The 72,089-nt window shown below is 40.0% G+C and overlaps 2 protein-coding genes and 1 non-coding gene across 3 annotated transcripts; 2 read left to right on the top strand and 1 right to left on the bottom strand.

Annotated features, from left to right (window-relative positions):
• The first annotated feature begins 9,043 nt into the window (after positions 1-9,043).
• Positions 9,044-9,116, top strand: trnat-ugu (transfer RNA threonine (anticodon UGU)). Its single transcript has one exon. It is a non-coding gene; the product is annotated as a tRNA-Thr (tRNA).
• Positions 9,117-34,733: 25,617 nt separating this feature from the next.
• On the top strand, positions 34,734-44,835 carry pou1f1 (POU class 1 homeobox 1). Its single transcript, XM_052014326.1, is given in 8 exon segments — positions 34,734-34,789; positions 36,717-36,810; positions 39,020-39,260; positions 41,181-41,189; positions 41,587-41,756; positions 43,930-43,970; positions 44,623-44,768; positions 44,771-44,835. Coding segments are annotated over 8 exon segments (810 nt in total). The 5' UTR covers positions 34,734-34,745.
• Positions 44,836-53,089: 8,254 nt separating this feature from the next.
• On the bottom strand, positions 53,090-71,273 carry chmp2bb (charged multivesicular body protein 2Bb). The gene is made up of 6 exons (XM_052013915.1): positions 70,908-71,273; positions 63,437-63,528; positions 62,913-63,107; positions 58,979-59,081; positions 56,638-56,744; positions 53,090-54,919 (listed from the first exon to the last, which is right to left on the bottom strand). Exons 1-6 carry the CDS (start codon positions 70,939-70,941, stop codon positions 54,809-54,811), a joined length of 642 nt encoding a protein of 213 aa, XP_051869875.1. The 5' UTR covers positions 70,942-71,273; the 3' UTR covers positions 53,090-54,808.
• Positions 71,274-72,089: the final 816 nt, after the last annotated feature.

Here is a 72,089-nt window from a genome sequence, read left to right as displayed (position 1 = left end):
TAAGCTCAACAGGAATCTCTGGTTGTGAAAGTGCTTTGACAATTGATTCTAAATTTATTTTAAACACGGTTCTATGACAGCTAATTATCAAAATGACACTAATTCTTATTTAAGTGTAATGTCCCTATGCATCCAAGACAATAGTAACCAGCGGTATGAGAAAACCACAGAACTGCTTTCTGCAACATTTAAACCATTAATTTATTCATTGTATCTCATTATAGTTGGCACCCTCTGATCCTGTATTATTATTTTCCACTTCAGTTTAAGGAAACTAATTGTCATGAGCATAGGGACATAATAATATATGGCACTCGGTGATAGGGGAATATTGATTGACCCTCCCTACTTGCCCAGAGAGCAGTAAAGTACATTTGCCTTGTATAAAATTTGGATCACAAGTAGGCTAATTGGAAGGGACAATCAGATTCCCTCCCAGAAAGACATGAGAACAAAAATCCAACAGTTTTTGTGTCCATTTTTGGCTGAAGATGGTACCTTCTTATTAATAAGGGCTTTGTAAAGCACAGCAATGTTTCATTTTCATAGTCCAGTTGAGTTCCACTGGGTCTGCTGCTTGCACTTTCCCCTTGCACTAATCCGATGGCTGTACCTGCCACAGCATTGGGCGATAGGCAGCAATGAAGATCTCCATCCACAAGGTGAAACAGGCCAAAAGTAGCTAGTAGGCCACAGGTGCTGGACCTCAAAACACTCTGTCTGCCTTTGTCAGCCGACTGTCAAGGGCAGTTTTACTGTTTTGAACTGTCTCTGATGGATTTAAATAATCAGAGAAATACTGTATTTTAAATGTAATTAATAATAAATAACAAATTTAGTTAAAATATTATGTTATTGTTAAATAAATAAAAATATAAATAAATGTTAAAAACAGAAGAAGAAACTAATAAGCTTAACTAAACTTCTTTTTAATGAAGGTCAATGATGCCATTCAAATGAACAGGGTTATTGCTTTATGCCACAATGAAGTACCAACTAGGCTAACATTCTTTATATATTTATGGAATATGAGCATCACTGACAAAACCAGTAATTATTGTTCATGCTGAAACGTCTTTGAGAATATAATGCTGAGCAGTCTTCTCAGTTCAATGATTTACCCCTCCTCCCAAACAAAAATACATATACACATATGCACACACATCTGGTACACACAAATACAGACACACACAAACACACTGACATACACAGACACACACACAAACATATGCACACACAAAAACAAAAACCCATACAACCACGGACTGACACAGACACAACTTCAGAAAGAGGTTATCCAACAGGAAACAGTAGGCATAATTAGATCTTTTTCTGATTGGCAAGATGTAATGAGTGGTATGCAACAGTGGTCTTAACTTTTTACAATTTATATAAGTGACTTAGATGAAGCCATAATGTATAGTTGCTATATTTGCTGATAATGTTAAATTAGGTAGGACTTTAAGATATGAAGAGGATAGCAGGAGGCTACAAAAGGATATGGATAGGTTAGTGAGTGTGCAAAGATCTGGCAAATGGGAAATAATCTAGGAAAATCTAAAATTATCCATTTCAGGAGGAAAAAAAAATTAAAAATCATATCATCTAAATAACGAGAGATTGCAAAGCTCTGCGATGAAGGATGACCAAGTTCATGATTCACAAAAGGCTAGTGTGCAAATAATGCAAGTAATTAAATAAGTAATGATAAAAAAACAGTATGTTATCATTTATTGTGAGGGAATTGAATGCAAATTTATGTATGGCTTTGGCAAGACCACATCTGGAGTAGGGTGTTGTTCTTGTTATTTAAGGAAGAATGTTAATGGGTTGGAAGGATATCAGATAAGGTCTTCCAGATGAATACCTGGAATGGGCAGGTTGCTTTTGGGGAAAAGTTGTACAGGCTAGGCTGCTTATTGGTGAAGTTTAGAAGAAGCAACTTGATTGAAGTACAGATTATCCTGAGGGGTCTTGACAAGATAGTTGTGAGTAGGATGTTTGTTCTAATGAGAGAATCTAGAACTAGGGTTGAAAATCAAAAACAATGTACATTCTGGAAAACAGAAAATGGTGGAAATACTCAGCAAGTCAGCCCACATCTGTGGGAAGAGAGACAGTTAAAGTTTCAGATTGAAGATCCTTATGAGTAAGAAATGAGAATATGAAGTTGAAAGTAAACTCAGATCTGCTGCAACCTAAGTAAATGGTGGAGCAGGAATTAAGTGCCAGATTGCTTCCCCCTACTCCTGATTGGTATGTCCGTACATACACATGGACATGGACAGAAACACATGCAAACTCAGATGCAAAAATACATTTTCTTACTCATCCAGATGAGCCCAGTCTACTACTCAAGCAATTCTGATTGAATAGTGCCACCTAGTGTAGCAGTATTCAATCCTAAAGGCACCACTGTTCTCAGTGCCAGAATTCTGTATGACCCCATTTAACCAATGTTATTCTTAAATATATTTTCACCACCTCTAGGTTTTTACCTCACTGCTCTCACTGAAAGAGATGATTAGCTGAGTAGAATTCTCACAAAATATCCAGGTATCTACACATTCCAAAATCTGACCATTTGATAGCAATCAGTGGACCAGCACTGGTTCAGCGGGTTTATTAATGTTCTTCCTGGAAGAAAAAGAGGGCATAGTTTTAAGGTGAGAGGAAGGAGTTTTAAAGGGGATCTTAAGGGTACGTTTTTTACATAGAGCACAGTTGATATTTGGAACGGCTGCCAAAGGAGGTGGTGGAATCAAATACAATCACTGCATTTAAGAAGCATTAGACAGACACTTGAATAGGCAAGGCATAGAAGGATATGATCCTAATGCAGGCAAATGGGATTAATGTAGATGGGTGAAAAGGTTGGCATGGATATAGTGGGCCGTACAGCCTGTCTCTGTGCTGTACAACTCTTACTCTTAGACTCTATGAAATCTGATCCTTACTCACTGGTTGCCTGACGCAACTCCATCCCACCAACACAGCTTTACATCTGCCAATTAGTATTAATAATGATTTATTGTATTCTAGAGCCCACAGTGCTGGTCTGTGTGTTCCGGAGTCGGCTATCCAGGTCCCCCTCGTGATTATTAGAAAGCTGGAGGGCTTTAGGAGAGCATGGAACATATTGGGCCCTACGTACTTTAGATTTGCGGAGATCGGCTTGGAAGACAGGATATCTAGATTCATAGAACTCAGCTATCATAAAGAACACAGCAGTAGGATGTTCACTGTGCCCATTGACGTGCCTTTCTAATAACATCATGTAAAACTGAAAACATATTTTGCAATGCCTTGTTTAAAATGAAAGAATGGTAGATATCACAAAAACCTTAGCCAGCTCAAGCTTTTGAGTAGGCTTGAGTCTGGCCTAATCAACATTATCCAACCAACTAGTCAATTTTGCAACAAGATCCTCACTGAAGCTGTCAATCCAAGATCAATTCTAGTGCCAAGGTATTTTTCTAATGAGCCTGGACTGATAACATCTAAATCCATCTTATTAATTTTCCACCAGCTGACCCTATTATAAATGAAAGTTTTCTTTTTGGTGGATATATAAAATCCAGCAGACTTACTAACATTTATCTGCAGACCTGTCTTTGCACAGAAACAATCTTGAGGTTGTGGCTCATGCCTTTAAAAGAACTGCTGATGACAGTAGCATCATCAGCAAGTGCAAGAGCAGCACTTAATGGTCCTCTGAAACAGCATTCTGTGCAGGGACAATTAAGGATAGGCAATAAATGGTGACCTAACCAGCAGCACTCTCATCCATAAATTACAAAAGATAATATTTTAGCCTTCCCAGAAGAATATGTTATCCTACATCCAAGTGCACTGAAAAAGTGCAATGAATAAGCCAAATGAAGTAACCTCTCCAAAATTAATTTCAAAAAGTGTTTCTTCCTATCACAGAGAAGCCTCTCCCTACAACACAGAACTATACTACCTACACTTCACAGTTTACCATTCCATTATACTAATCTATCTGTTCAGTCCATTGCTTCAAGTTCCTGACCCAAATGCTACCAATCACAGCATTGCAATTTTTCTATCAGCTGTATCTTAAACTAAGATCGCATTATGGAACATTTTATAAATCTGGTGCAAAGTTTTTTCTTCAGTTGTTTTTAATCTAGAGTTTTGTTTGGACCGATTTCCCAGTCTTGTCTCCGGTCTCCTGATATCCTGGTGAAAACTGTGTTCCTTCTCTGCCAGCTTCTTGATGGTTCATCAGCATTAGCTTCCTTTTATGTTTGGATTCCGACTTAAGAGGCGGACAAATTATTTACAATTTGTCTCTTAATTAAGCCCATTAAAAGTGATCTCCAGAGCAGACATTTAGCAAGAAGGCACAGCAAGAACTAAATTTCCTACTAACATTTTAAATAAAGATGACAAAAAACATGTTGAAAATTTATTTTCCACGCGGTCTTTGAATACAATTACACCACTGGGTGTTCACTGTCTCAATCAAAAAAAATGTGGATGTTGATAATTATCTTATTAGCCTTGATGGGGCTTGGGATAACATATGTTAAATGCTTCCTTCTAAAAGAATTTTGCTGAATTTTCAAAGACTTCTATATTGTGATAAACTGCTTGCATTGAAGTGCATTGTCTATATTGGGTTTATTCCAGAGACTGATTTGTCAATATTATTTGTATATTGGCTGTGGAGATTAAGTAGCACAGGAAAAACATGACCCAGAACCACTGGTCACTCCACACTGTAATATATATAAAAAAGTGTTTTTCTTCTTACATTTGATCCAATGACAAGGTTTGGGAGGGCAGGCTTCAAATTAAGCAATTGATCTGTTTGTAAAATTTCACCTCAGTCGACAGCCTACCTTCAGAATAGACATTGCACAATAATGCACTGCCCTTTTTTCCCTCCAAAGCAAAAGAAATCCATCGTGCTTGCTTTGGAATTGCAAGGGAAATTGGGAGCATGAAACCAGGAGGCAAAAACTTAATTGGTAGAGTTGTTCCCAGCAGCTTTCCCAGAGGACCAAAAGTAGTCAAGAAATAAGCAGCTTTTGTTTGGTCAGATAGCGGTTAGCATAACGCTATTACAGCACTAGCAACCCCATTTCAATTCTATCTGCTGTCTGTAAGGAGTTTGTACATTCTCCCCGTGTCTGCTTGGGTTTTCTCCGGGTGCTCCGGTTTCCTCCCATATTCCAAAGACGTACAGGTTAGGAAGTTGTGGGCATGTTATGTTGGCGCCAGAAGCGTGGCGACACTTGTGGGCTGCCCCCAGAGCACTCTACGCAAAAAGATGCATTTCACTGTGTGTTTCGATGTACATCTGACTAATAAAGATATCATCTTATCTTATTTAAAAGTACTTTTGCCATTTTAGCAAAGCTAAATCAAATTATAGTAATGGATAATTAAATTCATGACTTTGTCAGTACCGCAGGAGGCAGATGTCGCCTTAGTTGAAGAGGAGTGCAGGAGACTGAGGCCCCTGATGTTAGGGTTGTCATACATACAGAGTATGATGGCGGTTGAGTGAGATCTTCCACTCCCCAGGATAAAACCTCTTACATTGACTGGGAACTCGCCTGCCAGGACCCACCATCCCACCCTCAGAGCACTGGGAAATAGCAATCTGCCAACACCCAATAGCATCAGACGGACATCTGAGTATCCTGCTGAGGTTTTCTGGGGGAGGTTGGAGAATTCTGGTCCTGAGTACTGGCACAGTGTTGGGGGATGGAGTGAAGGGGATGAGAGGGAGCATTGCAACTGACAAGCTGGAAGCAGTCCAGGGGAGGGGAGGTGGCTCCGGTGAGTGGGCGACAGAGAGAGAGCATGGGCTTGTGGAGAACAGAAAAGTTCAGGTGGAAGGGAAGGGGGAAAGGGCTGAGAGGCAAGTGGAAAAGGAGGCAACTGAGAGAGAGAGAGAACCAAGAGAGGGGAGAGACTACTGAAAGCATTTGGAGGAAGGAGGACAGAGATGTAGACTGAGGGCACAGAGGATGGAGGAAATCAGGGTGGAGCATGCACAGGAGAGGGGCCGAGGAAAAGGACAGGGGCAAGATCATGTGTTTGTCTCCATGTGTCTGTGTGGGCTTAGAGTGTGTGTGTGTGTGTGTGTGTGTGTGTGTGCACGCGCGCGCCTCCGTGTGTGTGTGTGTGTGTGTGTGTGTGTGTGTGTGTGTGTGCCTCCGTGTGCGTGTGTGTGTGCGCGCACGCGCTCACGTGAGCATGTGTGCATGCATGCACCTGTGTGTATGCATGTGCCTGTGTGTGTGTGTGTGTGTGTGTGTGTGTGTGTGTGTGTGTGTGTGTGAACATTTGTGTATGCATGCTTGTGCTTGTACACATGTGCCTCTGTGTATGCCTCTGTGTGTATGCATGTGCCTGTGTGTGTGTGTGTGTGAACATTTGTGTATGCATGCTTGTGCTTGTACACATGTGCCTCTGTGTATGCCTCTGTGTGTATGCATGTGCCTGTGTGTGTGTGTGTGCGCGCGCGCTCACGTGAGCATGTGTGCATGCATGCACCTGTGTGTATGCATGTGCCTGTGTGTGTGTGACTCTGTGTGTCTGTCTGTCTGTGTCTGTCTGTGTGTATCTGTCTGTGTGTCTGTGCAAGTGTTTGTGTGCCTGTGTGTGTGTGTGTGTGTGTGTGTGTGTGTGTGTGTGTGTGTGAACATTTGTGTATGCATGCTTGTGCTTATACGCATGTGCCTCTGTGTAAGCCTCTGTGTGTATGCATGTGCGTGTGTGTGTGTGTGTGTGTGTGTGTCTGTGCACACGTGTGTCTGTGTCTTTGTTTCTACTTACATGTATGTACCTAGTCTATTCAGCACAGCCTGGTCTCCAGTCATCTTGGACTTCCTTATGGTTCGACCAAGCCGTCACTCTGTTAAGTCCATGTGATAGCTGGCGCACAATAACACCCCGTGTCAAAAGAATTCATCCAAAGGCACCTACTGCTCCTTAGAACTGGAGAGGAAGCAATTCATCATGAAGAAGAAGACCTCTTGAAAGCACTGCCTGCAACACATTCTGTCACACTGCTTGAATGAGAGTAAACGGATCAGATGACAATTAGCCAGAATGAAGTCATCCTGCCATATCTGAGCAATGATTCACATAGACAGGTGGATCCCCTACAACAAAGAGTATCTCTGTCCAAAGGAACAGCTTGGCCAAATGTACAGCTAGTTCTAGTGCACAGAATGTCAACATACAGGCAGACAACGAGCTGGAAATCAAACCTAGATTTCTACATATTTATTCCGGCTGTTATGAGATAAGTAAATTTGAGAAATTTTACTTATATATTACCTCTGGGAAAGTATATAAAAAGGCAGAAACAGAAATAGTTATTGCTGAACATAAATAGTTTTGACAAATAAACCACTAGATGGCATTAACTGCTTAATTTACAAGTACAATGTAAATTACAGTGTGCCAGGGTATGATTCGTTGCTTTATAGAAAAGGCCAAGTTGTATCCTTGTTTCCTCTAATATGTCAGCCCCATTACTAAAGCTAAACTGACAGAAAGGAATTTAGTTATCCTCTTATAAGTCAATGTATTTACAAGTCTTCTAATACAGAAGGTTATTCATAAACCTGATTAGCTCAGACATTGATTTCAGCAAAGACCAAACCACCACAAACAAAGATACAGAAGATAGCAGAAGGAAGAAGCAAAGACTTCCAACCATCTAATGACAGTCAGCTGCAAACACCAATAAAAAAAGAAGTTGCATAAAAGATATCATGGGCATTAATTGGCCACCATCTTCCTTTGTCATTCACCACAAAGTAGAATGATGAATAAAAACACTAACAATGAGCAATCTTTTTTAAATAATAATCAAAGGTCAGCTTTTCAATGAGGATGTGACTAGTCAGGGTTTTATACCAGGGTTCCCTTATGCAAAAGCAAAATACTGAGGAAAACAGAAAATGTTGGGAATACTCAACAGGTCCAGCTGCACCTTTGAGGACTGACATGGAAGAAATGTCTCAGATCAATGACCTTTCATCAGAATAGCTAAGGGGTAAAAATATACAGGGGAAGTGGGAGAGCAATAAAGAACAAAAGAGAAAATCTGTGATAGAGTGGAAATGGTCTGATATGAAATTAGGAAAAGTGGTGAGAACTTTATCAGCAAGAAACTCTCTTGGGTGCCATGTTGGTTTTAAGCACTGTACAACTGATTTGAAGATAAAAATCAATATTAAATATGTTCATGTATATCAAGCAATGGGAAAATATATTGTAATCCTCTGACCGTATGACCTCCTTAAACAAATGACACATGGCTCACTCCAGTGACAGCACTCAATGCAACACTTCATAATGCATTTTAAAAACAAGGTCGGCCTTGAATAAGACTTGAATAAGAGTGCACCATTTAAGATATCCATCAAATCTTCCACCATGGTCCAAATTTCTCTGCTGGGACAGGTGAGCCTAAATATGCTAACCCATGGCCTGGGTGCCCGTTTCCAGTGGTTCATTGCTCTATCATCTATTGATGATGCTTGGTGCCTTTATCCTCATCCTTATCCCATTTCCAGTCTCCGACTTGCAATTCAAAGCCAGTTCTTTCCAAATCTGCCCCTTTACTTGAAGTAGCACTCCTTATTGAGAACCATCACTTGAAGAGCTCCCACCATGGTGAGAACTTCACACTTTTCAAAGCCAGCGACCCGGGTTCAATTCCAGCCGCTATCTGTAAGGAGTTTGTACGCTCTTCCCGTGTCTGTGTGGGTTTCCTCTGGGTGCTCCGGTTTCCTCCTACGTTCCAAAGACGTACAGGTTAGAAAGTTGTGGGCATGCTATGTTGGCGCCGGAAGCATGGCGACACTTGTCGGCTGCCCCCAGAACACTTTATGCAAAAGATGCATTTCACTGTGTTTCGATGTACATGTGACTAATAAAGATATCTTATCTTATCTTATAATTAACTGAGTAAAGCCCTGCTCAGAAAGGAGAAAAAAAAATAGGCATCAAACTGTATCTGACAAAGGAAGCAAGACTGCAACATACTGGCTCCATAGCTCAGGGGTTAGAGCACTGGTCTTGTAAACCAGGGGCCGTGAGTTCGAATCTCACTGGAGCCTGAACCTTTTGGGCAGGAACGGTAGTGTAGCAGTTAGCATTACGCTATTACAGCGCAAGCAATCCAGGTGCAATTCCAGCCACTGTCTGTAAGGAGTTTATATGTTCTCCCCGTGTGTCTGCGGGGTTTCCTCCAGGTGCTCCGGTCTCCTCCCACGTTCCAAAGACGTATGGGTTAGAAAGTTGTGGGCATGCTATGTTGGCGCTGGAAGCGTGGCAACGCTTGCGGGCTGCCCCCAGAACACTCTACGCAAAAATGCATTTCACTGTGTATTTTGACGTACATGTGACTAATAAAGAAATCTTATCATATTGATAGAGGAGGAGGGACAGGAGTTTAGTGCACCATTGAAGTTAAGTAGGTTGGGACCTGGCCTTGTGATAGAAAAGAACAGGATACCTGAAAGAAAGAACAATTGGAAGAACATTCCAAACACTATTTATCCTTAGAAAATGCTGAGAATTGGGCTGGGTTGTTCCATATCTGGTCTGCTGCCCAAACTAATCACTTGGACTCTCTGCTCTCCTGCACTAACCTAATGCAAATACAGAGGGGCTGCTGAGCTAGGCCTCTGTACAAGACAGGCCACACAGAAGCCAGAGCAGGTTCACAAGCAGCATCAGGGCTTCAGGCATCAGATCATGTTGTCCCACCCCTCCTTACGATGCCCTGACAGTCTTTAGACAACTTACTACTTTTGAATTATTTTTAAATGATATATTTAATTAAAACACCTTAAAATACTAGAAAGTAATTAAAAACATTAGGATAAAGTAAAATAATGAAAAATAAGTAAACCGCTTTGCTGTACTTACCTGAATGGAGTCCTACCTAGCAAAAAAACTGAGGGGCTGGATGCAAGGTACATCTGGTTACTCTGCTTGCTATGTAAATGCAGCACCAGTGAAATTCCATGCTGAGCCCTGGAGCAGAGCAGACCAGATGAGTCGGCATCTCACCTCTAGCTTGTGTCTGATCTTCATGTTTCAATGAACAAACGCAGAAGATAGAGGCAAGGTAGACCGTGAAGAGGAGATAGATATCAGTTCTCTACAGAACTATCAATCAGAAATGAATAGGATTTGGCCCAATCCCTTTACATAATTGTCAATGAGACTGTTGGTGACTTTCTATTTTTTTCAATTCCCTCCTAATATGCTGACGCACAGCAATATTTTACCCAGTTCAGGGATGCTGTCCTTTTCACATTTTAGCTAATGAATTCATACTAACACAACGTTTAAAAGACATTTGGACTGGTACATGGATAGAAAAGGTTTTGAAGGATATGGGCCAAACGCAGGAAAATGGTACTAGCTCAGGTAGGCAACTTGGTCAGCATGGACAAGTTAGACCAAAGGGCCTGTTTCTATGCTATATAACTCTGTGACACTATAAATATTCATATTGTTCAATAATACATTAGTTAAAGGCTTTATTAATTTTAGCAATCAATTGGATCTGAGGAGAATATGGTATTACTTTTTTATCATCATCCAAAACGTTAGCCCACTTGATCTCATGCAACCACAGAGAACTTTCAACATGATGTCTTAGCTTAAATTAAAAGGCCCACATCTCAAACAAATAATATCAAATGGTCCTTTAATCTGTTTGTGTGACTCAGTGATCTTTTCTCAATACGTGAATTAACTGTTGCCTATCACCAAGAACTAAATATGTTGCTATGGTGAATAATCCAGAGTGCAAAACAGAAAACATGTTGACCTAGGTCAGAATCTGAACAAGATTTATTTTGAGAAAAAAATCAACCCCAGCTTTTTATTATTTGACCACCTTCTGCCAATTAGAGACATGAGGACATTGAGTTCTCCAAACAAGTTGAACATATGGCATCAGTGAGGTTCAGTTTATTCGTGCTGGTGTCAGATCAGCATTACACGCTGACTGGCATTACAATCTGCCACCCCACATACAGTGAAACTCTGATATTCAGCACCCTTGGGACTTAGATGGTGCTGGACTAGCACACATTCTGAAGTATTGGATGCCACTCCTATTAATACCCAAACACACATTTATTTTGCTTTTTTAAAACTTTATAGAGTAACACAATATATTTCCCAGTGAACCTGGTAAGTTTAAAGGAAGTTGGAAATATACAAATACTTGTGACCCTGGCTCTGGCTGCAGTCCTACCCACATTCCTGACCTCTGGCGTTCTGGACCTCAACCCTGGCTCTGGCCGCACACTCTGCTCACATTCTGGACCTCCAGCTTGCATTCCAGACTAATAAAGAGCCAGATTCTGAGCTATCCAAACAGATGCCAGATTATTAGACTTTTACAGTAAGTTGGCATGAAACAAACTAAATCTATGTGCATGCATTTCAGATAAAATTCCAACCAAACTGACACCTGTAGAACCAAACTATCAGGAGGTACAAAGTCAGAAATAGCACCCTATATACTATATGTATCAGTACTTCAGTTACGAATGTAGTAATTTAATCAAATCTAAATAAGAATGCAGACCTCCACAATAGAAAAAAATCCTTCCATTAATTTATGGAACTGGATTTACTCAAATATAGTGTCATAGAGTTATATACAACACAGAAACAGGCCCTTCAGCCCAACAAGTCCACGCCGACCAAGATGTCTTTCTGAGCTAGTCCCATTTGCCTGCATTTGGCTCTAATGTCTTTTAAACATTGTAATTGTACCCAGCAAAATGCAACACTTTGCACTTGTCTGAGTTAAATTCCATCAGCCATTCCTTGGTCCACTTCCCCATTTAATCTGTTGCAATCTTAGATAACCTTCTTCACTGTCCACTACACCACCAGTTATGGTGTCATCAGCAAACTTACAAATCATGTTAAGAAAATTGTCATCCAAATCGTTATTTAATGTCATGTACACATCATGTCATGATCCAAAATAATTGAGAATTAATGCGATAATTAAATGATTTAACACGAATCTGATTTGCTGTGTGTCTACAAGATAAATATAAACTTTTATAATACAGCATATACATTTTCCAGGGTAATAATGATGTTTTTGAAAATTGTGTCTTACACAAGTAGTTGCGAATGAATATTGCGGATGTCTCCTCTACAGAGAATGCTCTGAGCAATTCAATGTAATTCCATGCAGAAAAGAAGTTTTTACATTTATATATGAATATTGTAAACATGATATAATGCTATCGCAGATGTAGAATGTGCTAATATTACTGTTAAATATTTCACATCCCTTTCATAAATACATTTACTCTCAAATGCAGATAGTTTACAGAGCAAACCTTCACTTGTTTCTGACCACAGAAATGGTTTGAGAAATCGTTTAATTGAAATTGGACTAAATAGAAGCATTTTAAAAATACTTGACTTTGAAAATGAAAAACCCATCGGCAGAGAAAAGATGCAAAGATGGATGAAGATTTATTTTTGCAAGAATACCGACATGAAATCTACAGTTGACTGAAAAGTAAGCAATAAATCCAGAACCATGCTTTTGCTGTTCTATCAGAGCTGGTAGGGAGCAACTAACGAACTGGAATAAAACATCAATGATTGGCAAATTTCAGGCTATTAAACGGCAGGTTATTTGTGAGCATGTTATTGTTTTAGAAGCTCTATTAATGCATGCCAATATAATTTCTGTGTTTAAGCATTTGTCTGATTATTGAACTCAATTAACCTGAAGTATTATACAGAGTTTAGGTTCCCTTGCTGTGTAAATTAGTTTTGTATCAAATTTTGTATTTTCAATCTGCAAGACTGCAATTCTATTTTTAGAATTGTTTCACTGTAAGTGTCTGATTTTCACACTCTGCCTGATTTTTGGCAATTTGCCTATAATTACAACAATAACAACTTGTTTGTTCACAGTAACTTTTACAAGAAAACGTGAGAGTGTGTTTCTTTCAGGTCTTTTTGTCAGTCTATCATTATGGAACATACTTCTATCAAAATCTCTAGACGTTAAAATGAAGATAGATAGGTATTCAAAGTGATCAAGAGGTCCAATGTACAAGCATTTTGTGATCTAGCTTTGATTAGACATGAATCTGTACAGTATCAAAGGGAGGTCTTGAGAGATGGTCTAGCCCTCAAGAATTGCAATCCACTTCAGTTCTAAGTCAGATCAGCCACTGAATCAAGATTGCACATACTGTTCCAAGCCTAAATTTCTTTCTACGGCCTTAAATCTACTCGTGCCATTCTTAGTCATGAGAAATACCTTTGCCAGAAAGCAAAATGCTGTGCATGGTCTGTACCTACAGAACCCCTTGCTTTACAGTTCTGCATATAGAGTTCAATTTGCCCTCTTCAATTATAACCATTGCAATCTGCACGTTAGAATCTGCAAGTACCAACTTCAGATAGTTTGTGCAATAGAAAGTCAACTTGTCCTTAATGGTGCTAATCAAAAATTCCTCTCTTAAAATTGCTCGCATAGAATCAGCAAAACAAACTGAAATTCTAGCTTTATTATGAGTCTACACCTGAAGGGCACTGTGGGGAAAAATTCACAAAGTCAGGCACAGAATCAGTGGAGACAAATAAAATTAGTGATTCAGCAATGGACCTACTTCTAAATCAAAAAAAAATTACAGATTTGCAAGATGAAAGTAACAAATTGAGGGGAAATAGTTGGGGGGTGGGTGGATAAAAATTCTATACACAAGAATGTCAATTGATTGTGTGAAGACCAAGAGATGTTTCGCTCTCAGAAGTAAACAGGTTTGTGGCACGGGAACTGTTATGGTATTGGTATTGGTATTGGTTTATTATTGTCACCTGCACCGAGGTACAGTGAAAAGCTTGTCTTACACACCGATCATACAGGTCAATTCATTACACAGTGCAGTTACATTGAGTTAGTACAGAGTGCATTGAGGTAGTACAGGTAAAAACAATAACAGTACAGAGTAAAGTGTCACAGCTACAGAGAAAGTGCAGTACAATAAGGTGCAAGGTCACAACAAGGTAGATGATGAGGTCATAGTCCATCTCATTGTATAAGGGAGCTGTTCAATAGTCTTATCACAGTGGGGTAGAAGCTGTCCTTAAGTCTGGTGGTACGTGCCTTCAGGCTCCTGTATCTTCTACCCGAAGGAAGAGGAGAGAAGAGAGAATGACCTGGGTGGGTGGGGTCTTTGATTATGCTGGCTGCTTCACCAAGACAACGAGAGCTAAAGACAGAGTCCAAAGAGGGGAGGCTGGTATCTGTGATGCGCTGGGCTGTGTCCACAACTCTGCAGTTTCTTGCGGTCCTAGGCAGAGCAGTTGCCATACCAAGCCGTGATACATCCAGATAGGATGCTTTCTATGGTGCATTTGTAAAAGTTGGTGAGAGTCAAAGGGGACAAACCAAATTTCTTTAGCCTCCTGAGGAAGTAGAGGCGCTGGTGAGCTTTCTTGGCCATGGCTTCTACGTGATTTGACCAGGACAGGCTGTTGGTGATGTTTACTCCCAGGAACTTGAAGCTCTCAACCCTCTCGACCTCAGCACCATTGAGGTAGACAGGTGCATGTACACCGCCCCCTTTTCTGAAGTCAATGACCAGCTCTTTTGTTTTGTTGACATTGAGGGAAAGATTGTTGTCTTGACACCATTCCACTAAGCTCTCTATCTCCTTCCTGTACTCCGACTCATCGCTGTTTGAGATACGGCCTACAACGGTGGTATCATCTGCAAACTTGTAGAGGGAGTTAGAGCAGAATCTGGCCACACAGTCATGAGTGTATAGGGAGTAGATTGGAGGGCTGAGGATGCAGCCTTGTGGGGCACCAGTGTTGAGAATAATCATGCCGGAGGTATTGTTGCCTATCCTCACTGATTGCGGTCTGTTTGTTAGAAAGTCAAGGATCCAGTTCCAGAGGGAGGTGTTGAGTCCTAGGCCTCAGAGTTTGGTGACAAGCTTACTTGGGATTATTGTATTGAAGACAGAGCTGTAGTCAATAAACAATAGTCTAACGTAAGTGTCTTTACTGTCCAGATGCTCCAGAGCTGAGTGTAGGGCCAGGGAGATGGCATCCGCTGTAGACCTGTTTCGCTGATAGGCGAATTGCAATGGCTCCAGGTTGTCTGGTAGGCTAGAGTTGATGCGTGCCATGACCAACCTCTCAAAGCACTTCATGATGGTGGATGTCAGAGCCACTGGTCGGTAGTCACTGAGGCATGTTACCTTGCTTTTCTTCGGTACCGGGATGATAGTGGTCTTCTTAAAACAGGTGGGAACCTAAGAATGAAGCAGGGAGAGGTTAAGTATGTCCGCAAATACTTCTGCCAGCTGATCAGCACAAGATCTGAGCACACGGCCAGAGACACCATCTGGGCCAGGTGCTTTCGTCGTGTTCACCCTCCGGAAGACTGATCTTACGCCCTCCACTGTGATCACAGGTTCAGCTGCATTGGTGGCTGTCAGGGTGATGGTGACAATCCACTTCCCTTCTGTTCAAAATGCGCATAGAATGCATTAAGTTCATCCGGAAGGGATGCGCTGTTGTTAGTTTTGCAGCCCGACTTCGTCTTGTAGCCTGTTATGGCATGTAAGCCCTGCCATAACTGACGGCTGGTCAGGGACTCTACTTTGAGTCGGTATTGCCTCTTGGCATCCCTGATAGCTTTCCGAAGGTCATACCTCAATTTCTTGTACAGATCAGGATCACCAGATTTGTGTGCAGCAGTCCCTCCTTCAGTAGGGAGTGGATCTCCCGGTTCATCCATAGTTTCCTGTTTGGGAACACCCGTATTGTCGTATTACAGTACAAGTATTACCGTACCACAGTACAACACCCGTATTACAGTACAAGAAATGGGAAAGTTGTACTTAACCCTAAGAATGCTAATTTAAATCTTACTGTGACAATTTGAAAATTTAGCTTCAGTTTAACCATCCAGAAAATATGAAAAGAAAAAATTACAGACTTTTTCTGTAATTAGTAAGCTGTTAGAATTGTTTTAAAATCCCAATTGATTCACTAATATATGCAGAACGGAAAACCTGTTTCTTACTCAGTCTGACCTAACTGTTACTCCATTGGTGGACTCTTAACATCCTCTAGAATGGTCTTACAAGGCCCTCAGTTATATCTTCTCTGCTCTAAGGATAGACAATAAGTACTGATGTTGCCACTGATAAACACATACTCCATATTATTTTTCTTCAACTCTCCAGTAGTGCAAACTACCCAGTGGTGTTGTAGAGACCTCCCCTCCCCTCCTCCATCCACAGAAGTTCTGATATACCCATTCCACTTTATCTTACCCTCAGATAAAAAGCAATGGTTCAAGTTATTGAACTTTAATGAGGGCCTATAAAAATGTGGTGCTAATTAAATATAAGGATTATGAGTTGCTGTAAATTATTCCAGACACAGAGCTTGCTCCACCATTCAGTAAGATCATAGTTTGATCATCTACCTCGACTGCATATCCCTACACTATGCCCATATTCTTAGATCCCCTCAGTATCCAAATTCATCCCTGTCTGTCCTCAGCCTTCCCCATTGCTACAGAGAGACCAAACAGAAATTGGAAGAACAACATCTTATATTCCACTTGGGTAGCTTACAACCCAAGTGGAACACCGAATTTTGCAATTTCAGGTAACCTACACCCCTGGTGTTCTCCTCCCACACATACACTCACCTGTTTTCTTCTCCCTTTGTTCATCTTTCCCTTCTCCTGTCCCCACCTGGTTCCATCTGCCCATCATTCCATCCCCACCTGGTTACACCCCCCCCCACCCCCCTACACACACAGACTGCTATATATGCTATGTATTGGCAATCTTTCCTTTTCCCTCCTAGTCTTGATGCAGGGTCTTGACCCGAAACATTGATTGACAACTTTTGCCTCCACAGATGCTACTTGACCCACTGAGTTCTTCCTGCATTCAGTTCTTTTGTGTCATCCCTGTCATCTCTTTCCAAATGTACTCATGACTGAGCAACATAGTCTCTGGTGTACAGAATTGCAAGACTCACAAACTTTTAATGGAAGAAACTTTCCTTCCTCTTAAGTGACCATTCTGAAATTGCCAAACTTGTTCTAAGCTCCTCAGGCAAGGGATCATCCCAGTGACAACCCTGTGAAGAGTTTTATATGCTCAAATTAGAGCATCTTTAATCCTTCTGAATCCCAGGGAATAAAGGTCCTTAAACGGCTTTTAAACAGATGATCTGTTTATTCCAGGAAAAAGCCTAGTGACATCCAGTGCACTCCCCATAAAGCAATTGTATTTTTCCTAAAGAGACCATAACTGTACGGAGTGCCCGTCTTATCAAGACCTTATTTTAGCAGTAGCTAACATACCATTTGCTTTTATAATTGCTTGCTGTTTCTATATACTAACATTTTTTGTGATTTGTGTATCAGAATACCCAGATCCTTCCGAACACCAAACATTTAAAATATTCTGCTTTACTAATTTTCCTACCAAGGTGAATAACCAAACTATATTGTATCTGCCACATTCTTGCCCAGACATTTAACCTTTCTATGTCCTTTTGCAGTCTTTTTGAAAGCTCACAGCATATCTCCACTTCTAACTTTATATCACCAATAAACCTGAATGCATTTCACCCTAACCCTGACCAAATCATTAATACAGATTGTAAATAGCTGACAATCCTCATGTTGAGGCCATGGTAGCCTAGCGGTTAGTGTCCCAAAGCACAGAGGACTGGGCTATTGATCGAGAGATATGAGTTTAAAACCTGACACCACAACTGGGAATTTACATAAATAAAAATGCTAACAGCAACCATGAAACCACTGGATTATCATAAAAAATCCATCAGACATATTAATGTCCTTCAGCAAAGGGAATTTTCAGGCCTTTCCTGGTCTGACCTACATGTGACTCCAGTCACACCAATTTAGTTGATAATTGATTACACTTTGAAATAGTTTAGCAAGCAACTTAGTTCAGGAACCAGTTAGGGACTAATGCTAAATGCTAGCCTTGCCAACAAAATCCACATTCTCTAGATGAAAAACTATAGCAGGATCAAGGACCTGTGGTTGCGGGGAAATTAAGTGGCAGTTAAGAAGTCTAGGGCTATGCTTACAGAGCGAGGAGGGGTGATGTGTAAAGCAATTACTTAATCTGCACTTAGACTCCCTGATGCAGAGCAGACTAGGTTAGAAGCGCATGTAATTTGCCACCTGACCCAGGAATGTTTAGGCCTTGGATGGTGCCACAGGAGGAGGTAAATGTGCCAGCATTGCATTAACTGTGGGACTGTGAACTGTGTGACAATGATGAACGTACTTGGAAGAGGGGGCAGATTTCATTGGTGATTAAAGAAGGGACTGTGGTGCCAGCAAGGGAATAGATCTCGCAGAATGCCATGGGGATGGTGATTTTGATGGTGCCATCCTACTGAAGGTTGGTAAAAATGATTCAAAACTGAGGAACACTGAGACAATATCTACACCGAAATGTTCAGTAGGAAAGGGTGCCAATAAAGTTCAATCTGCCACGTGACCTGTGGTTGTATGTAGGTTGGATATTGAATATGTTGATGAAATTACTGACATCGCTGCAGGTCGTGTTTATGCAATGAAATTCAAACCCACAGAGCCCGCTGAACAGACGGTGTTTGTCATGAGCTCCACTCTAATAATGAGCGATTGTAACCGGATGGAAGGGGTTGAAATATGAACATAAAGATTGGATACACCTTTTATTTAAACTGGTAACCGCAGTGCCGCCTTCCAAGTGAGAAGCTGGTTTAAACTGATAAAACAGTTTGAGTACAATGTGAAAGATTCCCTTAAAAGAATGAATGCCCATAAATAACTTGGGGCAATAACTGTAATGGACAATACAGACCTCCCCTCAACAATTGAATTACATAATTTATCGTCGGAAATAGTTTATCTTTAAGAAAATACGCTTTTCTGAAATATTTTGGATTGAACCATAAACAGTCATGATAACAAAGTTACTGTAATTTTTCAACCTTCTCTACTAACTAATAATCACTGATAATCAATACTCCGGTTTGGACATTATTCCTCCTCTCGGGAAAGGGGGGTAAAGGTTAAATATTAAAATAAAAGGTAAACTACAAGGGTTAAGTTATATTTAAAACATTTTTCCACTGGCGGAGCTGTGCCTGGTCGCACCTCCACATGCTGACCGACCGACGCTTCACACGGAGGACCAGGACTTTGCAATTGTTCCTTCCCTCCGCAGAATGTGAAGGAAATTCTGAGTTGTCACGACATGATTCTGGTACTAAGCGGTCAGTGTGAGCCCTCCAGGAAGAAGCCACCTCTTATTCCCTTTTCTCCCTTGCACATACTGTGTTTATTGTCTTACACACATCGAGCTTGGGATAATTTCCAGCAGTTTTAAAAAGCGCAGTGGGCCCATCGTAAACCCGTTCTGGGAAAGACACTGTCAGTCCCAGGACAGAATGATTGGGTTCAGTTCGAAACTTTATGAAGAGCAGCAAGGATTCATTAACTGATTGAAGCAAGTGGATACTCCTTAGTGAGTACTCAAAATATTTACAATTTATATGACCAGCTCAGCAAAGCTCTCTTACTGTAGTAAAAAGTAGAAGCAGGAGTGGACCACCCGTTTCTGTTCTGCCGCTCAATAAGTTTGTGGTGTTATTTTTATCTCAGGCACTTTCCTGAACTAGCCTGTGTCCTTTAATTCCCTTAATATCTAAAAAAAACTATCAATTTCTGCCTTAAATAAACACAGTGGATGATACCGTACAGAGCTCTTGACTAGAGAATTCCAAAGATTTGCTAACTTTCTTCTGATCTTTACCGATAACAAAGTTAGGTGAGAAAGTATGTTGTTAAGAGGATATAAGAAGCCGTTAGAGGGATATAGACAGGTTAAGTACAAGAGTAGAGACATCTTGCTGAAATTATATGGGGTGCTGGTGAGACTGCATCAGAAGCAAAGATCTGGCAAGTGGAGTATAATGTGGGAAAATGTGAAATTGCACATTTTGATAGGAAAATAAAACAAAGAAGCATTTATATAAACGCTGAGAGGTTGGAGCCCAGACATGCAGAGAATGTTATTGTCCTAATGCATGGTTTGCAGAAGGCTAATGTGCAGTGTTACAGCAAGTGATTCGGAAACCCCGTTGTTTATTGCCTGGGGAAACGAAGACAAAGATTGGAAGGATAAGCTTCAGTTACACAGGGCATTCCTGATATCACATCTGGAGTACTGTGAAGACAAAAGAGACTGCAGGCGCAAAACAAGAACAAACAGAACGCTGGAAGAACTTAGCAGGTCAAGCAGTATCCATGGAGGCAAAAGTTGTAAATCAACGCTTAGTGTCCAGACCCTGCAACGGGGCTGAGAGGGTGAGGAACGATGGCCAGGACATAGCAGTACGGGGGTGGTGTGATAGATGGAACCAGATGGGGAGGGGATGATGGGCAGACAGAACCAGGTGAGGGGGGAGAGGATGGGAAAGGTGAACAAAGGGAGAAGAAAGTGAGGTGAACAGGTGAGTGTGTGTGGGAGGAGAACACCGGCGTGTGGGTTGGAAAATTCATTTGTTAGACGATTAGATTGTAAGCTACCCAAGTGGAATATGAGATGTCGTTCTTCCATTTTGCGTTTGGCCTCTCCTTAGCAATGGAGAAGGCCGAGGACAAACAGGTCAGTGTGGGAGTGGGAGGGAGGGTTAAGGTGACTTGCAAATGGAAGCTCGAGATGGCTGTTGTGGACAGAGCACAGATGCTCTGCAAAACAGTTGTTCAATCTATGATTGGTTTCACCAGTGTAGAGGAGGCCACATTGTGAGCACGGAATGTAGTAGATCAGTTTGGAAGAGGAGCAAGCGAAACTCCGCCTTAGTTGGAAGGGCTATTTAGGTCCCTGGGGAGTGGTGAGGGAGGAGGTGAAGAGACAGGTGTTACACCTTCTACTGTTTCAGAGGAAAGTGCTCGGGGATGGAGAATGGTAGGTGGGGAGGAATGAACAGACCAGGACATCATGAAGAAAGTGGTCCCTACAGATTGTAGATTATTTGGAAATTCGAGCAGAGAAGTGGCAGATGGAGTTTAATTCAGACAAGTGGGAGGTGATACATTTTGGTAGGTCAAATACACGAGAAAAGTATACAATAAATGACACCGCCCTTAGGATCATTGATCTGAGGTTCATATCTTGGGGTGCAAGTCCATAGCTCTCTGAAAGTGGACATGCTTGTAAAGAAAGACATTGAATATAAACATTGGCAAGTCATGCTGCAGTTATGTAAAACTTTGGTTAGGCAACGTTTGGCAGATTGTGGGCAGTTCTGGTCAACCCACTTTGGGAAGGATGTGGAGGCTTTGGAGAGAATGCAGAAGAGGTTCACCAAAATGTTGCCTGAATTGGAGTATATTAGCTATAAGAAGAGTTTGGACAAACATGGAATGTTTTCTCTGGAGCGCCAGAGGCTGAGGGGCGACCTGATGGAAGTATATAAAATTATGAGAGACATAGACAGGGTAGATAGTCATGCTCTTTTTCCCAAGGTGGAAGGTGAGAAGGGGAAAGTTTAAAGGAGATGTGCGAGGCAAATATTTTACACGGGGAGTAATAGGTGCCTAAAACACACTGCTGGGGAAATGGTAGAAACAGATACCATAGCAACGTTTAAGATGCTCTTAGACAGACACATGAACAGGAAGAGAATAAAGGAATATATACCACATGCAGGCAAGTGGGATTAGTTTAATTTGGCATCATGGTCAGTGCAGACATAGTGGGCCAAAGGGCTTGTTCCTGTGCTGTACTGTTCTCTGTTCTACATTCAATATCCCATGCCGTTGTCCTGTTTACATCCCTCTGAAGCCTTCTCCTCCCAATCTACACTGCCACCTAGTGTCACTTCATCAGCAAAACTAGATTTATTGCTCTTAATCCTGTCATCAAATCATTGATACAAATTGTGAACAGCGGGGTCCCCAGCACTGATCCCTGCAGCATTCCCGTAGCCTCCCATGCCAAAATTGACCCACTTCTGTTATTTTGTCTCTGAACCAATCCTCAATCCACGCTAAATGGCTGGTGTGCTGCATTTAGACTTTCAGAAGGCCTTTGATACAAAATATTTGTTTAATTTCTTTACCATTTCCTTATTCACCAATATAATTTCACCTGTCTGTCTGTAAAGAAGCCACATCCATGTTTACAACTTTTTTCTTTTTGTAGATCTATAGAAGCTCTTACATTTTTTCTTACATTTGTATCTAATCTATTTTTGTACTTTCCCTTTCATTATCAATACCTTGCTCCTCTTTGCTGAATTCTGAAATGTTTCCAGTCCCCAGGCTTGCTACATTTTAGGCAACATTATACAACTTTTCCTTTAATCTAATACTCTCTTTAACTTCCCTTGACAGACGTGACTGACCCAATTTTCCTGTTGTCTTTGTTTTGCTTTAAATGGTTATATATTGCTTGTAACCTACTTTATGTATCTTTTTTTCAATATCAGCCATTGCTTATTTACTGTTATACCATCTAATATAGTTTCCATATCCACCGTGGCCAACTCACAACTGACACTTTCATAGTTTACTTCATTCGTATTCATGGCCTTTGCTTCAGATTGAACTAAATTACTTTTCATCTTTAAGTAATAGTCTATCATATTATGATCACTACTGCTACCAGATCAGCAATTAATCCATCTTCATGACACAATACTAGATCTAAAATCGCCAGTTCACTCATTGCTACCTCAACATATTCTAAAAATCACCTCTTATACACTTCATAAATTCATCCTCCATACTATTGCTATTAATTTGGTTAGCCCAATCCATATTAGATTAAAGTCTCCCATGATTACCTTTGTTACATACACCTCCTAATTCCTATTGTTCCCTACGTTACCACACTGTTAGGGGAACAGTATATGACTCCCATCATTGTTATCTGCTTCCTGCTGTTTCTTAGCTCCACCTAAACTGTTTCTGCTTGTTGATATTCTGAACTAAGATCCTTTTTACTGCCTTTATCTTATCCTTCAATATCAGGCCCACGCCCAATTCCTTTTCTGTTTTAGAGACACAAGAGACTGCAGATGCTGAAATCTGGAGCAACCAGCAACCTGCTGGAGAAGATCGGCAGGTCAAGCAGTATCCGTTGGGGGAAAGAAATTGTCGACGTTTCAGGCTGAAGCCCTGCATCAGGACTGAAATACAAGAAATACTGCTTCACCTGGACAGAACGCTTGGGTCTCTGGACAATGAGAGGAAGGAGGTAAAAGGGGAAGTATTGCATCTACTGCAGTTGCATGGCAAGCTGCCATGAGAAGGGGGCTGGATTTTGATGGTGAAAGAATGGACCAGAGCAGTGCAAATTGAACCATTCCTTCAAAATGCTAAAAGAAGAGGAGCAAGGAAGTTGTGTCTAGAGGTTGCAATATACTGGAGGTGTCAGAAATTACACAGGATGATACATTGAACATGGAGCTCGATGGGCTGAAGGTGAGAACAATGAAAACCCATTCTTGCTATGGTGGAAGGAAAGGGGGCAGACTTTGCTGAGAGCCCTCCCAACTATGGTGAAAGATAAACCACAGTTAAAAGATGAAAAACATGATAGAATCTTTCACAAATGTGGCATCATCAGAACAGATGCAATGGGAATGGTGGAGACTGGAGGATGGAATGATAGCCGTGGGAGTCCATGAGTTTGCACAGAATATTAGTCACTAACTTACCCCTAAAATGGGGTACGGAAGTCAAGAAAGGAAGAGAAGGGTCAGTTGAAAATGAGAGCAAGGTGGAAATTAGTAGAAAAGGTAGTGAAGTTCTCATCACTGAATCCTCCACACACCCAATCCCAGTGCCGATTGGGGTCAAGCAAGATTGTGTCATCAATCAAGCCCTCCTCAATCTTCTTCACTGCGATACTTTACCACACCTCCAACAAGTTTGCTGCTGGAGTGGATTTAATCTGCAGGACAAGAAGGAAACAATTTAAATCTTGACATCTCCACTCCAGAACCAAAAACATCAGGGGAATTTATGACTGAGAAGAAGGAAGTGACAGAGGATTTGAATAATTACTTTGCATTTGTCTTTACAAAAGACTCTTTCAGTACAATAATTCCAGGCAAGCTTGTCACCAGACTCCGAGACCTAGGACTCAACACCTCCCTCTGGAACTGGATCCTTGACTTTCTAACAAACAGACCGCAATCAGTGAGGATAGGTAGCAATACCTCCGGCACGATTATTCTCAACACTGTTGCCTCACAAGGCTGCGTCCTCAGCCCTCTACTCTACTCCCTATACACTCATGACTGTGTGGCCAGATTCTGCTCTAACTCCATCTACAAGCTTGCAGGTGATACCACCGTTGTAGGCCGTATCTCAAACAGCGATGAGTCAGAGTACAGGAAGGAGATAGAGAGCTTAGTGGAATGGTGTCATGACAACAACCTTTCCCTCAATGTCAACAAAACAAAAGAGCTGGTCATTGACTTCAGGAAAGGGGGCAGTGTATATGCACCTGTCTACATCAATGGTGCTGAGGTCGAGAGGGTTGAGAGCTTCAAGTTCCTGGGAGTGAACATCACCAACAGCCTGTCCTGGTCAAATCACGTAGAAGCCACGGCCAAAAAAGCTCACCAGCGCCTCTACTTCCTTAGGAGGCTAAAGGAATTTGGTTTGTCCCCTTTGACTCTCACCAACTTTTACTGATGCACCACAGAAAGCATCCTATCTGGATGTATCACGGCTTGGTATGGCAACTGCTCTGCCCAGGACCGCAAGAAGCTGCAGAGAGTTGTGGACACAGCCCAGCGCATCACGGACACCAGCCTCCCCTCCTTGGACTCTGTCTTTACCTCTCATTGTCTTGGTGTAGCAGCCAGCATAATCAAAGACCCCACCCACCCGGGACATCCTCTCTTCTCTCCTCTTCCATTGGGTAGAAGATACAGGAGCCTGAGGGCATGTACCACCAGACTTAAGGACAGCTTCTACCTCACTGTGATGATACTATTGAACGGTTCCCTTATACAACAAGATGGACTATGACCTCACGATCCACCTTGTTGTGACCTTGCCCCTTATTGCACTGCACTTTCTCTGTAGCTGTGACACTTTACTCTGTACTGTTATTGTTTTTACTTGTACTACATCAATGCACTTTGTACTAACTCAATGTAACTACACTGTGTAATGAATTGACCTGTATGATCGGTTTGTAAAACAAGCTTTTCACTGTACCTCAGTACAGGTGACAATAATAAACCACTACCAATACCAAGAGAACACAAAACCTGCCAGATAGATCAAAGGATCTAGTGAGAATGTGGAACTCAAGAAACCAAGAATTAATCAGAAAATGCAATGAGAAAAGTAGGTGAATTTGAAAGCCAGTCGATATCAGAGACACAGTGATTTATGTCTCAGAGTTTTGAAGGAGGTAGCTTTAGAGAGAGTGGATGTTCAATTATCATCCTCCTAATTCTTATAAATTCTGGAATTGTTTGTGTGGATTGGAGGATATCAAATGTGACCCCACTAATTAAGAAAGGAGGAAGTGAGGACACAGGGAACTACTGACTTGTTAACCTGACATTAGTGGTAAGAAAAATGCTGGAATCTCTGATGAAGAATGTAATAACAGAACACCTTGGAAAGAATAATAGGACTGAGTAGAACAAACATGGATTTATGAAAGGAAAATCTTGTTTGTCTGATCTACCAGAGTCTCTTGAGAATGTGACTGGTAGAATAGATAAGGGGAAACCAGTGGGTGTGGTATATTTGGATTTCCAGAAAGCTTTCTATAAGATCCCACACAGGAGATTGATTAATAAGGTTATGACAACAATGTTACAGGGGTAATGTACTAACATGGATTGAAAATTGGTTATCAGACAGAAAGCAAAGAATAGGAATCAATGGATCATACTGCATTTGGCAGATTATACCTAGTTGGGTACCACTAGGATATTTGGCTGAGGGACCAACATATATTTACACATTTGCTGTCAAAATTAAACCTGGGGGTATTGTGAGTACTGATGAGGATGTAAAGAGGCTTCAAGGGGATATGGACAAGCTGAGTGATAGATATGAACAGAGTAAATAGAATGTGCCATGGAAAACCATTAGCAAATAACAAACTACATACTAGAGGATCTCAGTGGGTCAAGCAGCATCTGTGGAGGTAAAGAGATGGTTGGCATTTCAGGTCAAGACAATGCAACAGGATGCGAAATTACCAACTTTTGTGCACAAAGCAGAAAATTGAAGTATTTGTTAAATGTGGAGAGATTGGATAGTGTAGATGTTCCAAGGGACCTATGTGTCCTTGTACACAAGTCACTGAAGGCTAACGTACAGGTGCAGCAGGTGATAATGAGGGCAAATTGTATATTAGCATTTATTACAAGACAATTTGAATACTGGCATAGGAAAATCTTATTGTAATTGTATAGACCTTTGGTGAGGCTTTCATGAGACCGCACCTGGGATATTATGTACAGTTTTGGTATCCATATCTGAGAAAGAAACTCACAGTACTGCAGTGGAAGTACAGTATTCCCAATCTGAACAGAATGCCTTAGAAGAAGGCTTCTTAGCAAGCCTAGTGGTTCTCAAAATCTAATTTTATGTGTGTGTATTTTAATTTCCTTGTGTAAATATTTTTTTGTATCAGAAATAGACCATAAGACACAGGAGAAGAATTAGGCCATTCGGCCCTTCGAATCTGCTCTGCCATTCGATCATGGCTGATTTATTTTTCCTTTCAACCCCATTCTCCTGCCTTCTCCCCGTAACCTTGGACACCCTTATTAATCAAGAACCTATCAACCTCCGCTTTAAATATATCCAATGACTTGGCCTCCACAGCCGTCTTTGGCAATAAATTCCACAGATTCACCACCTTCAGGCTAAAGAAATTCCTCCTCATCTCTGTTCTAAAGGGATGTCCTTCTATTCTGAGGCTGTGCCCTCTGGTCCTAGACCCTCCCACAACTGGAAACAACTTCTCCATGTCCACTCTATCCAGGCCTTTCAATATTCAGTGGGTTTCAATGAGATCCCCCCCCCCCCCATCCTTATAAACTCCAGCGAGTACAGGCCCAGAGCCATCAAATGCCTCCTCATACATTAACCCTTCATTCCTGGGATCATTCCCATAAACCTCCTCTGGACCCTCTCCAATGCCAGCACATCCTTCCTTAGATATGGGGCCCAAACCTGCTCACAATACTCCAAATGTGGTCTGACCAATGCCTTATAAAGCCTCAGCATTACATCCTTGCTTTCATATTCTGGTCCTCTCCAAATGAATGCTAACATTGCATTTGCCTTCTTTACTACTGACTCAACCTGCAAGTTAACCTTTAGGGAATCCTGCACTAGAACTATTAAGTCCTTTTGCACCTCTGATTTCTGAATTCACTCTCCGTTTAGAAAATAGTCTACGCCTTTATTCCTTCTGCCAAAGAGCAATGACCGTACACTTCCCTACGCTGTATTCCTTCTGCCACTTCTTTGCCCATTCCCCCAACCTGTCCAAGTCCTTCTGCAGATTTCCTGCTTCCTCAACACTACTTGCCCCTCCACCCAAGATAATTTTTTTAAATCAAATAATTTCCTCATGAAATGTTTGCTTCCATTTTAATCAGGTGTGTATTTTCTGGTTTATTTAGACACTCTATATAATGTTTAATAAAACAGCTAAAAAGATCTCCTTGATTCCTGTCCATGATTGACTTCTCTGTCAACTCAGCTGTTGGATGCCAGACATTAGAACAGAAATGGCATGACAGCAGCAGGCATCATTAAAGATGAATATTTGCCTTAGAAATTGTGGCAACTTCTTTGCTAGATCTCTGGGAAGTGCCATTACTTTGGCACTGCCAATAGTAAACTGAATCTCAGCAGTGGAGTAGAATGTGCATGTTATGTTGCATATTTAATGCAAGCTGGTATTTTTTCTCCATTATGTCCCCAGATCATGATTCTTTACCCGTCCCATATCATTTTATTATAAACTAAGAGCCTAGATGAATTAAGTATGAACATAAGAAAATGCAGACTCGCGGATTGTTTAACCAATGGCCACTGCCCATACAAACCCTCACTCACCAGCAGCCAGGAGAGGAAAAACAAGAGGAGATACAAAATAGATGTCATCATTGGAACTAACTGCTATAAAAACATGTCACCATCCTTCGTTAATCCCATTTTCCGGACCTGACCATAATATATTTGCATATGTATTTCATAATTGCTTGGTTGACTATGCAATTTATCAACTCTTAGGGGAAGCAGCACAAAGTAATATAAGACTTACAATACAGTTTGGCATTAAATGAATCAATGCTTCGAGATTTCTCAGTCTCTAACAATAAAATTAATTTCAATGTAATTATTGAGACATCTTGAATGGTGAAATATACACTCAGTAAATGTATTGAAATTGAAGTTTATTTATTGGGGAAAATATGACGAGTATTAAATTTGACCTTATAAAGAGCATGGTTGACAAAGTGTGTTCAAATGGAAATCTGCAAACCCGTTGTTTCTAAGAAGGTAGATGGATTAGGTTGGACTGACAAATCACTGATCTTCAAACAAAGTATTTGTACGTCAACTACGTAATATAAGTGAAAGACTTTTTAAAATATCTTGCGGTTTTGAACACTCCACATTCTTCAATACCCGTGAAAAGATCGGAATTTCAACCAAGTGTACAGACCTAATATGGATTTTTCTGATTAACGCAGTCGATTAAGTGCGAAGGGAGGTGAAAATCGATTAGAATCATTATTAAGAACCAGTCTCAAAATGTTTTAAATTACCTGATAGCGCCTAGCCAATACTTCATACTGTTGTACTTGAGATGTGAGTCTCTTTCATTACATATGTGCCACACTCTGCCTTCTCTATACTCAACAAACTATTTATCGCACAGGACACAGGACGGAGAAACGGATTGAGAAGGATCGTACATTTCTATAATTCCATGATTTAGGATAACAATCAACTTTTAAAAGAATTCAAGAAACGTAAAGCTTGAAATTGTGATTAATTTCTCTATTGCGTGTAAGAGCTGAGAAAATATGTATTTCCCCTTTAGGGAAACTTGAACCAGTCCCTTTAAAAGGGGTTGAGATTGTTTTTGATACTTGTGGGAATCAATCTCTTCCCGGTCATTTAAATCCTCGATTGAGAAGTTTGCCTTCTCCTCTCCCACTCTGCGGGCAGGTGCTGAGACACGATCTGCCGCAGTGTGTGCGGGTTTAATGGGAGACACGTCATCTTCTAATTTAGTTTAAACTGCTTTGTGAAGCGCTAATGTTATTTTAGATTGTTTATATTTTTAAATAATTCAATAGCTGGTAAGCGAGGAATAATAAACTTACTGCACCCACCGAGCGCAACGCCATTTGTCTTGACCATGGGAAATTGTCTCCTATCAAAAGCTCTTAATCTTCCCCAGGCGTGCACTTTTACAGACGTCAACATCAAAGTTAAACTGAGCCCTGGAACACGGTGCAAACTTAATTAAAACTGGATTAATGTGGTACGAAACTATACGAATACATTGGGAGTTGTGACAGTTCTAGTATTTTGGCAGAAAGGTGGATACAGTCTGTAAATCTTCTCAATCACTGACAAAGCATTAATACTCGTGGTAGAACGACTGAGCTCTGGAGCTGGACAGTGGCTTTGCGCCAAAACCTTAGTGTCGTTGCTTTTCTCCCACTGCAACATGTTTACGAGTCAGGGCCGAACTTGCTACAGGTTACAGTCTCTCCCACTGCTTTTCCCGTGGCATATCTCCGCCAAGTATTTTGAATGAAAATTAAAGCTCATCAACAGGAACAAAACAGAAAATGCTGGGAATACGAGATCAGGCAGGCCACGTCCGTGGAGAGAAAAAAAAGGTGAGATGAAGTTGCAGGTCGAGTTTTCATCAAAACTCTGACCAAAAGTCGAACACCTGAGACATTAACACCGTTTCTCTCTCCACAAATGCTAGCTGACCTAATAAGTATTACCGGCATCTTCAGTCTTGATATCCGATCTCCAGCATCTGTGGTATTTTACTTTTGATTATCGCTTACCACAGAGATTCATAAGAGTAAGTAGAAGTATTTTATGTAAAAGTGTTAGGAAAAGTGGCGTCATATATTGGATTTAAACTAAACTATAAAATGTTGTAACATCAAAATATGTCCAAAGCAACATTGAAACATAATAAGAAATGCACATTAAATTGCTAAAAATGAATAACAACCTAGTTTCCCCAAATTTCTTCCACCAAAGCCCAGAGGGTATTCTCTGCATCTGTAGTCATGTTGACTTATATGCTTTCAGATTCTTTTAATTATCTTGCACGATTTGGCATCCTTCATCTTTGTTCATAATGCTAAAAGAATGTTCGAATATCAGAATGTTGTGCACCTCTCCCAGTACAAAATTCCTTCACCATCACCAGATTACACAACACAGGATCTTCCTACTTAGTAGCATTATGGGAATAACTCATCAGATGGACTGCAATGATACACCATCTTCTCAAATGAAAGTAAGAATGGACAACAAATGTGAGCATCTGTAAGTGAAGAGTCCAAAAAGAAACTGATATTATTTACTGCCCGTGATTAAAGGTGAAGTTCTAGCCAAATCCATCTACTTGATTGACTTCTTCACTACCTTTGTGTTTTCCATCTTGAATGAGCTATAATTTTATCCAGGTAGTCGCTGGGGAGATTGAACACAGCTGAATGAACTGCCTTGGCTCACTTGGTAGTAATCTTGATATAGAGTTAGATATTATGGTTCCTAGCCTCACATCAGAGACTTTGAAACCACAAAAACTAAACTGACACTTCAGAGCCAAAAACTTCACCTGTCAGTTTAGGTCAAGTGGGTGCAAAAAAAAATCCCAAGGCACTATTTGAAGCAGGAATCATTTTTTTTTTCCTGAAATTATCCTGCTTATAGAATCCCACCATGCCCAGAATGACCAATTACTGTGTAATGTAACAATTGTAACACTTTCAAAAAGCTACTTATGTGGCTGTTCCCCACCTTAGGATCCCCAAGGCAGTATAATGTGCTCTGTAAAGGAAAGGTAATTCATTTCCCTTTTGATCATATATAAATATTGCAATAAATACCTCATTCATCCTGCAATAGAGAAACACATCGCGAAATTACATGATGAGCACTTCAACTTTGTTCCCCAGTAGAGTTTTAGGTTTAGTCTTGTGTTTTTATACTACTTTTTCCATTCCAACCTTAAATCTCCTGGGATTCAATTTTCATAACTCAAATGTTTTCACACTTATAGCTGAGTTAACTACCATAAACTGAGTTAGCTTCTCCTAATCTTGTCACTTATTCCCGCATTTGAGTTATAATTTTAGTTTCATTCAAAACTGCTAAGTTGTGGAGACTGTTGATAAAATATAGTTTAGAATTTATACCCAATGTTAGAAATTGTTTTCTTTCAGAGAGTCGTGAATCTTTGGTAGAACCAGAATCTTTGAATATTTTATGGTAAGAGGTAGAATGATACTTAAAAAGCAAGACACGGATGCAGAGCTGAGACCATAATGAGATCAGCTGTGATCTTATTAAGTGGTGGAGCAGGCTTGAGAAGTCAAGTGGCCAACTCCTTCTCCTAATTGTACATTCATATGTGAAGCTAGACCTCAAACCACAAACAAAGTGTTCATGGAAGGACTATAATGATGGAAGTGAAGCAGCAAAGAGAAGAGGAGGCCCATGATTGGACTGGAGGCCCAGGACTAGTGGTGTTCCCCAGGGGTCAGTGCTAGTTCCATTGCTATTTGTCATCTATATCAATGATTTGGATGAGAATGTACAAGACATGGGTAATAAGTTTACAATTGACACCAGGTGGTGTTGTTGACAGTGAAGGTGGTTATCAGGATTTACAGTGAGATCTGATCAGCTGGGTAAGTGGGCTGAGGAATGGCAAATGAAGTTTAATTCAGATAAGTGTGGAGGCATTGCATTTTGGGAAGACAAATGAGGATAGGACTTTCGCAGTGATTGGTAGGGCTCTGGGGAGGCTAAAGAACAGAGGGACCTCGGAGTACAAGTACATGGTTCCCTGAAAGTGGTGTTGCAGGTAGGCAGGGTGATGAAGAAGGCTTTTGGCGTGCTGGCCTTTACCAGTATAGAAGTTGGGATGTTATGTTGCAGTTGTACAAGACATAGGTGAGGCCACATTTGGAATATTGTGTTCAGTTTAGGTCACACTGCTATAGGAAAATGCCATTAAGCTGGAAAGAGTGCAGAAAATATTTACAAGGATGTTGCCAGGACTCAATGGACTGGAGTTACAGAGAGAGGTTGAGCAGGCTAGGACTTATTCATTGGAGCATAGGAGACTGAGGGGTGATCTTATAGAGGTGTATAAAATCATGAGAGGCATAGATAGGGTGAATGAGCACAGTTTTTTTTCCCCAGGGTTGGAAATAACTAGAGGGCATTGGCTTAAGGTGAGAGGGGGAGAGATTTAACAGGAACCAGAGGGGCAACTTTTTCATCCAGAGGGTGGTCAGTATATGGAATGAGCTACCAGAGCAAGTAGTTGAGGCAGGTACATTAACATTTAAAAGGTACTTAAATGGATAGTAAAGGTTTAGAGTGATATGGGCCAAACACAGGCAAATGGAACTAGCTTAGATAGGAATCTTGGTCAGCATGGACCAGTTGGGCTGAAGGGCCTGTTTCCATGCTGTATGACCCGCTGACTCTATGACGCTATGACTGGGAAGGGAATTCCAGAAACCTAGGGATACGTGCAGAATATGAAAAACGGAGATCCCAATCAAATAATAAGTACACAGCACCCAGAGTATCAGCTTTACAAAACAAAAAGAAAAAAAAACTACAGATGCTGGAAATGTGACGTAAATACACAATCAGAAATACATATCAGGTCAGGCAGCATCCACAGAGAAAGAAATAGAGGCAACGTTTCAGTTCAATGACCTATCCTCACGTTGATGACTGTTCTGGTGAAAGGTCATCAACCTGAAACACTAATCCTAGACGTGAGGAGCCGAGTGATCTCAGCGGGTATATCTCTTTCTAATTAAGAAACGTTGGAGCGACAAGTGAATTTGCAGGTAAGAGTTTGTAAACTAGCGGTGAAAGTTTTTCAACATATTTCTGTTCCTTTAAAAACCGAATTGATTAAATTCTGATTACGAAACAAGAAGATTTAACACGGGCGCCGACAAACTTTTTCCATTTGTGCAGAATCATAATCCAGCATTTTCCCCCTTTAAAACCATTGAATTAGATTGAACACCACAATTATGTGCCCGATGCACCACTGATAGAAAAACTTCGCACTGTACTCCGGAAAGATAAGCAGGTTTAGCTGGAAGAACAGTTCCAGGGCTGAATCTCCTTGATTGTTTCACATTAAATTGAGACTTGCTACTCTTAAATATGTAGTGATAAATTAACGCTGTTCAGGCTAATTCTGTTACAATTTTTAGTCCTTCGGCACCAATGCATAGCCAATTTATCTTCTCAGAGTGACAAAAGCGGCAGTCGAATCAGGAATTCGGATTCCAACCTGTCTGGATTTGTTCAAATGAGCCGGAAGCTTTCAATTATTTTACAATTATTTTAATGTTAGGAAATAAGTAAGATCACTCTGCTCTCTCCAACATCAAAACGATGGGTACGGTATTGGGAAATAATACGGTGCTGTGGACCGCGGTGCAAGCTACTTGCAGTGCAGCGGATGTCACACCTTCCAGTGCACATTGAACTGCACAACCCCCAGTCCCTACCTGTGGTCTTTCAGCGACAACCACGAAAGTATCTGCAAGATGAATTTTAATCGTACATTAATACCATTAGTTTTCACAAGTGAAATTGTTGATCTGTCCCACAAGTTTATTTCAAAGCGATCAACTAGACGGGTAGCAGTTATGAGGAATAGAAAATCATTTCCAAATATAACATTTGCAGAATAAAATTGTTCGTCGAGTAGAAGCAGCAAAATAAGCGGGTTTTTAAACATGCGCAATTTTTGACCTATGACCCACTTTTGACCCACTCCCCGCGTCCAGTGACGCTGTTTCCAGGGGGAAACAGAATTACAAACATCATCTGAAGATTTTCGCAATATCATCAAGAAATATGTTTTTTTTATCATTGAAAAGAGGGGGACCATTCAATTTGATTGACTAAACCGTACGCCAGTCGCCGGATTTCCAGTGGTGTTTATTTCCCTCGTTAATTGCAGGCACAGTGTCGAGTTTCTTCTCCTTCCTGATTAGATGCTGGTAGCAGATTAGGAGGGTGGGGCAGTAATATCCAGAGAAAGCCCATTAAAATGAATGAAGAGGTGGAATTGCCTTATAAATACCAGCACGCGACTGGCGTGCGCAATCCTGGCGCCGCGCAAACCCTCGGCAACCCTGTATATGTAGATGTGCTGGTGGTGCCCATCATAGGAACCATCTGGTCTCAGCAAATGAGAAAGAAGGTAAAACATGACAGATCGGCTAAGAGAAGGCATTTTAAAATTATTTATTTGAATAATGAATGTTGGAGGGTGACAATTTAAAATGTGAATTCTTTTGCAGCTTTTACCTTCGGAGACTCTTCGCTGCCTCTGACAATGCACCATTCAAGTGCTGCCGAGTGCCTCGCAGGATCCAACCAGGGGATCAATGTGGTTTTCAACAGGTAACTGACAAAAAAGTAATCTTTGTTCTCCTTCAAAGTTTACGTGTCTTATTCAATTACACTATAGGTTACAAAGAGAATAAATATTAAGAGTATATGGGATAAATGAGCAGAGCCGGGGACGCTGATCAAAGCACTGTGCTCAAGTAGACACACTGGCGTAGAGGTGAAGAAGTGCCATCAAATTTTAGGCACTGTAAGAATGTGAAACCACTACCAAATAATGTGCTGCTTACATCTGCGCTGTACATTCTAACATGAAAGTAAATATCCCAAACAGCTTCGCCCAGCAATAATGTGACGAGATGCTTTAAACTAATGGCTTAGTAACAGGGACGACAAAAGTCTTGGTTAAAACTGGGATTTTAAGGTGGGTCTCCTCAGAAAGTGGAATACGAAAGGCAAACCATCAACAATAGTTGATGGAACAAGGGAGCAGAGCCAGGAGAGCGGGAAATTCAATGCAAATTACAGAGCTGAAAATGAAACTGAACAATTTGCCCACGAATGGGTTTAGATACAAGAATTGTGTTCACCTATTGACAGATGAACTAAAGTTGATTTATAAATAATACAAGACTCGAAGCTCATTGCAAGTGGCACAATTCTGTAAAACGTCACTTACAGAAAGCGATCTTATTGGTGTTTAACTAGGACATCAGATCGCGGTTTAAAACAGAATATGCAAAGTGAGGCCTCCTTTGTCGACTGTAACCTCTGTTACATGCCAACCGAGCTCATTTAGGACATTCTCGTCTCTGGGTCAGAAATGTATGGGTTCGTTTCATTCCAAAAATTTGGGTGGACACTCTAGTGCAGTATACATACTGCGGCAGTGTCATCACCTTCCTCCCACGACTTAAGGCAACACTTCAAAAGTTTATCCCTGGCGTCCAGGACAATTTTATCCCCCTTCCGCATGCGCCAACAGGTAAGTTGGTCATTTTGTGAGATCCTACTGTGGGCCAATTGGCTACGTTACATCGGACATCGCAGCAGTGATCACATTTAAAAGTGCTTCTGCTGCTGTGAAGTACTTTGAAGGAGCTGTATAATTCCACATCCATTTTGATGAAGCTCCACTGCACACACATTATGGAAGATTCCACCGTGTAGCATCTGGTAAAATCGTACAGCAATCCTCATTATTGGGTTTGTTATTCTGCGACAAGCCTTGAGCAAATGAAACGTTCATCGAATAAGTCTTACAAAGGTTCAAATTTTAGTTGTTAACAGGCGTGGAGAGAGCACTGCTTGGAAAAAAAATATAAACCATACTGGTAGTGGGAAAAAAAACACCCAGTTCACGAATTCGAATTTTCAACATCTCTCCGCCAGTTGTATATCTATTTATAATATATATTTTAAGTCAGTGTACATAAAATCGTGTTAATTGTCTTTTATGCAGATTTTTTTATTCTTAAAGATGCAAAAGTGGGGAAAACATTTTATAGCTACACAGTACAAAGTCGCTGTATATTCCTATCACTAGATATTTGGGGAAAATATTAGCACAAATGCCAAAACTCTTTCAGTTAGTCACTTGTCATAATTATTGATTTAGAGTTCCGTTCAAAGAACATTTTTCATTCCAAGTAAATGCGCTGTGTGTTGATTACATGATGCAGTTCCATTAATTTTAAAACGAACAAAATTCTGAAATAACTTGAAATTTTGCATAGTTCATTGTAAAATAACAAATTGTTCTTTTTAATGAAGTGAAGTGGGAGAAGATAGAGAGGACTATTTGAGTCTCAAATTGCAGTATCTAATTTCCACTATTTTATTTGTAAATATTACTAAATTAAGTTTTGCATACGTTGTGCACTTTCTAACTAGTCCCGTCGGTTTTATCTTCGATACAACCACTGTTAACAGCTAAATGTTCCCTTGTGCACCTCCCCGCTGGATCTCTGGCCAATACATCCGCCGGACGTCATTACTCCATGCCACCTTGTCATTATGGGAACCAACAATCCCCTTATGGGGTAAGACAGGTGAGGCGAATATACGTTTCTCGCTGTTGTTATTACAATTCCTAATAAGTTTCTGTTTCTGGAGTGAATTATATAAGCGCCGTTTAGATGTAATAGTCTTCAGTGTGGCTTTGCATTCGATCGTGAATGGCTACCTCAGTCACAACACAAATATACTGTACTTTCACGAGTTAGTTAAGCAAGTGCGCCTCTTCTGATTTAAAATCCGTCAATCTGTTGAATCTGTGCATCCACCACTCCCAAATATCTCCACACTTATAAGGTTTTTTGACCCGCTTCACAGCCGGAGGCTGGAAGTGCTGTGGAACGCCATGTGGTTGTGGGAGAAACACAGGAGGCAAAGATGCATTGATTTACAGGTTTGTTTTAAAAAATCTTGACAAGAAGAGCACAATGAATGGATACGGGGGTGGGGCGGACGGGAGAAGAACTCCTTCTACCCATATGTCAGAGTAGCGGCGGTGTGAGGAGGTTGGGGCACTAATAATGGGAACGGTTTGATGGCAGTCTCTCAGATTCTGCAGTCCGTTTCAATTCCCCCATCAGCTAGGATATTGCTGCTGTCCTCAACCAGCATTGAAGTAGTGGACGATGAGTATTGTATTTCTCTAAGAATGGAGAAGTGGTTGAATGAACCTAATTCGCACTGAAATCAAATGACTGAAATGCTAAGAAGTACCGCTTAAGCTACAGTGACTTTATTCCGAAAGTTATATTCATCGACTCTTTTTTTCTGATAAAAGGAACTGCACTATTAACTTCCCAGTCGCCGTATTCCAAGGTAAAATGGTGCATAAATGCGTCGAATATAACATTTATTTCACTGGTGCCAGCTTGTAATTGATTCCGGCAGCAGAATTTCTAATGCCAGGTAGGCACAGTCAAGAAGTTCCGCGTGGAAGATAAACCTATTTCCCAACTTTGACAGAAATTCAGAACACATGGGCACTTTTTTTTCGGGTCACCAGTTCAAGAGGAGTAGCAACGAATGTAATCCGAGGACAGACCCGTTGCCTGTCATGTTACAGAAATTGTAAGCAATTACAGTATGCTCTCTGAACCCTTTAACGTCTAAATAATGACCACTTCAATCCAGCTAACTTCCTGTTTATTTGAATATATTAAAATTAATATTTTATCTACAGTTCTAAAGATAATTATGTTTTGAATTTCCAAAAAATACGAACGAGTTAAAATCAATTCATGATATGAACAAGGTATTAATTTTTGCGAGGTGTCGGTTTCTTGCAGTCAAATTTAAACCACCTGGAAAGTATACCACAGTATCAATGAGTATCAACGTTTATCAATTTAAATTCTGCTCCGAATTGAAAGGAAGTCGCATGAAATCGATTTTTTGAACTAAAAGTCGTGTTGAAACTTTAATCAGTGTCGATAACCAATAGGGAAAGATAAGATGAAGGGAATTAAAGAAACGAGTGAACGGGCGAGGGAAGGAGAATTCAGATGAAAATTGGGAAAGAGTAGAACTGTCAGAGAGGGGTGGGCAATGGCACACAATGGTTAACACAATACATAGGTTGGTGGTAAAATGCTAAGCGAAGTGGCAGATAAAGCTGGCCAAAATATTAGTGAGCTGTAATTTAGCATAGAGAGGAGTAAACACCTGTAGTCATTGCACCTCTTCCTGTCTGATACTCATCATCCCATTATAAATACAAAGTTAAAGGGGATATTTCTATAGATATATGGGAGACCTGAAGTATTTAATAAATAGTTCCGGATAAGGCTATATAATCTACATAAGCTTAATATGTATATTCTCTCCAAAAATACTCGTTTAATACATTTAAGAATAAAAGATTTAACGTTCCTTGCTTCATAGATGAAGTCCCATCTCAAGGTTAATCATTTGTTCTGCGATTTTTTTCTGCGGAGTCTCTGGTATTTCGGCATACTGGGAAACCTAGTGAGTTTCATGGAAATATTTTTATCCTAAATAAGTTGTGAGACTTCTAAAAGCAAACGAATAACTCCACTAATATTGTAGAATTTCGCGAATTCCATTCAAACGATAAACTTTATGGAGAATGCATAGCAGCTAACTGGCACGTCTAAGGGCTAAAATTATTGTGTAAATCCTGTACCTGTATGAATAACGTGTTTTCCAGCTTCGCGCACACAGTAAGTTATTTCCGTTTCATGGTGTGCTTTTAACAACCTGGTGGCACTGCCTCTATGCATGTAGGTGGCCTTTGCTCCTTGTCTGTATAAGCTGCCCGACCATACGCTGAGCACCTCTTCGTGTAACCTGGGCCATGGATTTACTCCCCTACATCAGCCAGTCCTATGCGAAGAATCCATTGCAGTTGACTTCAAACAGGAGTTCCGAAAGAAGAATAAAACCGCCGAGGACCCCGTTGCTGTGGATTCGCCAGAAATCAAAGACCTGGAGATGTTTGCAAATCAATTTAAGTTAAGAGAATAAAGTTAGGTAAATAATGGACTTGTTAATTATGCGATAATTTTGTTAGCTAAACGATGCGGATACTATGGCTCAAATGGTCTCCCTTTGCTGCGATAAAATCAACATTTTGAAACATAAAGATTAGAGATATATTACAGTTCAGAGTTGAATATAGTTCAGAGTTAGTATGGACTGAAATTCTTTACAAGAATGTGTTAACAAAACTTTGGGAGTTTCCAAGGGTAAATCAAATATAGAAATATCGAAGGTTCTGTTTGAAAACTCTCTCCAAATGTCGGTGAACTTTGTTGTTCACGTTTTGATTTAGAGTTTGAAAGAATGCGCTTTGAAATAAAAACGTGTGCTCTGTGGATAGGAGGACACTATTGACGGCATTTATCAGATTCAACTTTTTTGAAGATCAGAGTTTATATTTCTAATCCTTAGATAATTTAGTTCCCAAGTAGTTTATATTGAATCAGTGACACATTGCACGTAAACAATATAACACAGTAATGCACACGAGGAAGATCCATTAGTACAGACAGCAGGATTTTGATGCTTAACATTGTAACTTTATTAATTTACCACAACTTAACACAAGTAATGTTTGTGCTCGGTAATAAGGGAGGTTAGACTCTCGTTTCTATTTGCAAAAGTGTAAACATTTTATTCACAATTCATTCGACAAGACAAGATTACAAAGTTTTATTGTATTACAACGTGACAAGATTACAATGTTTTATTTCCGGACGTTAAAAGAGATGTAAATATATCTCTCTTAGTTTTATAATGTTAAGTTTTTAACGTAAAAGGGGAAATAAACGTGAAATGGTAATAATGGAGCATGGATTTGTGGTTCAAAGATGAGATATATTGCACTTTTAATCACGGATTAAAAGTCTGGAGTACATTTTAACTCGCGCTGCTAGAGCCGACACAGTAGTGCCCTGAAAATGATGGAGAGCTGGGGCTGGGTAAAGCGGCAGAGAAGGCTACTGCTCCACCCTGACATGAAAACCAGGCTTTTCTGCAGTGTGTACAACTCAAGCGAAGATGTAGATCATCGACTTCAAATGTTAACTCTGTTTTTCTCTTCACAGATGACGCTGGATCTGCTGAGCTTTTCAGCATTTCCCGTTTTTATTTCAGAATTCCAGCACCAGCAATATTTTGCTTTTAGATTAGATTTTAATCCCGTTTAAACAATAGGATTGAAAACACCCACGCAATGTATTAGGAATATCCTTCGTTAAATTAGTCAGATGAAGTATCCTGGTGCTGGAATGTTAAACCCGTGTCTTTCGTCACACACACTGCTTGACCTACTGAACTCTTTCAGCATTTTATTTTAATTCCAATTATTTAAACAAATCTAATCCATTTCCTATGATCACACAACAGAAAAATATCCATCAATTGATAGCATTTGGTTAAAAAGACCTTGAAGTTGGAAGAGGGAACAGGATTCCAAAACTTGGGTGGGCAGAAGAATCCTATTTATCAGCATCAGAATCTCCTTTCCACCATTTAAATATAAGAATCGCAATATTGATCCCAGGACCTCTAGTACTATTGTTGGAACACATTGGTATAACAAGCCTAAAGTGGTCCTTGCAATCCTCAGTTACTTTGGACCATAGTAAGTAATAGGGGAGAATGAATGAAACTTGAGGTGGCACAGTAACACAGCTGGTAGACCTGCTGCCTCACAGCTCCAGCACCCCAGGTCCAATCATGCTTTATGGGTAGAGTCTGCACATTCTCCATGCAACTGCATGAGTTTTGCACTGGTGTTCCTTTTCTTCCCACTTCCAAAAGACAAGCAGATGGGTAGGTTAATCAGACACTGCAAATTGCCCCTTGAGTGTAAATGAGTGGTGGCATCTGTGGGGAAGTTGATGTCAATGTGGGGAGACAAATGGGATTGGTGTAGGATTAGTTAAAATGGGTGCTTAATGGCCAAATGACCTGTTTCTGTGCTGGATGACCAATGTCTGGTTGTGATCTTACAGCTTATTTGCCATTTTCATGTAACTAAATTCAAGCACAAAATGTACACAAACTTTCTGTTGTTTATATATCCAGTTCCCTAATTGTAAATTAAGCCAAGAATAAAATCAACAAGATCCTTAACTATGTAATAAAGATGTGCCACTTCATTGCTGTGTGGAAATGTGCAAATTAGAAATTAACCAGCTTCAGTTATTTGCAACCGGCTTAATTTCAAGGACAGTTAACTTTCACAGTTCCAAAGGGGAGCATGCAAATCTATTGGTTATACTGTCTTGCCTTGATAAACAATTTCCCTTGAGGCTACCATCAGTTTTCTTCCTTTCTCACCACAGGTTACACCCAGACAAATGTTGGAGAGGCTCTTGCTGCAGTGCACGGCTCAGAATTTAGCCAAACAACAATTTGTCGCTTTGAAAATTTACAGTTAAGTTTTAAAAATGCTTGCAAACTTAAATCAATCCTTTCCAAATGGTTAGATGAAGCAGAACAAAACAGGAGGTATGTATCTGTCAATCTTTACCATCATGTTCAATTGTAACAATTACTTCTGTTAATCAATAATTGAAAAATTATGAAGTTTTATTTGGACATGCCACAGATCCAACTGGTTTGTATTAATATATATGCTCTAGATCAGTCTTCTTAGAAACTTATTTCAACTCCCCCATCAATAATTCTCTATCCCTGTTAACTGCTAGTACATATGTAGTTTCCTCCTTACTTCAATTAAGCCCTGTGTTAGTAAGTTCCACATCCAAACAATTGTCAGGCAAGAACATTCTTCCTTGAATTTCTTATTGGGTCAACATAAATCAAGTAATTATGATCCATAGCTTAGATCTCTACATAATATAATGAAATGAGCAATGTTTGGTCTTCAAATGTTAGTTCAAATAAAGCTCATTCTTGTGAGGAAAAAGGTGTCCAAAGCTCGTACTTCTGGATGATAGGAATAAAATAAAAAGATTTAAGGTGATACCATATGCAGAGTTTAGCAGAAACTTTGGGAGAATAGCAAACATAGGAAGGAATTGCAAAAGAATACGAGGAAAAAGATGAGGGGAAGATTGTTTAAAAACAACATTTATACTAGTAATCAACAACATCACATCGAACTCGCAGCAAGAATACTTGTGCACATTTGTGGCCTCCATTTTATATAAAGAATATGGAGTTACTGGAGAGTGCAAAAATAGCTACAAAAAGTAGTACAGAATTGAAGGTGCTTTTAACAAGGTCCTCAATGCTAAGAATTCAAAAATGGTTAAGTGATAAATTTGTGATAAAGGGGAAAAAATGTGGTTATGTAGATTTAACATGATGGTGGGTATAATTAACAATCCTTCATGTAACTGAGGTGTACAAATGTATACAGTACCTTTAATACAGAAAAAGTCTTAAGGTACTTTAAAGGACTGTTATCTGAGAAGGTCATTTTATGAAGCAACTGTAAGTTTACTGCAATAACTTAATCAAATAGTTTTCAAAGAGAACTGAAATGAATGCAAATTGTATTCCATTACTGTTTATTTCCACACAGCTTTAAATAATGAAAGAGCAGTTCAAGAGAGGATGAGGGAATTCCTGAGAACAGGGCTACCAATTCTGGGATGATCAAGACACCAAAATTTGGAGGATTGGGGGTTATCGAACATTCAATGAAGAGTCCATTATGAAAGATCATTATTGCAGCAGAGGATTATTAAAAATCAGACCAAGAATGAGCCATTCAGCCCTCACACCTGGCCCACCATTCAGTTCAACATTACTGCTCTTTATCTAGTCTCCAATTACCAACTTCATTGTTGCTCAAAAATTCCATCTCATTTTCAGAATGTTCAACTGACCCACTCTGAAGAGAATTCTGGGGAACAAAACTCTATCCTTTGGATGAAGTCTTTCCCTGCATTACTTGCTGAATGATCGAGTTCTAATTTTAATGCTATGGACCACTAGTGAAAATAGTTTCTCCCTACTCCAAGAAATACTTGAGTTATCATATCCATTAAATTTCAGTCCTCAAGGGAATATAAGTAGTCTTTGTAAACTGTCTTGATAATTTAATCCTTGTAGGCCAGGTATTATTCTGGTGAATCTGTACTACACTTGCTCTAAGACTAATGTAAACTTCCAAGGCACACTCCCCAAAAACTGAACATGGGACTCTCTTACAGCATATTATTTGTTGGTTTCTGTTTAATGATTTGAAAATATAGTAATAAAATATCATTAATTGGAATGACTACTGTACTTGGAGTTGGATCTGTTTTATTGCAATAACTTAATCAAATTGTTTTCAAAAAGGAGAACTGACAGCACAGTAGCATAGTGGTTAGCACAATGCTTTACAGCATCAGCGACCCGGGTTCAAATCCGGCCACTGTCTGTAAGGAGTTTGTTCTGCCCCGTGTCTGTGTGGATTTCCTCCGGGTGCTCCGGTTTTCTCCCACATTCCAAAGACGTACAGGTTAGGAAGTTATGGGCATGCCATGTTGGCACCGGAAGTGTGGCAACACTTGCGGGCTGCCCCCAAAAATCACTATGCAAAAGATGTATTTCACTGTGTTTTGATGTACGTGTGACTAATAAAGATCTTATCTAAGTTCATGCAAATTAATGCAAATTGTATTCCATTACTGTTTATTTCCACACAGCTTTAAATAATGAGAGAGCAGGAAACAAATGAAAGGAAAAGAAAGCGAAGAACTACAATCAGGTGAGCTTGACAACCATGGTTAAATATACAAGAATAAGTGTATGTTTCCTGCATAGCAGTAATAGGTTCACCTCCAAATACACGACCAGGATTATCATCTTCCTGAAATTATGTCCTGTCCATGAAAAGTTAGTGACTCTAATAAATTTAGGATCTTTTCTAATGGGGCAAGATTGTAAATTCAGTAGAAATAAACTTTTACACCATTTACGATAGAAAGATAGCAAATTTCCTATTCATTGTGACAATTGGCAAAACTAGTATTGTACATTTAGGAAACTGGGAAATTGATAGTTTGGTTAACAATTCCCATAAAAATCTAAAATTTACAGAAAGCATTATGTCTATGACAAATATTAATTACAGATGCAATTTCCAAACATGCAAGTTGAGAAAAATTCCTAAAGAAAGCCATTATTTGCAAAGCCACTGAAATATATGCTTGGATTTTATCTTTCAGCCATTGTATTTTGTTCTATACAACATGCACTCTGAATGTTTTCCAGTACAGAAACGCACAAATTCACAAAGGGCAAATTAACACTTCTACCTCACAGGAAATTGCCAAGAGCAAAGTGTAGGAAATGGTTTAGTAAATCACACAGAAAGCAAAGGTTGAATTAATTGCATAAATTTGCTTTTGTATCATCAGCATGCTAGCGAAAGAAACACTGGAGACACATTTTGGACATCAAAGTAAACCATCCTCACAGGAGATCATGCAAATGGCAGAAAGTCTAAACCTGGAGAAAGAAGTCATAAGAGTCTGGTTCTGTAACCGCCGGCAAAGGGAGAAACGTGTAAAACAAACCTGCACTACAATTCATTTTGTTTTTCCTTCAAAGAACACCTTGATTGTAGATAGAACCCAATTTTTTTTCCCTACGCTTTTAAGCTTTAAAAAAAGTAAAATATCCAAGAAATTATGGATTAACAAGATTACTACAGTTTCCCCAGAACCTTTGATTTATTCCTATAGATCACAATTTATGCCATGTCTTGTATTTGTAGACTTTCAGCTCTGCCAAGTACCTCACCTACTTACCCACTGTTCATATAGCAAACCATTCCGAATGCTGGTGATCTATTTCATTTGCTTAGGTGGGAAAAAACAATATTATAGCAGAACTAGAGTCTGTGCTCAGCCGCCATACACGCATTAGTGGTTCCCAAGCATAAACATTGGCACAGAACACAAACTGTATAAATTGCAGTAATACTACCACCATCTTAATTGATTGGAAGTCTAAAAATCTTTTGCTGTGCACAGCTCTCCTACAAATGCCTTCCTATTTAAAACCAGATCATTTCTATGCCAATTTATCTTATTGTATCTGGTCTTTGTTTAAATATTTTCTCTCTCAACATATTGTAGCGTCTTTAGCCAGTTAAATGAGGTAATTTTTAAAAATGCTGTTAGATCCATTTCTGAAAATATTGATAACAACACAAACCATATTGATGAATTTCAGTACTTTATTACATTTTATTTTAACTTGAGGGGAAAACAGCAGTATTCCAAGTATAAATGGAGAGAAATTATATGCTAATATGAGCAATGATAATACAAGTTGAGGAAATTGGTCTATACTGTACATTAAATTAAAATTAATGAAAGAATGTCTATTTATTAAACTATTTTACAGGCTATATTTATACCTTCAAAAATCTGAAAGCTTAGTTGTCACTTTTGAGATGCACTTGCATGTCATTTTATTAATGCAATTTTGATAATGGTTATAGTGCATTTCCAAATGAAAGATGACCCGTAAAGTTCTTCATTAAATGTCAAATTCTGTACTTTAATGTCAACTACTACACAGCATCACAGCAATGTTTATGCATTACAAAAAAAAGGGAATGGAGAAATAGATCATAGAACAGTACAGCACAGGAACAGGCCCTTCGGCCTGCAATGTCTGTGCTGACCATGATGCCAATCCAAACTAATCCCATCTGCCTGCACATGGTCTATATCTATCCATTCTCTGCCTGTTCCTGAGTCTGTCTAAATGCCTCTTAAGTATTGCTATTGTATCTGCTTCCACCACTTCCACTGACAGTGCATTCCAGGCACCTACCACTCTCTGTGTAAAAAAAATGCCTCGTGAATCTCCTTTAAACTTCCCTCCCTCTCACTTAAAGCTAGGCCCTCTCGTATTTGACATTTCCATCCTGGGAAAAAAATTCTATCTACTCTGTCTCAATTTTTTTAATGCTTTTATCAGGTGGCCCTCAGCCTCTGACGCTCCAGAGAAAACAATCCAAGTTTGTCCATCCTTCCTTATAGTTAATTCTCTTTAATCCAGGCAACATACTGGTGAATCTCTTCTGTACTGTCTCCGAAACCTCCATATTCTCCCCTAATGTGGCAATCAGAACTGCACAAACTCCACAAACGGCACAACTCCAAATGTGACCTAACCAAAGTTTTATACCACTGCAACATAACTGTGTGACTTTTATACACACTGACCAATGAAGGCAAGTATGCTGTATGCCTTCCGTATCACCCTATTCATTGTGTTGCCACTTTCAGGGAACTATGAATTTCACAAGATCACAAGACAAAGGAGCACAAGTAGGCCATTCGGCCCATCGAGTCTGCTCCATGAGCTAAACTAATACTATTCCTATCTAGCCCCAATTTCCAGCTTTATCCCCATATCCCTTGATACCTTGACTAATTAGATGCCTATCAATCTCCTCCTTAAACGCCCCCAATGATTCAGCCTCCACAGCTGTACGTGGCAAAGAATTCCATAATTTCACTACCCTCTGGCTAAAGAAATTTCTCCTCATTTCTGTTTTAAACAGGTACCCTCTAATTCTAAGATTGTGCCCTCTAGTCCTGGACTCACCCACCAGGGGAAACAGCTTAACCACATCTACTCTGTCCAGTCCTTTCAACATTCTAAATGTTTCTATGAGGTCCCCTCTCATTCTTCTGTACTCCAGTGAGTACAGTCCAAGAGCTGACAAACACTCATCATAAGTAAGCCTTTTCATTCCAGGAATCATCCTCGTAAATCTTTTCTGAACCCTCTCCAACATCAATACATCCCTCCTAAGATAAGGGGCCCAAAACTGCATAGTATTCCAAACGAGGCCTCAACAGTGCCCCATAGAGCCTCATCAACACTTCCTTCCTTTTATACTTCATACCTCTCGAAATGAATGCTAACATAGCATTCACTTTCTTTACCACTGATCCAACCTGGTGGTTAACCTTTAAGGTATCCTGCACGAGTACCCCCAAGTCCCTTTGTACTTCTGTACTTTGAATTTTCTCCCCTTCTAGATAATAATCTGCCCATTTATTTCTTTTTCCAAAGTGTACAATAGCACATTTCTCAAAATTGAATCTCATCTGCCATTTCCTTGCCCATTCTCCTAAACTATCTAAGTCTTTCTGCAACCTTCCTATTCCTTCAATACTACCTACTCCTCCATCTATCTTGGTGTCGTCTGCAAACTTTGCCACAAAACCATTTACTCCATAATCCAAATCATTAATGTACAAAGTAAAAAGTGGCCCCAATACCAACCCCTGCAGAACACCACTAGTAACCAGTAGCCAACCAGAACAAGATCCCTTTATTCCCACCTTTTGCTTTCTACCTACCAGCCAATGCTTTGCCCATTCCAATATCCTACCTGTAATTCCATGAGCTCTCATCTTGTTAATCAGCCTCTCGTGCAGGACCTTGTCCAAGGCCTTTTGTAAGTCTAAATACACAACATCTCCCTTATCCACCCTACCTGAGATTTCCTCAAAAAACTCCAATAGGTTGGTCAGGCAGGATCTTCCCTTCATGAAACCATGCTGGCTTGGGCCTATCTTGCCTTGCACCTCTAAGTATTCCATAACCTCATCCTTGAGGATCAATTCCAATAACTTTCCCACCACCGATGTCAGACTAATAGGTCTGTAATTTCCTTTATGCTGCCTCCCACCCTTCTTATACAGCGGAACTACATTTGCAACCTTCCAGTCCTCCGGAACCATGCTGGAGTCTGTTGATTCCTGGAAAATTATCACCAATGCCTCCACAATCTCTGAAGTCACCTCCTTCAGAACCCGGGGGTGCACCTCATCCGGTCCGGGAGATTTATCTGTCTTTAGTCCATTTAGCTTCCCGAGCACCTTCTCTCTAGTAATCTTAACTGAATTCAGTTCTATCCCGAGACCCCTGACTATCCAGTATATTGCTGATGTCCTCCACAGTGAAGACCGATGCAAAATACTCATTTAGTTCCTCTGCCATCTCTTTGTTATCCATTATAATCTCTCCCGCACCATTTTCAATTGGTCCTATATCAACCCGTGTCTCTCTTTACTCTTCATATATTTAAAAAAACTCTTGGTATCTTTTTGAATGTTATCTTCCAACTTCCTTTCATAATTCATCTTTTCTTTCCTAATGACCTTCTTAGTTTCTTCCTGTAAGTTTTTAAAAGTTTCCCAGTCTTCTGTTTTCCCACTAATTTTTGCTTCCTTGTATGCCCCCCTTTTGCTTTTATTTTAGCCTTCACCTCACTCGTTATCCACATGTGCCATTTTTCCATTCATAACCTTTTTTCTTGGAATATATCTATCCTGCATTTTCCTTATTTCTTGTAGAAATTCTCTGCCATCCCTCCAACTAGCTTACTTTTCCAATCAATTTGGGCCAGTTCGTCTCGTGCCACTGCAATTTCCTTTGTTCCACTGAAATATTGACACATCTGATATCAGCTTCTCCTTTTCAGATATGAAACTGAACTCAATCATATTGTGATCACTAGTTCCTAATGGTTCCTTTACCTTTAGTTCCCTAATCATCTCCAGTTCGTTACACAGCACCCAATCCAAAACAGCCGATCCCCTGGTGGGCTCATCAACAAGTTGCTCCAAAAACCCATCCTGTAGACACTCCACAAACTCGCTCTCCTGAGATCCACTGCCCTCCTGGCTTTCCCAATCCACCTTCATGTTAAAATCCCCCATAATTATCTTGACGTCGTCACTCTGACATGCTTTTTCTATTTCTAGCTGTAACTTATAGTCCACATCCTGGCTGCTGTTAGGGGGCCTATATATCACTGCTATTATTGTGCTTTTACCCTTGCCATTTCTTAGCTCCACCCATAAGGATTCCACTTCTTCTGACCCTATGTCCTTTCTCTCTATTGATTTTATATCATTACTAACCATCAGGGCCACACCACCCCCTCTGCCTACCTTTCCTTCTTTGCACCCCAAGATCCATCTGCACATCAATGCTCCTAAGGGTCCTGACATTTACTTTACTCTTTCCTCTGAAGTTTGACCTCCCAAAACACAACAGCTCACATTAGTCTGGATTAAAATCCATCTGCCATTTCTCCACCCACATTTCCAAATGTTCTATATCCTGCTGAATTCTGTGACAACCTTCCTCACTTTCCACAACCCCACTAACATTGTAAACATCGGTAAACTTGCTACTCAGCCCATCTTTTTCATCCTAATCATTGATGTACAACGCAAAAGATGACCCAGCACTGATCCTTGCAAGGCCACTGGTCACAGACCTCCTGTCTAACACAACTCCACCACCACCCTGTCTTCTCTGGCCAAGCCAATTTTGAATCCAGTCTACCAAGTCTCCATGGATCCTGTGTGCCTTAATCTTCTGCCTACCATGAGGGATCTTGTTGAAAGCTTTACTAAAGTCTATGTATATAACATAACCTGCCCTCAGTCATCTTTGTCACCTCCTCAAAACTCAATCAAGTTTGTAAGACATGACCTCCCCTGCACAAAGCCATGCTTGCTATTCCTAACAAATCTATTTGATAGGAATAGTGAGCATGGCTTTGTGCACTGAGTTCCTCCAGCTCCTTTGTGTGTTGCTCCAGATTTCTAGCATCTGTAGTCGCTTGTGTCTCTAATAAATCTATGATTTTTCAGATGAGAGTAGATCCTATCGCCAAGAATCTTCTCCAATGATTTCCCTACCACTGATGCAAGGCTCGCTGGCCTATAATTTCCTTGTTTGTCTCTTTTTCCCTTCTTAAATGGAGGAACAACACTGCCTTCTCCAGTCCTCAGGGATGTCACCTGTAACTAAAGAGGATACAAAGATCTTGTCAAGGCAATAACAATCTCCTCTCTTGCCTCTCTCAATAACCTGGGATAGATCCCATCAGGGCTTGGGGACATACCTACCTTAATGCTCTTCATGAAACCCACCACCTCCTCCTTGATATTAATGTGCCCTGGAATATCAGCATATACTCCAGTGATCTCACTATCTTTCATGTCCTTCTCCCTGGTAGATATTAATGCAAAGTATCATTTGGTACCTCACCTACTTCCTCTGGTTCCAATCATAAGTTCCCTCCTTTGTCCTTGAATGGTCCTACCCTATCCCTCATTACCCTCTTGTTTTTAATGCATGTATAAAGTGCCTTGAGATTCTCCTTAATCCTACCTGGCAAAGACATTTCATGGCCCCTTTTAGCCCTCCTGATTCCTGGTTTAAGTTCTCTCCCGCTTCCTTTATACTCCTCAAAGGCCTTGACTGATTTCAGCTTCCTAAACCTTACATTTGCTTCCTTTTTCTTTTTGGCTAAATTTGCAACATCTCTCGTCATCCAAGATTCCAGAATCTTGCCATCCTTGTCAATTCAGGAACATGTTAGTCCAGAATTCTGACCAATTGGACTTTAAATGACTCCCACGTAACTTACCCAATAACAGCCACTCCCAATCTACTCTCCCCAGCTCCTGCATAATAATGTTGTAATTAGCCTTCCCCCAAGTTAGCATTTCCTCCCACCCCCCTACCAAGGTCCAGTCTTCTCCTTATCCATAACTATCTGAAAATTTACAGAGTTATGATCACTATTCCGAAAATGGTCTCCCACTAAAACAGGCTCATTTACAATACAAGGACTAGTATGACCCCTTACAGGGTTGGATTATCTACATAATTTGTCAAGAAACCCTCCTGGATGCACCTAACAAATTCTGGCCATCTTAACCTCTGGCACTAATACTGGTGAAGTTAAAGTTGCCTACTACAACTACCTTGTTGCTTATACATCTTTCCATAAACTGCTTACATGTCTGTTCCGCTATCTCCTGCTAGCTATTGGGAGGCCTGTAATAAGACCCTATTATACTGATTGCAGCTTTCTTATTCCTAAACTGTCCCTATAATGCTTCACAGGATGAGCTCTGCAGGATGTCCTAAGTGCCAGTGTGACATTCTCCCTGATCAGTTGTGCAACTCCCCGACCTTTGTTATACCTCTCTTTATCACATCTGAAATGGAACATGGAAAGGGAACAAAAAAGACAAAATGAAGAGGCATTCAAAACAAATGAATAAACAAAAGCAGATCGGAGGAAATCATGAACACTGAGAAACAGGCACAAAATTGAGAGAGGGGAGGCAACTTATAAAAGGCAATAAAAAGGGAATGAAAGTGCGAGGAGATAAGAATAGGAGGAAGTGACAGAATTACTACAAAGAAATTAGAAAGGAATGAAACTATGGTTCAAACTGGAAGAAAGCAATTCAACATATTTCTTGTAAAGGCATATAAATGAAAATGTACTGCTATGTTATTTTCAAAACTTGTTCCTCTCTGCCAATGTAGTTTTTTTTTCCATCTCAGTTTTTAATAATTTAAAACATTTAAAAATTATTAAAAGACCATTAGTGGAAAGCACTCCACAAAGTAATGAGTCAGAATTTTTAAACACTGCATTAAATACAAGTAATATTAAGAGGCAATATCATGAAGAACACTTACCTTAGTCAGGTGTAGCATGTTAGTTAGATAAGAAGCTATCAACACACAATTATCTGCATACATATTAGCACACACTTTGGACATACTTAGGAGTAACATGTTATTCATTTGATGCTGCTTAACATGCTGAATATTTCCAACATTTTCTGGTTTTATTTCAGATTTCCAGCGCCATTCGGTTTTTGCTTTTCATTTATTCATCTCTTAAGGCTAAGTCTGATTGATCACGGAAGCACATCAGCACCAATATCCACGCAACTCAATTTACCAAACAGGTTTTAGTGCACTTTAAATCTACTCTACAAAGTAAAATCATGGCCAGAATAATAGCATGGCATATTGAAGTGAAGTCTATACAGCTTCAGTTGGATAATACTTTTATCATTACAAGAGATAACATTAATTTAACTTGAGCATTAATTAACTACCAAATGCAATTCCAACAACGGTCCTTTAAAATAAGGACCAGAATTTATTTCATATATGTGCCATTATCCCAATAATGTTAAGTAATTAAACAATGATTATAATTTAAACATGGGAGGAATTTTCCAGCAATTTTTTCCATGAAAAATCATATGCTCTTCATAATTGTGTTTGCAACTATACATGCATGTTTATAATTTTGTAAAATAGAAAAATAAAAACAAACATAGGGAGTCAAAATGTCTGCTATATTGTGGCTTATGAATCCAGAAAACAAAGTTGCCTTTTCTATTTAGACTTCCACTGCACGGAAAGGAAGGATAGGAGAGAAAAATACTTAACCAGTGATTTAATCTCAAAATCTGTGCACCCAGGAAAGATGTGCTTTGATAAGAAGGCACATGCAATCTTTTCCCAGAAAATAGGAAAACAAAGCTGTTTCGAATTGAAGAATTAAGATATTTATCTTGCAATTTTATAAAGTTTAAGAATACTGAAAATGTAAAATTTACACACCAGATTTTAAAAAACATTTCATCATAGAAAACAGCTTAAGAAGTCTTTGAATAAGCAATTCATGGCTTAAGTTACATTTACAGAGAAATAAGGACATGCAGAGTAGGCCCTACTTGTGCCCTCTATCAAAGTTTTTTTTAATATAAATGCATTTACAGTGTGTGGGCATCTTTGGCCACTTTTTATTCCCACTCCTAATTGTCCCTTGATCTGACTGGATTACCACAACATTTAAGAGTTAAAAACATTGCACTGAATCTGGACTCATTCAAAAAAAACACTTTCATGGTGCAGACTTTTTCGTAGCAACTAATTTTGATTATTGATCGATGAAAAGGTTTCCATTAATCCAATTGAAGCATAAAATAATGTCCACAAATAAACACCAGCTCCATGCGAAATTATTTAATTAATAATTAAAAACATTTCAGTTGTGAGTATTCTACCTACATACCTTGGACATTTGTCCAGACGTTTGCATTCAACTACATCAAAGCAGGTTAATTATTTGGTTTTAATTTTTTACTTTTTTCTTCTTCTTTTCTGTTCACAAATTATCTTTCTCCAGTTGGATAAAATGTTGTGGAATTCTTCATAGCAAACAATCTTGGTTTTTTTCATTAATCCAGACCAAACAGCAGATTTCGGTTTGCAATCAAAAAGAAACTACATACCTATCAAGATTCACTTAGCAGCTACAAAATCCATAACATCAAAAAGATGCATTTTCTTTCAACTGCTTGATCTAGGAATCAGAGAAGTGTTCCTCAATAAGGTTCACTTCATAAGTAGTTGCTAGTAAAAGTAGTCTGTGATGGAGGAACATAACTAGGTCCTCAAAATAGAAAATACATTGCTCCTGCAATCACCTTTTGGTTTCAAAAGTATTGAAAATGTTCAATGCATACTCAAAATAGTGCATCAGTAAGCACACATCAAATAGCAATGTGAATGGTTGAGTAATTTACTTAACAAGGCCTGTAAACAGATTTAATAACCATTTTAAACATTGCAAAGTCATTGATGTAAAATGATTTTCAGCATCATCATTTCTACAGGTTTATGACCAATCCAAACTGCTATTTCTTAAATTTGTCAGGAGTTTTTTCTGTACACATTACCTATGCGTGCAGATTGTAATTACAGATCCATTATATCATGGCTACTGCAAAGAAATTATTTAAATTTCATGTCCAGGATTATTTGGGCTATTGTTATGTTATAGACACCACACTCAGTCTACTACCTATAGAGTGTGATGCTCAACTGGTCAAGCTGAAGTAATTTGCCAGCTGTGCTGTGCTTTTGAACATACATAGTTAATGTTCAGTGTATCTCTGATCAAAACAAATGATCCTATGTTTACAGAGAAGCTTATATGGACCTCTGAACACTTTTTAAATGTGGGTTCATTATAGCTAACTCTTCTTCTGCTTTTAGTGGTCTTGTACCACCAGAATTCTGGATGAATAAGAAAGAAATCAAAACTCAACCCAAGTAATAGTGTTGATCCATGTTGTGAAAATGCAACTTCCGTACAACATCCCAACATCAACCTTAGTAAGTTAGACCTCAATAAGACCAGATGCTCATAATAATGTTCAATTGTTTCAGTTTATACGAAATCACTCTAAATACTCAACTGTTGCCTGCATCATTGCTCACCGAGATATAAATTTAGATTACACTAGAATATTTGTTAAACCATTATTGCATTTGTTGACAATCATTTCTTTCCTTTCAATCTTATTGGGAAACTACAACAAATGGCTTGTTAGATGTGAAATGAAGCCAAACACTTTAAGGACAATGTTCTGATATACATTTCAGTCATGCTGTCTAAGCATTACTAATCACACACACTTTATTTCCACTCTAGAAATCCTTGAGTTTTTTTTTAAGCAGCAATATGTTATTAAGGTAGGCAGAGTCTGTTTTTAGATTATAGGCTTAGAAATTAGCACTTTGTTAAAGTTATGCAAGGATATCCACAATGCTCCCAGTAATTATCCAATGTCCACTTTGAAGTAAATCCCAATTAGTTAAGGTAAAAGGCAATCCCCATTGAACAGAAAAAAATTCCTCCTCTCCTATTAACAGGTAGATCAATTAGTCCACTCCCAAAGCTTTCAGCTGTCGTTCAATTTCTTCATCTGAAATACCAGATTTAGATGTTGATGCTGTAGGTAGACCTTTGGCTGTTGATGGAGCATTAGCCATCTGTTGGGGAAAATAAATACAGGTTTCACTCACATATAATGTACTTCACTGTCAGATGGTACCTTATATGGATTTATCAGTTAGAATCCATTATGGTTATTGATTGTTCTGATCTAAAGGTCATTGGCCTGAAACAGTAACTGTTTCTCTCTCCACAGATGTTGCCTGACTTGCTGACTACAAGCCACCCCCAGGTTATGAACAGGTTGTTTTCTTGCAGAAATCCATAATCGATTTTGTCCATAAGTAGGAAAATACACAAAATCACTCGATATGGTAACCATAGTTTCACAGTATTGTAATGAATGGTGCCGATGAGGGCCAATTAACATGAACGTTTATTTATCGTCTTCTCCTGCCTAGCTACAATGGTACATAATCAAGATGCTGCACGCTCAATGGCTGGTGTTGATCAGCTTGAAGTACTAGTGCATATTACATTGTTTAATTGAGTTTCATTGTACAAGTATCAATAGAAGCGATTGCTTGTCAATTTCCAAAGCAACTCTCTTAAGTGGATTCCTACTGTGAAACTGGCAGCCTGTATTCTTAAGAGACAATGGTGTCAGATTACTGCAGGGAGGTTATATGTAAAGAGGCTTTCTTCCCAACCCCTCCCCCCCCCCCCAAACACTAGTTCTTGTTTGAATTCAATAATATATATGGGAGATCATTTGTATGTACAGGGTGTTCATTAGTCAGGTGTTAATAACCAGGGGAGGGCCTGTATTTCAGCAATCTTTGTTTTTATGCAGTAACACATGTTCTGTTTTACTTTTCAGTATTAGTATACAGCGTTCCTGCAAGTCACAGATTGTTTTTTTCCCCTGCTGTAAAGAATGGTTAAAAATGTTTGCATCTCAAACTGTAAAATTTGTGCTGGTTCAATTTGGAATATTAATATAGAATTTTAATATAGTTAGTGCTGTTTTCTTTAAAACTGCTAAAAACTCATTGAACTCCACCCCCCGCCCATATACACACACCCACAACCCTTACCCATGTTGTTTTGACAGATTACTTTAGAGCCTAGCTGATGTAATTCAAGTAATTAGTACAGTGAAAAAAGCATTAAAGCCAATTGTCTGATTGAGCATCCCTTCTTCTCAAATCCTACCCTTAAAAGCTGATAAGCTGCTATTCGTGTTATAACTGACACTTTAAAATGCCAGACAGCACAAATGCACCATAAAAGCAGAATATCCATGCCACAAAATCTGCAGTACACCAGCAGAACACTTCAATCTGAATATTGAACATGAATATTTTCCTAATTACCTTCAATGTCTATCATGCATTTAGTATCGTACTTGCCACAAAAAAAAAACACAACAGCTTTATAACTGGACACATTTTGAAGGCTGCCATTCTTATAGAATTCCAAATCATGGCAAATGTGTTTTATTGCTTTTTTATTTAAAAAATCAATTAATTTGATTGGACTGAATTAAATATTGATGCAAATTTTCTGCCTGATGGCATCTTTTCTGAGATTTATCAATTAGAAATCATCTTGATTGTTGAAATTTCGTCATGCTTTACACCAAAGTTTTTTCCACAGGTATGCATCAGTGGAGAAGAGGAATTACAATTATAAAACAAACTGTAATTATCTTCAATTTTAGGGTTTAGGTTAGGAGAATTATTTTTTGGTGAATGAACAATATCTACAATAAGCAAATGAATAAGAAATGGCTGAAAATGAAGTAGGTAAATACCTTTCCAGAAATCTCAATTCCTATTTCATCCAGCACCTGGTTCACAATGTCTTGGCTTTCTTCTTCATCTCCTGACTCATCAAAAATGTCATCTAATGTATCATTCACTGAAAGAAACCATATATTTATTTCTATTAAAAGTGGCCCCATCACATAGAACAAGAACATTACATTTGAGACTGTAACTACAAGAGTAAGAACACGAGTAGCAAAAGGCCATTGGAGTCTGCTCTGACATTCAATAAGAACATGGCTGATATCCTATCTCAACTTTAGTTTCCCAACTTATCCTAGTAACCTTTCTTTCCACCATATCCATAGACCACTGCACGATGCTCATGTTCATTTTGCTAAAGAAACAAGGATACACAAAAATATTCGACATACTAGTCAAATAAAACAAAAAAGTAAACAATTCTAAGATTGATTATAGCACTTGTCTGGAAGCTATCTAAAGCATTAAAAAAGTGTATTACTAATTAGATTCTACATGTACAAAACAAACTCCTATTGAATCTCTTTGCAACACTGGAATCTTTAATATTGTTAGTTTGCTTGCAGTGTCACTTCATAAATGTGGTCCATTTTTACCTGCTGTGATAATGGTTCCACCCCAATTCGCTCAATCTATCCAGTCTCTGCTTTCTTTTGGCCAGGTACTGCATCTATTCCGTACCTCCTAACTCTAAGTAAATACTCCAGCACCAACATTTTTCTAGTCTCAAGTAGGAATAAATTCATGCTCAAAACAAAACAGCAAGCTTTCTTTCCATGTTCTTCCATACAGTAATGCAAGATGCACGAGTCCATTTCATCAAAGAAATACCCTGTGTGCATTGAGTAATCACAGATTTGTTCAAATTTATTCAAAATGCAAATTACTACACAAAAATCTTCAGAATACTATGCTAGAGTTTTTCTTTAAAAAGTACAGCACTCAACTAATTGGATACTAATTCTTTCATCCCATTGAGACACAGAGGACATGCAAGGGATTCTGATAACTCCATCCTCAACCTGCCCTTAAACATTCAAAGATCAACCAGCTTCCTCCAAAACAACCTTATCCCAAGTGCAATAGCCTGCTTTTATTCAGCTATACTCAAAACACAGCATGTTTGACAGGCTTCCCTCAACCATGAAGAAAAATATAATCAATAGATATTCATTTAAATAGTACTAATATTTAAGGCATTATTGACTTTTTTCATCATTGCTATTATATTTAGGAGACTGTTGAATCTGAGATTACTCAATGCACTCAGGGTATTTTTTTATTAAACACATATATAATGGCGCAACTTATAAACGTAACTGATTCATCTATTTGTATAACCTGTAATTATCCAACATATCCCACAGATCACTTTCAGCTATGTTAGTCATTAATGCTTGTTTATACATGGGACTAATCCCTACTTCCAGCCCAACCATAGTTCCGCTGCCTAATCGTCCCTACTCCTATCAAGCTTAAGTTCTAAGAGCAGGATACTAGGTCCCTTACAAACCCAGAGAGAAAAAAAAATCAAATTATTCCAGTTCTCATATCTTGCCTGATCTACCCCTTTCACCTCCCCACCACCATATCATGCTCAGCTCCTCTCAGCCCGCTCCACTTCCATGCATGAAGGGAAAAAAGGAGGCAGACGCCTCACTTTTCTGTTCTAAATACCAATATGATCATTTCTATAAAAATTGGAAATTTTAATTTTCAATTTCATTTTGCAGATAGGCAAATGGGGGAAGCAGCTGAAGCACAGAAAACCTTTGTGGTCAGTAAGCAATGACATGGGAGATCATCTAACATTACGTAACATGAGAATTCATCATTACCAAATGAAATAGTTAATCCTTACTGAATATTAAATATTACATATTTGCATGAGACCACCTTGTCCACTTGTCTTATCTTACTAATACACATATATTAAGATTTTAAAATCAGCCTAATTATGAAATTGTGACATACGTTTCAGATAGAACTATATTAGAGGAGGGAAATAAATAATTCAACAGTACTTTAAAAAAGTTGCTTTTTGTGCAATCTATAAATTGTACTCCCCCCACCCCCGAGAACAAAATAGACAAAGCTAACGATTATAATAGAAGTTTCACTGGAAGTTCTCTATCTTTTTTTGTTATGTATGGGAAGTAGAGACATCAGGAAGTATTCAGATTTCAACTGACCTGCAATGTTTCCCTTTAATTTAAAATTCTTTATTTTCACCAAGTTACATTGCTTGGCACAGAAAATCATGAAGCCCAAGTTTCTCCCAAATAACAGACACATTTCATCAAACCATTCTTTTGTGAACATCATCTGGAATACACTTGTACTTACTCATTTCTTCTGTCATTTCCATTTTCATGTTTTCCTTCTGGAAATTTTGCATAGCTTGTAAGGTTTTCTGTGGATCCATTTTCTTGTTCACAGTTTGCATTGTCTGAAATATAAACCATATTTTTTTCCTTAAAAAGATAAGCTTTTATTTTGGTGCATCTTAGAATAGAAGTTATGGAACTGTAGAGGTTCTAAATTGAAAATCAATCCTTCTGTATCCATTTAAATTGCAGACTGTTTACAATGGGTCTGATTCTAACAAAGTTCACAATAGGTTTCTGAACTTCCATTACTCATATGCTGCACAGTTTCGATACAAAATGAGAAAAATGTATTTTAGGCAAAGATATCCACCAGCAGAAGGTGATGAAAGGTGACTTTACATTACTCAGACTTGCTCTGAAAGCTTGCATTTGAGCAACTTTGCCTTGCCTCGGTGAAAACTTAGACATGGAAAATCTATAAGCTAGGCATCATGGTTTGTATCACCTTTTCCTTTACAATGTCGAGGATGGTTTAGAAGTTTAGAATGCATTTTTCTGTTAGCAAAATAATTTTTCAAAATTACATAGTTAAAGAGAGCAAATGATCAGCATGAAGCATAGTAACATTTCTCTAGTGGAGCTGAAAGCATTATCAGTTTATAGCGAATAGAAATCAAAATAGATGTGGAGGATGTGCAGTAATCTGGGACTTACCTGACTGAAAAAGCATTATTGTATCTGTATTCTCAGTGAATAAGGCAAACAGCAATGTTTAAATTTCCTAAGTGCAGTATTTCTGGTTGTTGATAAAATTTTATAAGTTCTTTGTGCTTTCTATAATTGTTTAGAGTTGTAAGAATGTCATATAGTCAGCGTGTTACTGAAGAACATTTTCCTGACTTCATTACCTTTAGGCAAATCAGTGCCTCCCAAACACATAAGAATTCACTCTGACCAGCTTCCCACATGTTCTCCATCACTCTCGCTGCCACACAAAGCTAAACGATGGATGGTAGACAACAAGGAAATACCATGACTCAAGTGTGTGATCCTGATGTCATCTACACAGTAAAAGCCACCTGCCACATGAAACATGATAGAGCAAACAAATGATGTGCCGAGAAAATGCTTGTGCTGACTTGACACCACCACAGTGGGTGTCAAAATCTATAATGGTACAGTATTTGCCACCAGTTATAAAACAATCACCAGAAACTTCAGAAGGAAGAGAAAGCAACTTTAATACCCTTGTGCCATCCAAGCTGCATGTAAAAAAATCTAATTCAAATGAAATATCATCAACCGTCCCACCACCTAATTTTTCCAGTCATTGACCATCACAACTTCTGCTTGCCACAATATACAAATAGAAACCACACAAAATAAACATATAAACAAATTACCCTTATACATTTCCTTAATGTTTGTCCTAGTGCAGTGTTACCCCAATGGCTGCAGCATGGCTTGTTAAAAGCCACTGACTTCCAATGAAGGACACTATAAAGTGTCTGACCTGACTACTTCTGGGTCTAGAAGGCCCAGACAAACTAGTTCATCTTGGCATGGACTGACTGGTTGATGAAAATAGAAAGGGTATTGGCACAAGATCTATCACTCTAATAGAGGATAATAACTTTGTGGTCCATGAAGCAACTGTTAACGACAGATACCTACCCTACTGTGATACGCGCCCCTTTAAACACTGTGATCCATGGCCTGAAAATGGCAAACTTAACTTGCACAGCAGCAAACTGAGCTTGTACTGCAGCAACAAAACTTTGGTGGCTGCTGCTTGCTCTGTAAATGGAATTTACAAAATCAGCCAGACACTGAAGGATGGTTGGGTCCATGAAAGCTTGAACTACTTTGACCAACAATTTCAACACTGGAAAGATGGGATCTAAGTGTTTATGCAAAGCCCTATGCCAGGCTGATGCTGGAATTCACCTTGACATTCAATGCTAATTTTTTGACAGACTAATCAATGCACCATGAATTTCACTGTGCATACTCATCATCCTTCCTCTATTGACTGTCAAGTTAACATCGCAAAGCCCTTATCAGAGTCATATACAGCAGAACCTGTGTGTGACTTCTTGCTCGAGCGAGCTGCTACTTGTGCCTTCCCTGGCCCCTGCCCTGGTTGCAGGTCAATTAATGTCTCCTCGGATGTTAATCCTGTCTTTATGTTATCCTCTAAATTACACACAATGTCATTATTTGAGCTGGTGGCTGCAAGCATGGAAATAACTGCCAGTGCAATTTAACCATCTCCGTCTTCTTGAGCACAAGGACATAAAGAAATGCAAGATTAGATCATCCAGTCCTGCGAGCCTGCTCCTCCATTCAATAACATCATGGCTGACTTTTCAACCTCAGCATCACTTTCCTGCACCAAGCCCATGTCCCTTGATTCTATTAATGTACAAAAACCTATCAATCTGTCTTGAATATATTCAGCTACTAGGCCTCCAAAGCCCTCTAGGATAGAGATTTGAAAGGCCAACTCCATTTTTTTGAGATTGAGTTCGAGACACACCTACCAGGAAAATTGTCATCTGCTGTTAAGGCCCATTAGAATTTTGTATGTTTCAATGAAATTACCTCGCATTCTTCTAAACTCAAGAGATTATAGACCCAGTCTGTTTAATCTTTCCTCATACAACAAACCCACCAGCCCAGGTGTCAATTTGGTCAACCTTCAATGCACTCCCTTTAATACGAGTTTATTCTTCCTCAGGTAGGGAGACTAGGCCTATACGCATAATTCCAGATGCGGTTTCACCAGGGCCCTATATAATTAGAGGAAGACATCACTACTCATGTATTCAAATTCTCTTGCAATAAGGCCAACACTCCATTTATCTTCCTAATTGCTTACAGTACCTACAAGTTAATAACCTAGAAGGACAACTAAATACAAGGACAGTGGCCACAGCCTCAGCTAAAGACATACCAATAATGGGTGGTAGCTCCTCCTTCGGGCAGTGGGGGGAGAGGGGCGTGAATTACACGAGTGCACCTGTCTGCTCCACTGCTGCTCCAGGCCATGTGCAACCTTTGCCAGTATTTTCCACTAACCAGAGCAAATGAAATTAATTTCCTATACACCCAGGTTATTCGTAAAAACTAATTAAGGAAAGATAAATATTCTGTAAAACAGAACTATTCAATGAGGAAGCTTTGTACAAGATTTCAACTAAAGATAAATTTTATCACTTTTCTCATATTGTGGAGCTTCTGATTTTGAGCTGAAAATAATTTGAGTTCAGGCTTACCTTAATTTTAACCTCTACTATTTTGAAATTGTTGATAGAATTTATGAGCAAGGAAACTATAAATTATATGGCATTATGAAACTTAAAAGTGTTTTCCTTCCATTCTGTTTGCGTAGGAGTTGAGGCCAGGAAAATAACAAAATAACACCTTCACATCAGTCGGTTTCTGACTGCTTTCAAAAAAGCATTCCAGTCATACAGCACAAAAACAGGCTCTCCAGGGTGTGGTAGTAAACTGGAGCACCCAGAGGAAACTCATGTGATCACAAGGAGAATGTGCAAACTCAACACAGACAGCCCAGAGGTCAGGATCTAACACAGGGTTGCTGGAGCTGTGAAGCAGTAACTCTACCAGCTGCACGAATTTTTGGCCTCAAAGATTGCAAGGCAACAAAAAAATGAATCCCATTGCAAATGGAAAAGGTAAATATCAACATCCATTCTAACAAGGTGAAGGCACATTTCTCAATTTTGATAAATTTTAGCCTCCTACTATAAAATCAGCAAACTTACAGCTACTGTACTCATTAAAATCCAACAGTTCTTAAACATTAGACAATACATTACATTTTATTTAAATCATAAACAGTCTTCATAGAGAGATTAATAAGCAAATTAATCATGTTTTTATCACTGTTGCAAATGTTACTTATATCTTTTTTTAAAATATACCTTTGTTGTGGTAGCCATGGCACCAGCCATCTTCATCTGTGAGTTCATTAGTTTTGCCTGAGTGGACATGGAAGTAACCTTTGAACTCACAGCATATGTTCGGGTCTTTTGCTTACGCAGTTGCACAAGTTGTTTTGCAAGAATCTTACAGGCATCTTTATTGCCAGACTTGGCCATTTTCTTGATTTCCATTTCCTAATTAAGTTCAAATAAATATTAGTAAACACAAAAAACTGGAAATCTAAAATTAAAACAGAACATTTTGCAAATATACAATAGTTTTATTAATAACTGTAAAAACAAGATTTGGATTAATCTATTCATCAGGTCACAAACTGGAAGCATCACCAAGCCTTTACCTAGTGGTTAGATCTGACTACTCCTCTCCAGATTTAATATCTGAGATAATATCAAAAATTTCAGATTTAGCCACATCAATATTTATGTTGATGAAAAAGGGATCTTGGATGTCTACTGTCACATTCGGCCTAGAATTTCATCAAGGTGATTTCTGACCTACTTACCAGCTGTTTTTCTTGCTTCTCTAAACCTGCTCTATCTCTGGCTATCGATCTTTGAGTACCCCTCAGCTCTCGATTCTGTTCCTTTATTACATCTGGAAGGCAATTGAGAATATTTTCAACAAAATTGTGCAGTTAACAATGTCACTTTGTCTCAAAAAAAAATCAGCAATTAGTCACTTACTGACATTCATTGTGATTAGATTTTGTAACACATCCTTGCAAACTGCTTCACAATTTTTAAAGAAAGAAAGAAATTGGTACTTGAAATACACACTCTCCATTAGGAAGAAAGATGAGAATAAGTGATTCTTTAAGCTAGGTCTGGTGTTTCTTTTCTTGTACACTTGGGAGTATTGTGTACAATTCTGGTCACTGTACTACAGAAAAGATGAGGTAACAACAGAGAGAGCACAGAAGAGATTCACCAAGATGTTGTCTGCAATGAAGGGCTGTAGTAACAAGGATAGATTAGATGGGTTGGGTTTATTCCTATTGGAATGTAGGTTACTGATGGGTGACATTAGAGGTTTATAAAATGATGAGGGGCATAGATTGGATAGATTATCAGAGTCATTTTTCCAGGGTAGGGAGTCTAGAATTAGAGGACACAGGTTTAAGGTGAGAGAGGAGAAATTTAAAGGAGTCTAAGGGTTAAGATTTTTCACACAGAGAGTGGTTGCTATCTGGAACAATCTGCCAGAGGAGGTGATAGAGGCAGACACAACTACAAAATGTAAAAGGACATTTGGATAGGTACTTAGATAGGAAAAGAGTAGAGATATACAGGCCTAATGCAGGCAAATAGGATTAGTGGAGATGGACAGACCCGAAAGGGCTCATTTCTGTGCTGTATGATTCTACAAAGTAATAAAATTAAATTCTGAAACCAGTCAGTAGCTAGTACTCAAGATTATAAACAATCATCCATCTACTTTGATTCCTCAAGGAAGTTAAAATTCTAATGACTCAACACCCTAAGAGATGGACTGAGCTTGAGAAGCACAAATGACAGCAGGTGCAGAATTGCTCTGTAGTAGCAGCTATAGGATTCTAACTGGCTGAACTTCAACAGTACTTCTGCACATCCCTTTGCAGTCCATAATTCTGAAAGATCATAGCCCAAATTTAATCTGTGGATATCTTGGTTACATGGAATGCATTCCCTGTGTGAAAAATTTAGGCTCAAATTTGATTATTAGTTATTTTCCAGTAGTTTGGTTCGGGACTCTTAACCACAATTAACTACAAATCATACATGAGCAAAAATAGTCAATAATTAATATAATATACTTCATGTCATAGTGCTGTAGTCTGTGGTCAGATCTCCTTACAACATTCTCAATCACAACACATAATTGAATGTATTCATGTGCAAGTGACTAAACCCAGAATGGGTCATCTCTCATCAAACTAACAGAATACTGTATCTCACCATGAATAATTCATGAAATTCTTTTTTGGAATCAAGATCAAAGCCTATTATTCCAATGAAGAGCATGACTTTTGTGGGACAGGATTTATCAACACTTCTTTAAAAATTAACTTTCAGGATCTGGATGTCACTGGCAAGGCAGGCATTAAATTGCCCATCCCTAGTTACCCTGGCGAAGGTGATGGTGAGCTGCCTTCTTAAACTGCTGCAGTCCTTCTCCACTCTCACAGTGCTTTTGGGGATGGAGTTTCAGCATGTAGAGACAATGAAGGACAAGTAGATATTTCCAAGTCAGGATGGTGTGAAACTTGCAGGTGGTGGTATGCCCAAGCACATGCTGCCCTTGTCATTTTTGGTGGTAAGATCTGCAGTTTTGAGGAGGTGCTGTCAGAGTAGCCTGAGCAAGTAATCATAGTCTATTTTGTAGATGGCACACACTTGTTGAAAACTGAGTGCCAGTGATGGGGCAAATGAATGTTTAGGTTGTTAATGTGTTGCCAATCAAGTGGGGTGCTTTGTCCTGGATGGTGTAGAATTCATTGATACTGAACTCATCCAAGGAAGTGGAGAGTGCTTCACACTCCTGATGCATTTTGTAGATGGTGGAAAGGCCGAGGCCTGTCACGTAATGAGTCACTGTCTGTAGGATACACAGCCTCGGACCTGCTCTAGCACCCAAGTTATTGATGTGGCTGATCCAGCTGAGTTAATGGGAACCCTCAGGATATTGATGGTGGGGGACTTGGCAATGGTAATGCCATTTTATAGATGGTTAGAATCTCTCTTCCTGATCATTGCCTGGCACTTCTTAAATGCAAATGTTATTTAGCACTTCTCAATCCATGCCTGATTGCTGCCTAAGCCTTGACTCCAAGCACTGGGATCCCTTTAACACTCATTGATTTCAGTTTTACCAGGGTGCCTTGATGTCGAATCCAGTCATGATATCAAGGGAATCACTCTCACCTCACCGCTGGAATTCAGCTCTTCGGCCCATGTTTGGACCAAGGCTGTTAGGAGGTCTGGAGCAAAACAAGTCAAGTGAAGCCCAAACTGGGAATTGTTAAGAAGGTTACTGGTGAATTAAGTGCCATGATAACACTGTTGATAATAGCTTCCATCACTTTGTTGATGGAGGGGCAGTACTTAGCCAGTGGATTTACATAGAACATTACAGCACAGTACAGGCCCTTCAGCCCACAATGTTGTGCCGACCTTTAACCTACTCTAAGATCATTCCATCCATTCCCTCCCACATACCCCTCTATTTTTCTATCATCCATGTGCCTATCTAAGAGTCTCTTAGAAGTCCTTAATACATCTCTGCCTCTACCAGCACATTCCACGCACCCACAACTCTCTGTGTAAGAAACTTATATATCCCCTCCGCACCTTCCTCTAATCATGTTAAAATTATGTCCCCTCGTGCGTGCCATTTTCACCCTGGGAAAAAGTCTCTGGCTGTCCACTCGATCTATGCCTCTTATCATCTTGTGCACCTCTATCAGTTCACCCCTCATCCTCCTTCACTCCAGAAAAAAGCCCTAGCTCGCTCAACCTGTCCTCATAAGACATGCTCTCCAATCCAGGCAGCTTCCTAGTAAATCTCCTCTGCACCCTTTCTAAAGCTTTCACGTCCTTCCTATAGTGAGGCAACCAGAACTGAACACAACTCTGGTTGATCTAACCAGGGTTATATAGAGCTGCAACATTACCCTGATGCTCTTGAAACTCAATCCCCCAACCAATGAAGGCCAACACACCATACACCTTCTTAACAGCCCTAGCAACTTGCGTGGCAACTTTGAGGGATCTATGGACTTAGACCCCAAGATCCTTCTGTTCCTCCACACTGCTAAGAATCCTGCTATTAGCCCTGTATTCTGCCTTCAAATTCAATCTTCCAAAGTGTATCACTTCACACTTTTCTGGGTTGAACTCCATCTGCCACTTCCCAGCCCAGCTCTGCATCCTATCAATGTCCTGTTGTAACCCTCGACAACCTTCTAACACTATCCACAACACCACCAACCTTCATGTCATCTCCAAACTTACCAACCCACCCTTCCACTTCCTCATCCAAGTCATTTATAAAAATTACAAAGAGCGGGGCTCCCAGAATAGATCCCTGCGGAACACCACTGGTCACCGACCTCCAGGCAGAATATGCTCCATCTACAACCACCATCTGCCTTTTACAGGCAAGCCAATTCCAAATTCACACAGCCAAGTTTCCCCGAATCCCATGGCTCCTGACCTTCTGAATGAGCCTATCATAGTGAACCTTATCAAACACCTAACTAAAGTCCACATACACCACATCCACTGCTCTACCCTCATCAATGTGTTTTGTCACATCCTCAAAGAATTCAATCAGCTTGTGAGGCACGGCCTGCCCCTCACAAAGCCATGCTGACTGTCCCTAATCAGACTATACTTCTCCAAATGCTCATAATCCTGTCCCTAAGAATCTTTTCCAATGATTTACCCACCACTTAAATAAGACTCACTGGTCTATAACTCTCAGGGTTAGCCTTGCTCCCTTTCTTGAACAAAGGAATAATATGTGCCACCCTCCAATCACCTGGTACAACTCCTGTGGCCAGTGAGGACGCAAAGATCATTGCCACATGCTCAGAAATCCCGTAGTGTCATGGGATATATTCCGTCTGGCCCCAGGGACTTATCTATCCTAATGTTTTTCAAAAGTTCTAGCACATCCTCCTTAACATCGACATGTTCTAGCTTATCAGCCTGTTTTACACTGTCCTCACAAACGTCAAGGTCTCTCTCACAGGTGAATACTGAAGCAAAGTATTCATTTAAGAACCTCCCCTACCTCCACTGACTCCAGGCATGTTTCCTCCTCTATCCCTAATCGGTCCTACCTTCACTCTGGTCATCCTCCTGTTCTTCACATATGAGTAGAACGCCTTGGGGTTTTCCTTAATCCTACTCGCCATGGCCTTCTCATGCCCCCTTCTAACTCTCCCATCCATTCTTAAGCACCCTCCTGGCTACCTTGTAAGTCTCTAGAGCCCTGTTTGATCCTTGCTTCCTAAACCTTATGTAAGCTTCTTTCTTCCTCTTCACTAGATATGCCACATCTCTTGTCAACCATGGTTCCTTCACCCTACCATCCTTTTCCTGCCTCAATGTGACAAACCCACCAGTTCAGGTTACAAAAGTTTTGTAAACAGGACATACTCAGACAACCTTCCACACTTTAGTGCGTATGCCAGTATTGCAGTTGTACTGGAACAGCTTGGCTAGAGGTATAGCTAGTACTACCGCTGCGATGTTGTCCAACCTCATGGCCTTGTTGTGGAAGGGTATGGAAGCCTTCCAAAGGAAGCAAATGTAGATTATTCAGTATTTTGGCTGAAGATGATTGTGAATGGTTTTATATAAATCAAAGTTGGCACAACTAAGCTGAATGCTGCATGCAATTGAGAGACACCAAGGAGAGGGTGAGATTAGGCCACAACAGAATTTAAAGTCAAGGTCCGAACTTAATTCATGGGTAATAGAAAGACAATTAGTATGCAACAGAATGTTGGCCTGTATTAAAAAATAATTTGAGCACCAGAGAAGAGATTTCTTGCTCCAATTATATAGGGTCCTGGAAGAGATCACATCAGAAATATGCTTTGGTTCCAGTGTAACAGTCACACTGAAATAGATCACACACCACAATCTTACCAAAATCTTGTTGCGAATGGTGATGGGTAATTAAACAGCTAATGCTAAGAGGAGGCGCTAAGAACATTCCCATCCTCAGTACAGGTCTTGTCACCTTACCTAGGAGTTGATTGTGTGCAGCTATGAACCACCAAACTGATTCCTAGAAAACTGAATGATCACAGACTGGACCTGAACCCTCTCAAGTTTAGATGAATAAGAAGTGATTTCATTGAAACACACAAAATTCTAAAGATGCTTGACAGGGTAGGTGTGGAGTTGCTGTTTTTCCGGGCTGGGGTGTCCAGAACTTGGGGTCAAGATCTCAAAATAAGAGGCAGGCCATCCAGAACAGAGCTGAGAAGAAGTTTCATCACCAGAGGGTAGTGAATATTTGGAATTATCTACCCAATGGAGCTGTGGAGAATCAGCTCAGCTGCTGAGAATATTCAAAATCAAGATCAATGGATTTTTAGATTTTAATGGAAGTAACAAACATGGTGTCAAAGCAGAAATGTGGTGTTGAGGAAAAAGAGCAGCCATGATCTTATTGAATAGCAGAGCAAGTCTAGGAAGCGAAAAGGACTAATCTTGCTTCTCTTTCTTATTTTGACTGTACACAAGTGGGAACAATGTGATGGATGAGCAAAACCCTTAAGTGCAATCAAGTACAGTAAAAAGGAAAGAAAAAAAAACTGCTGTAAATCCAAAATAAAAACAAGATGCTAGAAACATTCAGCTGATAGGGAGCATCTGTTGGAAGAGAAACAGAGCTAACGTTTCAAATGGAAGAGCATCAGAATTTTTAGGTCTTTGAACTAAAACATCAACTCTGTTCCTCCTTCTACAAATACTGCCTGACATGTTGAGATTTTTCAGTGTTTTCTGATTTTATTACAAATATACAAAGAGTTGCTTGGACTAGGTGGAGTCAGTGGGGGCTGGAAGTCTGGAAAGGTGTTAATTAGGAATTACAAAATCAGGACAGGTGAAAAAAGTAATCAGAAAATTCTGGCACCATAAGGACTGAGGTAACAGGACAATAATGACACAAGCATTTAAAACAAACTAATTGATCTACATACATACAGAATAAAACATCAATTCATTCTTGCATCTTCGGTGATTCAACCTAACAAAATGATCGTAACTGTCATAAATGCCTCTTAATTCCAGCAGTAAGAGGCATATATGCCAGAATTTTCGATAAAAGTTTCTTTGCATTTAAGAGCTTTCCAACAGAGATCAATAAAGAGCAACATACATATATTCTGACATTCACTACCACATTGGTGTTCTAAATACTTGGAATTTGTTCACAATCTTTTGTCTAAGTAAGTGAGAGACGTGCACTTGTATCGAGCCTTTCCTGTCCCATTCAGAAGCTGCTTTGCCAGCCAATGAAGTACCTTTTTAAAATTACCATTTGGTCTTGACCAAAACCTTAACCCCTGCCCCCCACCCCCCCCAATCAACCATAGGAGACATAGGAGCAGAATTAGGCCACTTGTCCCTTTGAATCCGCTTTACCGCTTGATCATGGCTCATTTATTTTTTTCCTTTCAACCCCATTCTCCTGCCTTCTCCCCGTAACCTTGGACACCCTTATTAATCAAGAACCTATCAACCTCCGCTTTAAATATATCCAATGACTTGGCCTCCACAGCCGTCTTTGGCAATAAATTCCACAGATTCACCACCTTCAGGCTAAAGAAATTCCTCCTCATCTCTGTTCTAAAGGGATGTCCTTCTATTCTGAGGCTGTGCCCTCTGGTCCTAGACTCTCCCACTACTAGAAACAACTTCTCCATCTCCACTCTATCCAAGCCTTTCAATATTCAGTGGGCTTCAATGAGATCCCCCCCATCCTTCTAAACTCCAGCGAGTACAGGCCCAGAGCCCTCAAATGCTCCTCATACATTAACCCTTTCATTCCTGGGATCATTCCCGTAAACCTCCTCTGGACCCTCTCCAATGCCAGCACATCCTTCCTTAGATATGGGGAATAAAACTGCTCACAATATTCCAAATGTGGTCTGACCAACACCTTATAAAGCCTCAGCATTACATCCTTGCTTTTATATTCTAGTCCTCTCGAAATAAATGCTAACATTGCATTCGCTTTGACTCAACCTGAAAGTTAACTTTTAGGGAGTCCTGCACTGGGACTCCCAAGTCCCACTGCACCTCTGATTTCTGAATTCGCTCCCCGTGTGTAAAACAGTCTGCGCCTTTATTCCTTTAACCATATCCGACCGGGCCTAGAGTCAGATCCAGCCCGACCATCGGGCTCCAGCTGGGGCTACAGTCACGGGGCAATGTGTCAGGCTGTTTAAAAAGGACGCCACCGCCGCTCACCTTCCGCCGTCTTCCTCTTCCCGAACAGCGACATGTTCCCACCGCGCTCCGGCCCCCGTCACCTAGGAAACGACCAGCCCGGAGCCTGCCCCGCTCTCACTTCAAGCCTGAGCCGTGGCCTCCACAGCGTTGCCGCAGTCTCAGCGCCGGCCGGCCCACCCAGCAAGATCTATGCTCGCTAACTTTTAATATTTCTCTCCTTCCTGTTTCCGCTCCTTTATTTCATTTTCTCCTTCCTCAATTCCCAGTTTCCCCAAAACCGGTTCGGGAGCCGTGTTACCGCGCCCCCCGGCGGCTGGGATGACACCAGTAGCGCCAGTTCATGACCGCCGTCCGGGAGCCGTGTTACCGCGCCCCCCGGCGGCTGGGATGACACCAGTAGCGCCAGTTCATGACCGCCGTCCGGGAGCCGTGTTACCGCGCCCCCCGGCGGCTGGGATGACACCAGTAGCGCCAGTTCATGACCGCCGTCCGGGAGCCGTGTTACCGCGCCCCCCGGCGGCTGGGATGGCACCAGTAGCGCCAGTTCATGACCGCCGTCCGGGAGCCGTGTTACCGCGCCCCCCGGCGGCTGGGATGACACCAGTAGCGCCAGTTCATGACCGCCGTCCGGGAGCCGTGTTACCGCGCCCCCCGGCGGCTGGGATGACACCAGTAGCGCCAGTTCATGATCGCCGTCCGGGAGCCGTGTTACCGCGGCCCCTGGCGGTTGGGATGGCGCTAGTTATTGATCGCCGTCCGGGAGCCGTGTTACCGCGCCCCCTGGCGGTTGGGATGGCCCTAGTTCACGATCGCCGTCCGGGAGCCGTGTTACCGCGGCCCCTGGTGGTTGGGATGACACCAGTAGCGCCAGTTCATGATCACTGTCCGGGAGCCGTGTTACCGCGGCCCCTGGTGGTTGGGATGACACCAGTAGCGCCAGTTCATGATCACTGTCCGGGAGCCGTGTTACCGCGTCCTGAGGCGATATGAAGGACCATCAGCAGAACTCTTGAAGAGCACCGGAGCAGATTGTACCTGAATCAAATGCAGCTTCTGTGATTGCAATACACACAGTAAACGATGGTTTACCTTGAATATTTAATGAAAAAAATCAAAATACCTATGGTTCACTTTTATCTCTTATTCCGTACATTCGATGGCGAAGTTACGGGGAGGCAGTAACATAAACTAGAATGGTAT

The sequence above is a fragment of the Pristis pectinata genome, chromosome 4 (genome assembly GCF_009764475.1).
Source record: "Pristis pectinata isolate sPriPec2 chromosome 4, sPriPec2.1.pri, whole genome shotgun sequence".
Lineage (NCBI taxonomy): Eukaryota > Metazoa > Chordata > Chondrichthyes > Rhinopristiformes > Pristidae > Pristis > Pristis pectinata.
Note: the sequence above shows the minus strand (reverse complement) of the source record. Positions and strands in the feature narration are given on the sequence as shown.

Coding starts and splice junctions, on each gene's coding strand:
- chmp2bb (XM_052013915.1), bottom strand. CDS start 70,941: ATGTCGCTGTTCGGGAAGAGGAAGACGGCGGAAG. Junction 63,529..70,907: donor GAAGAGGAAGACGGCGGAAG/GTGAGCGGCGGT, acceptor ATTGCCTTCCAG/ATGTAATAAAGGAACAGAAT. Junction 56,745..58,978: donor GGAAATGACAGAAGAAATGA/GTAAGTACAAGT, acceptor GGTTTCTTTCAG/TGAATGATACATTAGATGAC.